Consider the following 72,089-nt stretch of genomic DNA (forward strand, 5'->3'; position numbering starts at 1 on the left):
AAACTTTGCAAAGGAAACTGCAGGCACTAGCCAGTTTTTAAAAAAATGACTTGAACGTGTACAATTTCACACACAAAAATCCATGGGTAGTTTGGTCTCCATTGTTATTAAGCCTCTGCTCTCTTTTGCCAGAAATTGGTAAATTTAGAAGCCATAGAATTAAGAAAAAGAGACGCTAGAATAATTATTAGAGATTGTTTTTTTAAAATCTCGATTCCCTTTTTTTTACTCCCAAACCCAAATCCAAATTGTCTCTCCTTTATCTCATATATCGTTTCTTCCTTTCATATGTCTTCCCCCCTATTTTTATATCTTTTCTTCTATCCTTTTCTTTATATATTTTACTACTTGTCTATTCTTTTCAATGTGTATTGTGTATTGGACAAAATAAATAAATAAAAATAAATCAGTGAGTAGAGCCGCTTCTCAGGCCCTCGGCTGAAATATATGACTCTCCTTCAATTCTTTCCGCCAAAATTTCAATGGGTTGTTGTTGTTTTTTTGCACTGCAGATGTGACATCGATTGCAAGCGTTGGTTAAGCAAACTTTGTGTGCATGTGTGTAACGATGCAAAGGAGCGGGTTCGGCTTCCAGCGGCGGTTTGTCTTTTTCTTTTTTTTTCCTTTTTACCGCCGAGCGCTATTAATCGGGCTGTGTCGACAAGGAAGAGGCAAAGAACAAAAAACAAGACGCTGGCCCTTTAAATTTCTGAGGGGAGGGCCCAAAGGCTCTGTAGGATGACATCAGTGGGTTTGGCCGTGAGATTCAATGGAAACTCAATGAGCGAGCGCTCCGGCTGTACACTGGGCGCGAGAGAGAGAGAGAGAGAGGAGAGAGAGAGAGAGAGGCCGAAGGGGAAGGAAGGAGGGAGGCGGTTGAGCAGGCAGAGCACGGAGAAAGAGGAAGCGGCGGGAGCAGCAGCGGCAGCGGCGGCGGCGGCGCAGCGCTGGCTACGGCGACCAGCCTCCCTTCCCAATCCTCCGTCATCCTCCCTCCCCGGCTTTCCCTCTCCCCTGACAGCCCCGGGAGCAGCAGCGGCAGGGAGGCTCCTTCAAGGCGGGGTAAGTATTGGGGGGCTCCGGGCGAGTTTCGGGGTGCAAATCCGAGGGGAAAGGCGGCCCCCACCTCTTCTTTGTGTTTTTTTTTTTAAAGAGAGGAGGAGGGATTAGGCGGGGGAGGGGAACGACGCTTAACAGCGGTGCTGCCGTCGGGAGGTGAGTCTGGGCGACTTTAATGCGGGGAGTGGGGGGGGGGAGAGATGTTTGTTTTGTTTTCGGGTTTTGGGGATGGAGACAAAGGATCGTAGGCAAACAACCCCCCCTCCCGCGCCTGAATTTTCAGGATGGGTTCTCCCTTCTCTTTCTCTCTCGCCTGCCCCTTCCCATAGATTAGAAAGAGACCCAAGCCTTTTTTACCCCTTCTCAGTTGATTGGAGTGGGGAGGGGGGGGGACTTGATTTCGCCATCGTGATCCAGGGGGGGGAGGAAAAGGGAGGGGGGAACTATTGTTTTTCTTCCATTCTGCTGGTGATTTCCAAATAGACAGCGCTGAGAACGGAGTGTCTTCTCCCCCCCCCACTTTGCCAAACACCCCCCCCCCGTCTGTGCTTTGGATTAAAGGGGGGGAGAGAACCAGTGAGTTGGTGTTCCTAAAAGTGTTGCATTTGGCAAATAGGGTGTGTGTGTGTGCGTGCGGTGTGAGGGGAGATGTTATTGTAAATAGCCCTTTCCTTTTGTGCACAGACACAAGGCTGGGCATTGGGGAGGGGGAGATAGCAAAGGGAGCTTCCCTTTCTTTCTTTCTCTCTCTCTCTCTTCCCCCCCTCTCTATTTCCTTCTCTGTCTCTCTCTCTCTCTATTCCCCCCTCTCTCTATTTCCCTCTATCTCTTTCTCTCTCTGTCAGAGGTCTCTCTCTCTCTCTCTCTCTATTCCCCCCTCTATTTCCCTCTATCTCTTTCTCTCTCTGTCAGAGGTCTCTCTCTTTCTCTCTCTCTATTTCCTTCTCTGTCTCTCTCTCTCTCTCTATTCCCCCCTCTCTCTATTTCCCTCTATCTCTTTCTCTGTCAGAGGTCTCTCTCTTTCTCTCTCTCTATTTCCTTCTCTGTCTCTCTATTTCCTTTTCTCTGTCTCTCTCTTTCTCTCTATTTCCTTCTCTGTCTCTCTCTATTTCCCTCTATCTTCTTCTCTCTGTCTCTCTATTTCTCTCTCTTTCTCTCTCTCTTTCCTTCTCTGTCTCTCTCTCTCCATTTTCCTCCCTATCTCTGTCTCTCTCTCTATTTCCTCTCTATCTCTTTCTCTCTCTCTCCTCTCCAGCATTTCTTCTAAATTAATGTTGCTGCTTAGTAGGGGCTCCAGAGCCTTGTGATAGGATTATACAGTCCAGCTAGCAAATGTAAGTTTGGGGTTATTTCTCATGGACTGCTGTCCTTCCCTCACCCCCTTTCAATTATTTTGGCCCTAATAGCTCAATATAATCTCAATATAATATGAACAATGATTTAATTCCAAGCCTATAAGCCGAGTTGAGGTGGTCTTATCAATTTTTAAACTCCTCCTTTTGATGCTGGGATTTGTTGTGTAGGTTGATTTGTTGCCTTTAGCTCCTTCCTTTTTTTTATCATGGGAGGGGGGGGGGAAGAGGAGCGAGGATCTTTGTTCTGGCCAATTAAGATTTTTTTTTTTTTAAAAGATGGCATCGTATTTATCATTTCTCCTCCATTTATATTTAAAGCTATAGAAGAAACTGCCTCCCATACTCCTGTCTTTCTAACTTAGTAGCATGATTTATACATTAACTTAGTTCTCACCCAATTTTGGGGCTGTAGTACTCTTATTTGTATGTTTTTTTTACTCCCAGCAAATCAAGCAAGGCTAATATGGAGGTACTTTAATTTTACAATCAGTGTTTGAAAGTGTGGGTAGATTGCTTACCTGTGGATTCAGCACTAGAGTGAGATGTGTGGGGCCTATGTGTATATGGGAAAGTAGAATAATTGTTTATGTAATATGATTTATATTTATATAATTCATGAGTTTGTGGGTGCTGGAGGTAGTTTTCAGAGCAACAGGAAAAAGGAGATACAGTACAGTAATTGTATTTTATAAGCATCTATTCATGCAGGGTATGTGCTTTGTTAAGCTGATGGGTGGAGAGAGATAAACCCAGAAAAGATTGAATTCATCAGATTGGCTGGTTCATTTTGGAAAAAGCAGACAGAACTTCCTTTTTGTTATATATGCGTAACATGTTTTAGCTGAATTTGAAAATTAAGGGAGACTGGGATAGATCTATTTCAGCCTTGAAAAAAACATATAGATATATACATATATGTATGTATGTACAGTATTACATGTATATGTATCACATCTGACAGAAAATATATGTATATGTGTGTGTGTGTGTGTGTATATACATACATATATAATATATATCTCCTAATATATTATATATATACATATATATCAGCTATCCATACCCTTATACACACACACACACACTTTATTTATATATATATATATATATATATATATATATATATATATATATATGTGTGTGTGTGTGTGTGTGTGTGTGTGTGTGTGTGTGTGTGTTTTTATGTCGGATCACCCTGGTATATCTGATGAGGCCAGAACAAGGCCGAAATGGGACCATCCTAGTCTCCCTTAATTTTAAAATTCCAGCTAAAAAAACATTTGACATATATATATATATATATATATATATATATATATATATATATATATATATATATATAATATATAATATATAATGTGTGTGTGTGTATAAGGGTATGGATAGCTGATATATATGTATATAAGGGTATGACTAGCTGATGAGGCCAGAACAAGGCCGAAACAGCGCTATCCTAGTCTCCCTTAATTTTTAAAAATCAGCAAAAACATGTGATATATATATTTATCTCCTTCTAATAGTAGCAAAAATCTCAGACTGGAAGCAATCTATTAATGAATGGAGTTGGAGCAATTTTTTCTAGTTTTTACTGGGCCTTAGACTTGCCCATGAACTGTGCTTGCTGCCTTCAGAAACTCTTTTCCTAATATTTTATTAATATTACAATCCAAAGCACCCTTACTAGAAATAAGTCTACTATATATGGGGAGGTACTTGGGATTCTTTGTGACTCATGGTAAGAAATGCTTGTGAACTCTTAGCTCCTTCCTAATTCATTGGCGGTTTTCTTAACATATAATACTGTTTTTCAAAAGCAAATAATTGTTCTATATTGTTATTGCCTTTCCAAAAAAAATGCATGGTCATTCTAGCTGAAAAAAATGTGGTGGCCAGTTGGGCCTCTGGTGACTTGAACCATGATTTTCCGTATGTTATGGGTTGCAGTATGATTAGTGCTGGACTCCTTTTTATCATGCTTTCAGAAATAATGATAGGGAAATCTTGAAAACTCTTCGTCTTTGGAGATCACACATTGCCAAAGTAACTTGTGTTAGGTATTGGTCTTTCCAGTTTTTGTGTTAATTGTATTATAGTTTTAGGAATATAACTTGGATGAGTCAAAAATTGACCAATCTGTATGGGGAGGAAGAGAAAATGCTTTTTGATGTTTAGGTTTGTCAAGCAAAACCACCTCCTTGTCTTAACATTTGCCCCTTCCAAGCAGCTTACTCCACCAGAGCAAAGAATGCATTGATCAACATGTGTTGCGTAAATTAATTGTATGGCATCATCCTCTAAAAGGAGCCATGGTCTCTCCTTCCCTCCTTCAGACAGATCCATGTTACTTGAACAGGGAGAATGCACAAGATGGTGGCCAACAGGGAATATTGCTGGGGAGCCTCCAGAACTCCATTTGGTACAGGCCTATGCAAAGGGATTGCTCCTGCCATATGCACCAGAGGTGGTAAGGCTCAGATTTGGCTAGATCTCATGTTAATGAGTATGCTTGGGGGGGGAAAAATCAGCAATGGGCCTATTGTCAAATTATAGAAGCATATGGATTTATGACCCAAACTAAGTTGTAAATAACGATTGCAAAATGTGGTGAAGTAATTTGACTTCTTTATGGGCAAGCATGGAAGGAATAATTGTAGAGTAGAAGATGTGCATATTTTGGGGAACCAATACCTATATTTCCCATCCCTTCTTGGTCTCATCCAATGGTTGGGAATAACTCTGGAGGACTCGTCACTGTTGCAATAGAAGTATTATACTAGAATGGTTTTCCTGAAATGGGATAGCCTCCTTAATCATTACGTTCTCTTTTATTTGAAATTTATGCCAGAAAATATCATGATGATCGTCAATACAATAAATCTGTTTCATGAATTTCTGTAAGTTTGCTGCAATAAAAAAATAATGTGGCTGACCATGGCTCTGGATTTAAGCTTACTTTGGGGACTGGGTTGTACTCTTATTCCTATTTTTTATCCACAAGTTGTTGATTGGGTGTTGACTGCTGAACTAAAATGTGAGTCTACATATCTTATATCAAAAAGTTTCCTAGTGTAAGGCACTTTATCCAAGGATTGAAATATTTTTATAGAGGACGTCTTAAGAATGAACTTGGATATTTTTGGTATATACTCCTCTAACTTTACCCTGCTTGTCTTTTGTTTTATTTCCAGCACATCTGAATCATGGAGCTTCGAGTGGGAAACAAATATCGGTTGGGACGAAAAATTGGTAGTGGATCCTTTGGAGATATTTATTTGGGTGAGTTTCTCGTTACTGTAGACTTGTTATCTCAGACTAAGGAACTCTGGCATCCTGGAGAATGGAATGTACACTGCTGCTCTTTAAAAGTTATTTTATGTTAACATAACATAAATAAGAGCATAGCAGACCAAAACCCTTGTTCTTGCTGGTGTCCAGTTGCCAGCTGAGGATATCAGCAGTTACAGTACACATGCATTAAAATTGTAAAATCATTTTGATTTGTTGTAATAACTTGGTATGAATACTCCCCTTTATTAATAATAAACATATAATATTTTTTCTGGATAGCTAATATTGATTGCTTCTTATAAAATGTATTATTAATAGTGTTAGGGCTTATAGTAAGGGTTTTAAAAGGGGGATGAGATACAAAAATGGGAAATTTGGCCTCACCGTAGGAGCTGTAGATTATGCCATCTAGCATACAGTGTTCCCTCGCTTTTCACGGGGGATGCGTTCCGAGACCGCCTGCAAAAGTCAAATTTCCGTGAAGTAGAGATGCACAATATTTGTGCACTATATTTGGCTATGAATAGTATCACAAGTACACTATATTTGGCTATGAATAGTATCACAAGCCTTCCCTTAACACTTTAAACCTCTAAATTGCAATTTTCCATTCCCTTAGCAACCATTCAGATTATTACTCACCATGTTTATTTATTAAAGTTTATTAAAAAAAATATTTATTAAAGGCAGACAAAAGTTTGGCGATGACATATGACATCATCGGGTGGGAAAAACCGTGGTATAGGGAAAAAACCCGAGAAGTATTTTTTAATTAATATTTTTGAAAAACCGTGGTATAGACTTTTCACGAAGTTCGAACCCGCGAAAATCGAGGGAACACTGTATAGCCAACAAAGTATAGTAAACTTGGGAATTGATGGTTGCTACCCCGATAGCCATTTGCAGGCTGATATAAAAAATTATTTGTCTTATGTAGTTTAGACTGCTTGCTCAGCATGTTACAGAACCAGAGGAAGGAAGTTGGATATTTAGGGTATGCTTACTTCCTACACTGTGTTGTCTGAAAAGGAAATGAAAAAAATGGACTTTTGTACTATTATGGATTTACCTTAAATAACTTATATGAGAATCTTGGTCATCCATTTTAAAAAACACGTGAATCTTTCATTGAAGTGTGAGTAATCTTTACTCTTTATGCTGCTGAGATTAATAAGGTTTTTTAAGTACGGTTCTCTCTACTTGTGTTAGACTATATTTTTTATTAGCATGGTGGTTGACGCTTTTCAGAGATTAAGTGAGTTATAATTCAAAATATCTGGAGAGTACCAGGTTAAAGGAAGCTGCAGTCTTAGGGGTGTAGGGGTGCTACCTATGGAGTGTTCAGTAACATGATGCCTCTACAATAAACTCCTTTGCACGCAGCTTTCCCAGCCTCCAGGCACACTGTATATCATGTTGCAATGCTTCCTGGCATTGTTACAAGATTCTTCACCTTTACTGTTTTTTGAAGTTCTTCAGTATGGCAACTTGTGGTTATTTCCTTCTCCACTGAGATTTCCCTTTTTATTGATATGTAATTCCTGTTATATTTTGTAACATTTGTAGTTTGTATGTAATTCCTGTTTAGGTTTCTCAGAGCTTTTAAAAAGCTGTTGCACAAAATTTTAGAAAACAAGATAAACAGTAAAAACAGGCTTTGTTAAGTATGTTTCCTTTTGTCTGCACATTAACCTATCTCTTAGACATACTTTGATTCTGAAAATGCATACTTCTCTATTAATTTTAATGGAAATCAAAACATCTGACCCAGTAAACAATATATAACATACTGAGATATTTTGTCTATGTTGGGTGTAGCTTTATGTGTGAAGAGCCTGTTACAAACATATGCCTCTGCTGAACTTTCTTCCCATTTCTTCATTACTTTGTCTTTTTATTTTAGAAAACTAACTTCCATTTGTCTAAAAATCTGTGACCAGGTAGGTTATCTTCTGTCTCAAAGGCCCAGTTTATTTCTTCTGCCCCTGGCCAGGCTATGGTACAGTAGTGAGCCATTAAATATGTGTCCTTCCTTCTTTGCAAGTTTAGTTTTTGCTAATCTGTTCTTATTTTTGATTGAAGCCTATTGCTGTGGAAATTATGGATGAGGATTAGAACTTTCTTTGGGTTTGTCCCATCACTACGGATTCTGCAGCACTGGCCTACTGTAAAAACTGATTCTAAAGTGGCCTTTATAGCAAACTTTTACAAGTTTAAAAAACTTTAAAATATTACTAATTGGATTACGAATTGTGTCTTTTGTAACCTCCTCTAGTTACTGTGAGAATACAGTAAAACCTTATTCAGCATTTTAGCATATTTTAGTTCAAACTCTTTCCTCACACTGAAACAATCCAGGTAATTAATGTTTAAGTTATTCGTATCAATTCACATCCTTTGCATAATTAATACAAATATATAATCACAGAGATGATATAAACTGGCACAAATTATGTAAATTTCTTCAATGAAATACATTTGAATTTGCTGGGTACTTTTTCCCTCCAATTAGCCTGTTAATTTGCTAAATCAAATAAGCAGTAAGTACAGGCTTTGGTCTGTGGCTACTTGGCCGAATACTATTGATATTAGCAAAGGTTTTGTTTGTTTTTATTACCAGGAGGAAATTTCTATGTTTGTCAGGCTGCTTGTATACTTGTACACTTCTGATTCCAGTTCATTTCTTCCGAGACACCATGGTTTTCTGCTCATAGTTCCACGGTTTTCTTTCCAAAGTTCTTGGGGTGGTGGTAGTAGTAACGTCATTTAAGACAGCGGTTCCCAACCTTTCCACCTTGGGGACCTGGTGCAGGGGGGAGATATAAGTGGCAGGTGCAGGTGTGCCCACAGTTCCAATGGAGTTTCATTCATAAGTGGAAGGTGTTTGCACTGGCACGCAAAATTATACTTGCGTGAGTAGAGGGCGCATGAGTAGAGGATGATTGTGTTTCTTTGATTATGCGTACACATTCTTGTTCATTGCTCATATGGCCCAGTTTCAAACAGGCTGTGGCCCAGACCTGGGGCTTCAGGATTAAATTAAATGACTTGCAGGCCTTTTTTTGGCATTGGACCAGAATATCTCCGGGACCGCCTTCTGCTGCACGAATCCCAGCGACCGGTTAGGTCCCACAGAGTTGGCCTTCTCCGGGTCCCGTCGACTAAACAATGTCATTTGGCGGGACCCAGAAGAAGAGCCTTCCCTGTGGCGGCACCGATCCTCTGGAACCAGCTCCCCCCAGATATCAGAGTTGCCCCCACCCTCCTTGCCTTTCGCAAGCTCCTTAAAACCCACCTCTGTCATCAGGCATGGGGGAATTGAATTTTTTCCCTTCCCCCTAGGCTTATAGAATTTATACATGGTATGCTTGTTTGTATGATTGGGGGTTTTTTAGATTATTTTTTAATATTACATTTGTTACATTGTTTACTTTGTTGTTGTTAGCCACCCCGAGTCTTCGGAGAGGGGCGGCATACAAATCTAATAAATAAATAAATAAAAACTCAGCTTCATCATATATGTTAATTAATACATGTTATTGTTGTAGGGTTTATATCATACAGAATATAAACCTGGATGTTGGCCATTGGGACAATAAATGCAATGGTTATGTTTATTGTTTCCACTGTAGTTGTGTCAGGTATCCTATGGAAGCTGCTTTATTGAATTTTTACTAAAGGGTATACTAGACTGTGCAGGAATCAAGAGTAGTGGTACATATCTCATTTCAGGGTAAGAAGCTGAATTTAGACAAAGATTGAAGAGCTGTTGCTAATAGTTTTCAATTAGTTTGTTTACTGTAGTTTTGTATTTCAGTAACTAAAGTGCTCTGGCCAATTCAAAATAAAACTTGTAGAGCTGCTTACTTATGTGTGATGAAGTGGACTTCAGCTCCCATAATTCTCAAGTGTGAACTTTTTGGATGTGCAGTTGTGTGAGCTGGGGTTTGGTCAAAACTGGGAAATTATTTTATGTCCCCACCCATGTTATAAAATGAAAAATATGTAAATATATTAAAGGGTTAAATAAGGTCCAGGAGGGAAGTGTTTTTAATAGGAAAGTGAACACAAGAACAAGGGGACACAATCTGAAGTTAGTTGGGGGAAAGATCAAAAGCAACATGAGAAAATATTATTTTACTGAAAGAGTAGTAGATCCTTGGAACAAACTTCCAGCAGATGTGGTAGATAAATCCACAGTAACTGAATTTAAACATGCCTGGGATAAACATATATCCATCCTAAGATAAAATACAGAAAATAGTATAAGGGCAGACTAGATGGACCATGAGGTCTTTTTCTGCCGTCAGACTTCTATGTTTCTATGTTTCTTTGATAGGTAATTATACATTCCTATTTAAACATCTGAAATTTCTTATTAATATTGAATGAGAAAAATTTACATGGAAATCTAGGTGCTGGCTAGTTTGAATTCAAAAGAGCATCTCAGAATAAATCGGTGGCAAACAATTTCCATATCATGCGAAGAAAACTGCAGGAATGTCTCCATATAAGTTAGCAGAGGTGGAGACAAATCTGCTTTATTTAGGTCTTTGGTTTGATTTATTTCAGAATCACATTCAGTTATCCTATTGTAGGTTTGAAGGATGTAAAGGCTACTGGTTTCCCGAGGAACAGTGAGTTCTGGAAAGCTTCAGACATCAATGTTTGAGTAGACAAGTTTTAATTTTCCCAAGATCCAGACTCATCCAGATTCACCCAGTAATTGCTTCATCCTGATCTGATTATGAGATAATTGAACAACATGTTTTCTGCTCTTCTAATTTCGCGTTTCTTTGTACGGCAATGTGACCTCTCAAATATATTTCCTGAAATAAATGCTTAGATGTACCATAACGTAAATGTACCACTGCAACTTTTTTTGAAAGGTGGGAAAGAGTCAGATATTTTGCTGATTAGCATCTGTACAATCTGGATAATTGTATTGTTTAGCTCGTGTTCTCGGTATTCCAATCTGGATCTCTGATTCTGATTCATGTGAGTCAATCTGGGTCATATCTCTTGCTGGGGAAGAGTGCCAGTGGAAACATCCTGGACAAGTGGATTGATGAGAGCGGCCTCCATTGGACTGGACATCTCCTAAGTCTCCCTTGAATTCTGTGATTCCATTGTTGAATGGCTTTTGTAAACAAATGTCTGGAATGTGGATCCTTTGCTTTCAGCAGCGAAGTCTGTTTGGTTTTAGGCTCATCTGAGCAGTACTGGTGGACTAATACGGCTGAGGAGGTGGTGTTGGGGATATAGTTCTCACAACAGAATCCGAGGCAGCATGGAAAAAAGCAGTGCTGGATCAAAGGAAGAATTTAATAGGAGTTGGTTTAATTCTGTACCTCTACCTAAGAACGCCTCTACTTACGAACTTTTCTAAATAACAACCAGGTGTTCAAGATTTTTTTGCCTCTTCTCAAGAATCATTCACCCGAGCCTCCGAAACTGTAACCGTAAAAGGCAGGGAGAAGCCTCCATGGGGCCTCTAGGAATCTCCTGGGAGGAAACAGGGCCGGAAAAGGCAGGGAGAAGCCTCTGTGAGGCCTCTAGGAATCTCCTGGGAGGAAACAGGGCTTCCGCATTCCCTGTGATTTCCCCAATCGCATGCATTATTTGCTTTTACATTGATTCCTATGGGAAAAATTGCTTCTTCTTACAAACTTTTCTACTTAAGAACCTGGTCACGGAACGAATTAAGTTCGTACGTAGAGGTACTGCTGTACTATCTCCATCATGGAGGCTTAGGTTGCTCCTCTACTAAGCTGTAGTTCTTTTTTTAAAAAAAAACAGACAGTGAGTCAAAGTCAGCTTAGCAAGGCCTGCAGGTGATATTTGCTTGGAAAGTTCCTGGTTGCTTGTACCTTCTTCAAGCCCAGGATCCATCCCCTTTGTTTCTTGGCCTGTTAATTCTGCCCCCATGACTGACTTCACCCATCTGTTCTAGCCCTCCCTTCCATTCGCCCTTCAGTAACAAAGAATGACAGTGGGGGAAGGGATGGAGAAGGAGAAATGTCAGGGCTCTGTTGTGGAACACTAGTAAATGTTCGTGTGTCTGCTAACTTGCCTGGGCATCCTCATTTCTGCAGGGGTGAATCAGGCCATTTTTACTTACACTGGTGACATGATCTTTTCTATAACATTGCCAAACCTCAACATTTACAAGGACCGGTCGGCTACGCATATATTTGAAACAAACGGGTTCTGGAGCAAGCGGCCGACACACACTAGAATGAGATGGGATAAATGATAGCTGACCAAGGAGAGATTCAACCTAGAAATAAGGAAGAACTTCCTGACGGTCAGAGCTATCAACCACTGGAACAGCCTGCCTGCGGAGGTTGTGAATTCTCCAACTTTGGACATTTTCAAGAGGAGATTGGACTGTCATTTGGCTGGGGTGCTGTAGGATTTCCTGCTTAAGCAGGGGGTTGGACTTGATGACCTGCAAAGTTCTGGAGACCTCACCTACAAAAAGATATTGACAAAATTGAACAGGCCCAAAGACGGGCTACAAGAATGGTGGAAGGTCTTAAGCATAAAACGTATCAGGAAAGACTTAATGAACTCAATCTGTATAGTCTGGAGGACAGAAGGAAAAGGGGGGACATGACTGAAACATTTAAATATGTTAAAGGGTTAAATAAGGTTCAGGAGGGAAGTGTTTTTAATAGGAAAGTGAACACAAGAACAAGGGGACACAATCAGAAGTTAGTTGGGGGAAAGATCAAAAGCAACATGAGAAAATATTATTTTACTGAAAGAGTAGTAGATCCTTGGAACAAACTTCCAGCAGACGTGGTTGGTAAATCCACAGTAACTGAATTTAAACATGCCTGGGATAAACATATATCCATTGTAAGATAAAATACAGGAAATAGTAAAAGGGCAGACTAGATGGACCATGAGGTTTTTTTTCTGCCGTCACTCTTCTATGTTTCTATGTCTCTTTCAACTCAAATAAATAAATAAAGAAGAAAGAGAAAGAAAGAAAGAAAGGATAGGACTTTTTTTTTTTAAATCAGATCTCAGATCACTAACCAAAAACTCAGTAACATTTGCATCTTTTAAACAGGACCGGTTTCTAATGTATCTCAAGCTACTGCATGGTGGTGGTACATGTCATGCTGAAAGCCCCTTACCTGCCTTATATAAGACAGTATATATTCTGAAACATTTACCTGCCTTAAATGGCACAATGCAGATTTTGGTTGAGAAAGCAGATTGAGGTCTGTGAATACTGTGCACCAAAGATGCTGCTTTGCATGTCTGAATGAAGAACCACAGGTCTGGGATAGAACAGGAGGGATGAAGCTTGGGGTGAGGCAATGCAAGCTAATAGAAAGATGAAAAGGATACTTGAATGGACTTGTTCAAGTACGTTGAGTTCTGCATAGCTTTCGGACTTAACGCCTTAGGGATTTTATTAGTGCACTTGGTAGAGATTTTGTAACGGGCCAGAAAAGTTTATGGGTTGGCTGTTGAAAAATAATAATAATCATGTCTATCCTGCATTTGATACTTTTGTCAGAAATAAAATGACCATATATTATTGTGCTAAAGTTGTACTATTTTAAATAGAGAATACACTTGAGCTCAACATCTAGTAACTGTATTATGAACATGGCTGATTTCAAAAAGTGAAGCATGGTTGGACTTAGTTTGCATTTGAATTGGAGACTATTCACTAGACTAGATTGAGAAGGTCTAAAAGCATTATAGAAGAAGGGAGGGGCAACCCATTTCCAAACTCTGGAATATGGAATGCCTCCCTAAGTTGCCAGAAGTAAGGGGGAAAGATTTTATTTGTAACTGCAATGCATTTAATTTATAGTACAGACTGAAAAAGTTGCTCCTGATGTCTCACTAATACAAACTGCAAATATTTACTATTATTTGCTTAACCATGGCCCAGATATTTTCCAAAATCCACATGTAATCAGCAGTAGTGTTTGAAAAACATCTAAGTTAAATAGCAATTGTCCAATTTGTCTTATAATCAGTTCTGTATTTGTATATTAATAATTTGTATGCAAAAAGTCATGGTTTTAACAATTTAATGCCTGTAAAGGTTAATATTTGATTTAAACTATTTTTTTAAAGTTTTGACTTAAATTGGAATATATTTAATTTCATTGAAATTACAACTAAATACCATGAATGGGTTAAATCATGAAAAAAATATGAGAGCATCCAATTTTTGTTTTAAGTACTTTTGTAACCAGTGTGGGCATGGATTTTATATTTTATTGTCATGTAAATGGATCATCCGACTTCCAGAATCAATCCAGCCTAACCAGCTAATCTGGGATGCTGGTTCATACTTCTTGAATTAAAGTGATACATGCAGGAGCATTACATTTTTTGATGGTGAAGAAAGAAGTTAAGACATGCCCAATATAGAAAAGGGCTGAGGCAAGTAGAAGACAATGGGAACGTGAGCATACTTAGGCATCACTTCTAAATTTGCAAGGTGATGGATGAGTTGTATGTACAAATTTTTACAGGAATGGCTTACTCAAAAACTATAGGGTGAATAATCTTGTTGTAAAAGCAGTACAGTACTGAGTTATAAAGTACAGTGTTCCCTCGATTTCCACGGGGGATGCGTTCCGAGGCCGCCCGCGAAAGTTGAATTTCCGCGAAGTAGAGATGTGGAAGTAAATACCATATTAGTTTCTGCATTTTTACTTTACAATTACATTAAAAACTACTGAAGGCAGTGTCTAAAATTTAAAATAATTTTTTTATGCTTTGTTTGATAGCTTAAATGCCTATCCTTTAAACCGCTTTACCTGGGAAAATTCATAACAAATGATGGGAAGGGCATTAGTAAGAACAGCGGATAATCCGAGGTTAGAAACCCCATCTTCGGTCCTCGCTGCTACTGCGCTGCCGAGCAGATCAGCTGGTGGGCGGCCGAAGGAACCTTCCCTGGGTCTTCAACTCCCAGAGCGGCGGACAAGCGGCGGCCGGACAAGTGGTGGACAAGCGGCTGGCGGACAAGAAAAGCGGCGGCCGGACAAGCGGTGGCCAGAAAAGCGGCGGCCGGACAAGCGGAAAAGCGGCAAGCGGACAAGCGGCGGACAAGCTGAAAAGCGGCGGACAAGCGGGCAGGCAGGCGGCTCCTCAGCTGCTGGGTCTTCCCAGGTGCGGAAGTAAAAACACCATCTGCGCATGCGCGGCCATGGAAAAAGGGGCGCGCATGCGCAGATGGTGTTTTTACTTCCACACCACTACATCCCGAAAAATCGATTATCGCGAGGGGTCTTGGAACGGAACCCTCGCGATAATCGGGGGATCACTGTGCTTGTATGACTTGTGGGATTCCCAAGACCATTCACAAAAATAACCATTGCTGCTCTAAACGAGTGCCATTTTTCCCTGAGCCTGCAGATAGTGGGGTTGAAACAGTGAGTCAGATACCATTTGTGGTGTATTTGCAGCTTCCCTCCCTCTGGCCAATCTCACTGGGGCTGTAGCTCTAAAGCTGAGTGACACCATGACTTAAATGTCAGTACTAACTTTGGTTTGCTGATGATTTGAGCAGATGCAGTCAGAGCCTAGCTGATGGGAATAAGACCGCGGAGCAAAGCTGAAGCTCCCAAAGGAAAGGAGTAGACATAGAGAGAAATAGCCGGCAGTATAACACCTATCTTTCACACAAGTCATGTTGAGCCTGGCAGATAATGACTGACTCTAGAAACGGAAATAAAAGTTGTGTAAGTGCATGTTCTGTCATTAAAAAAGGGGGATTAAGATATAAAATCATGATAATTAATATACACCTAGCCTTCAGGGCAGTGATTAAAATGGAATATCATGGCATCCCAGAACAAAAGTTCAGTCTTGGGTCAGTGATATGTTGTTTCATATGTGAGTCCTCCCCTCCCCTTTTTCTCTCTGACTGCATCAGTACATTTGTTCAGAGATTTGTCTTTTCATTTCTTTTAAATAATGTCACAGCTGAAGTTGTGATATTTTTTATCTTCATTCCATAGGAATGAACAGTTGCAAAAGGCACTTTTTCATTATTGTTGTTGTTGCTTATCTTTTTATAATTTTGTAATAACAAGGTAAAGGTGAAATCATAGGTACATTGTTATTAGAAAGGCTTTCTTTGTCATAGAAGTTAATTTATTTTGCACCCTTACAGGTGGGTTTTTTTGTTCATTGTATACGTTTTATTCCAGTCTCTTTCTGTCTGTTCCCTACTTAGCTCTTCTACAACACTAAGGGTGGGGATTTGGAATACCTGATAATGTAGTAGAATTTCTAGAAGTGCCACTTGTTGTATTAATTACAATAATTAAGGAAATAAAAAAGGTGCACAGAAAATATTAAAAACAAGCTTTTCAAAACAGTAATTTTCAGACAACACGGAAGACTTATCATTGGGGTAACGCACATCTTGAACTAAAAAAAAAAGCATGAACCCGAAAACCCAGATTAATTCAACCAATTGAATGAAAAGGAGCTGTGTTTTTTGCTGACCTTGGGAAATAGGCTATATTTGGAAATCTTTTGGTGGTGCTTCCCACTCCCTTGTAAACGGAGCGTACTATGGATATGTCAAACTGGTGCAGCATTATGGAGCAGGACAAGAACAGTCTGTATTGTCAGTGCTACAAGGCCCGATGATCATATGGCCTGGTTGCTGTGCAACAGATATGCTACCCCTTGACCAGTTTAGACAGGGGGCAAAGGACCGGCTCTGTTTGCCTTAGAGATGTCACCCAGCAAAGACTTGGGACTATGAGGTTGTGTTATCTTCATATTCTCTAGTGCAGTGTTTCCCCAGCCACCATTTGCTGGCTGGGGAATTCTGGGAGTTGAAGTCCAAATATCTTCAAGTTGCCAAGGTTGAGAAACACTGCTCTAGTGAGTTATTTGGTTTGATGCTGGGGGTTTGCAGGGGTTCGGGAGAACCTCTAGTAAGATTCTGTGCTGTTTGGAGAACCCCTGAATCCCACTCCTGGCTGGCCACGCCCACCACTCCCTCCTAGGAGTCCCCACGTGGCCCATTTTGGATGCAGGTCAGTGCAAGGCACACATGGAGACTCGGGGAGGGTGAAAAATGGGCCTATTGGAAGTTCAAGAAGGCCAGAAATGGCCTGTTTCCAGCCTCCAGAAGCCCTCCGGAACCTGGGGAGGGCATTTTCCCACAGAGTTGGCCTTCTCGGGGTCCCATCGACTAAACAATGTCACCTGGCAGGCCCCAGGGGAAGAGCCTTCTTTCTGGCGGCCCCGGCCCTATGGAATCAACTCCCCCCAGAGATTAGAACTGCTCCCACCCTCCTAGTCTTCCGTAAACTACTCAAGGCCCACCTATACCGCCAGGCATGGGGGATTTGAGACATCTTTCCCCCAGGCTTCTTATAATTTATATTTGGTATGTATGTATTGTCTGATTTTGATATGACAGGGTTTTAGTTATTTCTTTTAATATTAGATTTGTGCCACTATAATATTGTTTTTATCATTGTTGCGAGCCGCCCCGAGTCTTCGGAGAGGGGCGGTATACAAATCTAATAAATTGAATTGAATTGAATTTTCACCCTACCGGAGCCTTGAAGGAAGCCTCTGGAGTCCGGGGAGGACAAAAAAAATCTCCCCCTGCTATGGTGCAAGAGGCAGACTAGGCCACGCCCACCATGGCCACGCCCACCCAGCAACCGGACAGAGAACCCCTTGCTAAATTTTTGAAGCCCACCCCTGGGCTGAAAACTATAGCACCGCAATAAAGAAATAGTGAACAATTAATGAAAAGTTCACTGAGGTTTCCTCTGCTTGTTCAGCATGGGGATAACATTCTGCGTGTTCATGTCGTATTATTGTCATATTGAAAGTGGCACTGGGAAAATAAATTCCACAGTTCTCACAGATTGTTCAGTCTGCTGACTGGGAGAAAAAGGATGCCTTCAATGTAGAATATTGAAAGGGTAACTTTGCTGGTTGCTAGAAATACCACAGAGGAAGGGCTGTGTTTTGATAGCTCAGTGGGCACCGTCTGCATTCTTTGATGCCTTTCTTATGCAAGTTTCTAATTTTTGTGTGGCTGTGGCATTTTAAAGATTTGTGAGCTGCTGTGCGTGCTGTTCTACTAAACTGAGAATGGTTTTGGGTGGTTTTTTGGCTGCACCAAAAATCATTTACTGTATTTGTGCCTGTGCAGGACTAAGGAAGTAAAGTTCAAAAGTGTATTTATTTAAGGAGTTGGTGATGCTGTGGAAGTCTTAGACTGGTCTTTGAACGCTGTGAGAATCTGGATCAGGCAAAAGCAGGCTCAGATTAAATCCTGTGAAGACAGAATTGCTAGAGGTCAGGTGACATCTGTGCACGCTGATAACACTGGCCCAGCAGTTATACTGAATGTATAACTGGGCTCCTCTTGCAGGAGGAGGCATTTTGTGACTTACCCGTAAGTCGGGGGTGTCCAGCAGCGTTCCCTGTAGGCTGCGCATGCCTGCGCCAGTGCACCCCAAAATGTCCCCCGTGCACCCTTTTCCAAGGGTGCGCACGGAGCCACGGCCGCCCCCCCCCCCGCGCCTCTAGCCCCCTCGCGACCCTGGCTACTCGCCGCTGCCCCCCGCCCGCCCGATCCACCTCTCTCATCCGCTTCCCGCCTTGGGGCGCGGCTCCTCCCGCAGCGGGAACGCCCGCCCCGCCGCTCTCACAGTCCCTTCACCGAGAGTGCTTTTGTCCTGGGCTCTCAGCGAGGGGGCTGCCGGAGAGGGGGGGCAGGCGTTCTCACAGCGGGCTGGCACGCACTCTCCCCATCCCCCTGCCAGCCCGCCCGGAACATTCAAAGTAAGAAAAACCTTCGCTGGCCCGTGCACCCGTCATTGAAAATCACCTTCGCTGGCCTCTGGAGAATGAGAGAGAGTGAAAGCGACAGAGCAAGATAGAGAGAAAGTGAGAAAGAAAGAGGGGGGAGAGAAAGAGATAGCAAAAGAGAATGATAGAGAGAAAGAGTGAGAGAAAGAAAGCAAAAGAGAAAGAGTAAGAAAGAGAGAAAGCAAGAGAGAGAGAAAGTGAGAAAAAGAGAGAGAGCAAGAGGGGGAGATAGAGAGAGAGAGAGAAAGAGAGATGAGAGGAAGGAAGAGAGAGAGAGGAAGAAAGCAAGAGAGAGAGGAGAGCGGAAGGAAGAGAGAGAGAAATGATAAAAAAGGGGAGAAAAAAAGAATGAGAAAATGATTGAGGCAGAGAATAACAGGAAAGAGAGAGAAACAGAGAGAGAAGTGACTCTTGATTTAAAGTATATGGTAAAAGCACTTAAATAATAACAGAGAAAAAAACCCAGTAGTAAGAATGATTGATGGTTGTATGCTTGCTTTATATTGGGTTTTAAATTTTGTATTCGTTTTTATTGTATGTACTTTGGGGTATTTAAAAAAATTATTCATTTTATTGTTATACACCGCCCTGAGTCCGTCTTATAAATTTGCGGCTTATAAAATTTGAAAATAGATTAAAAAATAAATAAAATTAAGATTTTGTGTGTTGTTTAGGTTTCTGGAAATTGATGTATATCATAAGTGCTTATAAATATGTACCCAGACTATCATTAAGTGTTGTGCCTTATGATTCTTGACAAACGTTTCGTTTATGTACACTGGGAGCATGTTCTGTTCTATTCTGTTCTATTCTATTCGAAATAAATAAATATCTTGCTATCCAGATGGGGAAAACATGAATACAGTGGTACCTCTACTTATGAACTTAGTTCGTTCAATGACCAGGTTCTTAAGTAGAAAAGTTTGTAAGAAGAAGCAATTTTTCCCATAGGAATCAATGTAAAAGCAAATAATGTGTGCGATTGGGGAAACCACAGGGAGGGTGGACGCCCTGTTTCCTCCCAGGAGATTCCTAGAGAGGCCCCACAGAGGCTTCTCCCCGCCTTTTCCGGCCCTGTTTCCTCCCAGGAGATTCCTAGAGAGGCTCCATGGAGGCTTCTTCCTGCCTTTTCCAATTACAGTTTTGGACGCTCGGGTTTGTAAGTGGAAAATGGTTCTTGAGAAGGGGGAAAAAAATCTTGAACACCCGGTTCTTATCTAGAAAAGTTCGTAAGTCGAGGCGCTTGTAGGTAGAGGTACTACTGTACTCAGATACTAGGATCAGTTGTGTTGTTGGGATTCTTGCCTGGATTAAGGATAGAACAGAAATAATTCAAAAGAGCATCAGCCTAAAATTATGATTTTGCGATTGAGCCCATGGAATAGCCAACTTCTTATTTTCTCTCCTTCCTAGCTTGATCATAAAATCATTTTAAAAAATTACTCGTCATATTGTACTATATTTGATAACATTTTCCAAAGAACCATCAGTTGAAGCATAGAAGTAAGTTTTAACGGCTACTATATGAAAAAATATGTAAGATCTTGCTTAAGGTGAGAAAAAAAATGTTGCTCATTTTGGTTTTGAGACTGTATGCAGAGTACGTTCCCTTCCTACAGCCTTTTTGTTCTGCATTTCCATGCTGAAGAAGCTGCTTGGATAGGGTTAAGATGGAGCTACTCTTAACAAGCAAACTAAACTCAAAAAATATACAATAGAGGAGTGGGAAAAACAAGGAGAATGCGGTCTCATGTTTTAGCACACAGTGTGAAAAATCTTTGGAAAGCTGGAGAAAAATACAAATGTTTTTGATAACTGCTGCTTAGTTTACTCCTGTTTCTGCTTTATGAGGATAGATCTTAAATCATGCTAAAATTACAGTAAATATGCATATTTTAACCTGGACTAGATAGGCATAATTATGCTTCAGCTTGGAGTGTCATGTCGGAATTCCAGCATTTCAAAGAATATGAAAGTTTATAACCCTTCCTCTTCGTTGCCATTTGTGCAGCTTTTTGTGTTGCATTTATTCTACAAGTGGAAATCTTTCTTTGGGCTATAACTATCTCTAGTCTGGGGGGGAAAAAAGGTTGCCGCTGAGACACATTGCACAATGCTGACATTATGAAAGAGATTGTGGTGTAATTGCTTGCAGCTTATGTGTCCTGCTTCCTGTTTTCATTTTTTATATACACATACGCATACATATAAGCTCCATCGCTTACACAAGGAAAAAGAGGTCACATTCACAAACACAACGCCCACTCCCCCACTTTTTTGGGGGGAAAAACAATTTTATTTATAAAAATAGGGCTCATACTACATTAAAACGGTGTCTGGATTTGGTCGCAGCTAAATTTGGCTCCCTGTCAACCCTTCATTAAAACAGAAATATAATAGCAGCTTTTGTGTAGTAATCTCTCTGTGGTTTAATTTTTTCCCCAGTGTTTATTTCTGAAAGGATTGAACTGTAAAGGTTTTTATACTGTCAAATGTAATTACCTAAAGCTGGAGACCGTGATACCCAAAAGGGGCAGGTGAGGTAGCTCACATGGGATTGTGTGGTTTTCGGAAATAAAAGCTAGCAGGTTGTTGTCTTGTTCAATGCATGTACTATGTTCTGCGGAAAGTAGAATTAGCAGTGGTCTTGAGTATGTGAAGTGAACCAAATGAAAGTGACACTCCACCACCACCTGCTTCTTACAACACTCTGATTTAGAACTTTTGCAAAGTTAACCTGTTTTTGCTGTGGCAACATGTACTTGAGTTGAAAAAAATAGTGCCATTTCTTAAAAACATGCTTACAGATTTATCTGTAACATTACAGGACTATGTACAGTGGTACCTCTACCTACGAACGCCTCTACTGACAAACTTTTCTAGCTAAGAACCGGGTGTTCAAGATTTTTTTGCCTCTTCTCAAGAACCATTTTTCATTTACAAACCCGAGCCTCAAAAACTGTAACCGGAAAAGGCAGAGGGAAGCCTCGGTGGAGCCTCTCTAGGGATCTCCTGGGAGGAAACAGGGCCAGAAAAGGCAGGAAAAAACCTCTGTGGGGTCTCTCTAGGGATCTCCTGGGAGGAAACAGGGTCAGAAAAGACGGGGAGAAGCCTCTGTGGGGCCTCTCTAGGAATCTCCTGGGAGGAACAGGCCGGAAAAGGTGGGGAGAAGCCTCCATGGGGCCTCTCTAGGAATCTCCTGGGAGGAAACAGGGCCTCCGCCCTCCCTGTGTTTTGCCCAGTCGCACACATTATTTACTTTTACATTGATTCCTATGGGAAAAATGGCTTCTTCTTACAAACCTTTCTACTTAAGAACCTGGTCACAGAACAAATTAAGTTCGTAAGTAGAGGTACCACTGTATTCACCTCAGGAGACAGATACTGATACTGATTTTAAAAAACTCACTATGCTGGAATAGTACAATTGGTTTTTATTTTGATACATTCCATTCTAAACTCTCTTAGTATTGAGAACTGTTGGTGTAGAGCTAATACATCTTAAGATCAAATCCCTGATCATGAATATGGGTTATATTTACTCATGAGCCTCATTATGCCCCATCTACTCAATCTATTTTACAGAGCTTGGTAGAATGGTAAAACAGGAAAGATTATTCACCCAAAGCTCCTTGAAGGAAAAATAAAATGGAAAAATATACCAATGGTTTGAAGTTTTTCCCCCTGTTGCTTCCTATGCAGGTGCCAATATTGCCACAGGAGAAGAAGTAGCCATTAAATTGGAATGTGTGAAAACCAAGCACCCACAGCTCCACATTGAAAGCAAATTTTACAAGATGATGCAAGGTGGAGGTAAGTTCGTAGGCTTCAGAGCCTGATGCTTACGTTTAAATATTTCATAAAGGCTTTGGAAAGGCCTAAAGATATTTGCGAATGAATGAATGAATGAATGAATTTATTTATTTATTTATTTATTTATTTATTAAATTTGTATGCCGCCCTTCTCCGCAGACTCGGGGCGGCTCACAACAGCAACAGAAAACAATATATAATACAAATTCAATAATTAGAAAGCTAAAAACCCATAATTTAAAAAAAAACATGCACACAACATACCACAGTATAGGCCTGGGGAAGATATTTCAGTCCCCCATGCCTGACAGCAGAGGTGGGTTTTAAGGAGCTTGCGAAAGGCAAGGAGGGTGGGAGAAATTCTAATCTCAGGGGGGAGCTGGTTCCAGAGGATCGGGGCCGCCACAGAGAAGGCTCTTCCCCTGGGACCCGCCAAACGACATTGTTTAGTCGACGGGACCCGGAGAAGGCCAACTCTGTGGGACTTAATTGGTCGCTGGGATTCGTGCAGCAGAAGGCGGTCCTGGAGATATTCTGGTCCGATGCCATGAAGGGCTTTATAGGTCAAGACCAACACTTTGAATTGTGACTGTAAATTGATCGGCAACCAATGCAGACTGCAGAGTGTTGCTGTAACATGGGCATACCTTGGGAATGAATGAATGAATGAATGAATGAATGAATGGTGTATGTGTGTATGCACATGTATCTCCCCCTTACCAACGTCCTTTTCTCATCTCTCTTTAGTGGGCATTCCTTCCATTAAGTGGTGTGGGGCAGAGGGTGACTATAATGTGATGGTGATGGAACTTCTGGGGCCCAGCCTAGAAGACCTTTTTAACTTCTGCTCCCGCAAGTTCAGTCTCAAGACTGTCCTGCTTCTGGCAGATCAGATGGTAAGTTCTTATTTGATTGTCTGTTCCTTGTGTTCTTCCTGATTCCCATTCACAGCAGTTGCTTGTCCTCCAATAGCTAAACCTGGGGCACTCAGATAAAGCTGGAGAACATTGACAAGTCCTTATTATCTCTCTAGCTGTTCTAGAAGGAGCCGTGCTGTGCTGTACACTTGCAACTGGGACATCTTGCCAAAGTTGAAAAAGTGTGTTAACTTTAAAGAATTCTCCGTGTTCCTTTCCCTGTTCCTTTGAGAATTTCTTGTCTTTTGGCTCCGGGTTTAGGACTAAATGAATTGACATGCAATAGTGTGTAATAGTGTGTGCAATAGGGTTGATATTCCTGGAGGGGTCTGTAATATGGTAAATGATTTAGCTTTACTAGATAAATGGTCAAAGCAATGGAAACTGCAGTTTAATGTTTCCAAATGTAAAATAATGCATTTGGGGAAAAGGAATCCTCAATCTGAGTATTGCATTGGCAGTTCTGTGTTAGCAAAAACATCAGAAGAGAAGGATTTAGGGGTAGTGATTTCTGACAGTCAAAATGGGTGAGCAGTGCGGTCGGGCGGTAGGAAAAGCAAGTAGGATGCTTGGCTGCATAGCTAGAGGTATAACAAGCAGGAAGAGGGAGATTGTGATCCCCTTATATAGAGCGCTGGTGAGACCACATTTGGAGTACTGTGTTCAGTTCTGGAGACCTCACCTACAAAAAGATATTGACAAAATTGAACGGGTCCAAAGACGGGCTACAAGAATGGTGGAAGGTCTTAAGCATAAAACGTATCAGGAAAGACTTAATGAACTCAATCTGTATAGTCTGGAGGACAGAAGGGAAAGGGGGGACATGATCGAAACATTTAAATATGTTAAAGGGTTAAATAAGGTTCAGGAGAGAAGTGTTTTTAATAGGAAAGTGAACACAAGAACAAGAGGACACAATCTGAAGTTAGTTGGGGGAAAGATCAAAGGCAACATGAGAAAATATTATTTTACTGAAAGAGTAGTAGATCCTTGGAACAAACTTCCAGCAGACGTGGTTGGTAAATCCACAGTAACTGAATTTAAACATGCCTGGGATAAACATATATCCACTGTAAGATAAAATACAGGAAATAGTATAAGGGCAGACTAGATGGACCATGAGGTCTTTTTCTGCCGTCAGTCTTCTATGTTTCTATGTTTCCACTTTCACCCTCTATTGGTAGGTAGGGCTTTTACTTTTGAACTGTGAGAACTATTGAGATCCCCCATATTTCTTGTCTGAGGTTACAGTGGGTCTTCCAGTTAAGGGGATTACAGTGTATACCTTGCTATAAAATTATGGGCGCTCTCTTCCTCTCCTTACTCTCAGCTTTCCTCCATTCTTTCCAATCTATTTCCAGATCAGCCGTATTGAGTACATTCATTCCAAGAATTTTATCCACCGAGATGTGAAACCGGACAATTTCCTTATGGGACTTGGCAAAAAAGGCAACCTAGTGTACATCATTGATTTTGGTCTGGCCAAGAAGTACCGAGACGCCCGTACCCACCAGCACATTCCCTACCGGGAAAACAAAAACCTAACTGGCACAGCTCGTTATGCCTCTATCAACACTCACCTTGGGATTGGTAAGTATTTTATGTTCCCACATTGTTGAAAATCCGATTACGGTGGTGGGGGAGATCAATTAAATCAAAATCTGTATCATTATATTGGTTATAATTTTGGTGGAGTGGGATAGACTAATTTAATGGAACGTTCCTTTAATTACAGTATTTTGTTCTTACTGCATGTTATTTTTCCCTATGACAATGCAGAATGATTGCATTCTCTTTCAGACTAGGTGTGCATGTAGAAATTGATTAAACATTCTGTAGGAATTGCAAAGAAGAGTCAAATTGAGAAACTTAAGTCTTCAGTTTTGTTGGTATGTCTCGGTGCAGCTAGGCTATGAGACCTTCGACATACGCTGAGCAGAGATTAAGGAAGAGTGTGGATGTGTGATACAGCCAATAATGACACAGACTTAGTATGCTGAATAAGTATTATTTACATATATACATAAATAATCAACAAACCGCACATAGCAAGCAGGAAGCAAAATACACTCCCCCCTCAAAGTGAAGGCAAAGGGTGAATGAGCAATCCAGCATCATCGACAGGAGAGATTACTGGCGCCCTCTTATGGCTAGTCAGCCAAAGTCCTTAAAGTGATATTACAACTGTAAATGTACAAACTACAATAGGCAGTTTAACATACATGGCAATCCCAAATAACAGTATGTACCATGTACTAACAAATTTCCTTCAGGGTATATTTTTGAGACAGAATTTATATAGCTAGTTAAGCCAAAGTACATCTTTCTAGTTTGTAATGTGTTGCAGATAGTCCTAAACCTATGACCACAATTGAGCCCAAAATTTCTGTTGCTGAGCAAGGTAGTTATTAAGTAAATTTTGCCCCATTTTATAACCTTTCCTGTTGCAGTTATTAAGTGAAATCACTGCAAACACAATTATTAAGTGAATCTGGCTTCCCCATTGAATGTATTGTTAATTTGTTTATATCCTACATTTATTTATTCATTCATTCATTCATTCATTCATTCATTCATTCATTCATTCATTCATTTATTCATTTATTTATTTATTTATTTATTTATTTGCAAATGAGGTAGCTAATTTATCCAACACATCTTCTTCCTCTCCACCCCACTCCCACACACCCACCTCACAACATCCCTGTGCGGTGGGTTGGGCTGAGAGAGTATGACTGGCCCAAAATCATCCAGATGGATTCCATGACTAATGCAAGACTTGAACTCACAGTCTGTGGCAGTCACTTTTTAAAATGGTTGTAAGTTGAGGACTACATGTATATGAACCCAGCCACCATATGTAAAGCTATACAAATACAAATTTACTATTCAAAGCATTTCAGAAGTACTCTTTTAATGCATTTTAAAGAAGGCAACAGTTTATTTAGTCATAACTATTGAATTGGCTGCTAATTGGGAATATACCCCTTGAATTAAATTTGATTGCGGCAAGTTGTTCTTTGGCTTGTCATTTGTCTCAAAGGCCTTATCACCAGTTATTCAGCAACGCATTACAATTTCTGGTTAAAATTTTAATTGAACATGCCAGCAAATCAAAGGGATTTTTGCATCCCCATCCTACCAGTGTAGCCTTAATGTTAAAAAATCAGCTAGCAGAGTCTATAGTTTTATGAAGGTTAAAAAGCTAAAAAAATGTAGAGTAGAGGATAAAGTGCAACGATGCCTATACAAGGAAAAAATTGGGTATTGGGACTCTTTAATTTTAGCAGGAAAGAGAGACTTATAGAATAATTAATTATTTAGGTTATTTTAGTCTCTTGCAGAGTTCTGAAATTCAGGTCCCTTTGTGATCTGGTTTGTAAAAAGGGACCTGAACAGTGAACCCAACACCAATACTCATATATTATTCAAACACCTGAATGTGTACTTAGATATTTTAGGTTTATTGGTTGAATGGATATTTTTTTAAAGCATTGGACAAATTTATAGATGTTTCAATGGGAACTGAAAACCTCTAGGTTAAGTGTTCTGCCGGGCTCTATGGTATGAGTCTCCCAAAAATTCAAGGGTACAAATTTCAGACACACACACACACTTGAAAGTTCAAAAACAATGTTCTTTATCACAAAAATTCAAAAGAAACAAAGCACCCTTTTTGTATTGCAAAGAGCACTCGTCCCAAAACAACCTGGTAGTCTGTACAATCCCCTTAATCAGTCCTTAAGTACTTAGCTAGCAGCTGTGAAGAAACATCATAGCCCTCTTCTTCCACCAAGTGAAACACACACACTTTGCTCTGCTTTGGTTTCAAAGTCGTGAAAAATCAACAAAGTCCGGAAATAGCAAGGCACAGTCCTGAAGAACAACAATCAGATAATCTTCCACAACGGCCCGAGCCAGCACGCTGCTGTTTATATCAGCAGCTCCACCCAAACACAGGTGGCCTCTCTTATCTCCTGTAATATTTCCTCAATTGGTCTCTTCTATGCATAAGTCTACGCCTGCGTGGGTGTAACACTTCCTCATCCGAATTGACCGAAAATAATGGAGATTGGCTTCCTGGGCTGTGTGCCAAGCCCCCCTCTTCCAAGTCACCCCAATCTTCTTCTTCGTCCGAGGAAACTGCACTACCTGACTCTGTCGGCAATAAAACAGGCCTATGACATGTTGATGTTTCCCCTGCATCCACCTCCACATTCCTTGGGGCAGGAGCTGGGCCAGAGCCAACCACAACAGTTTAAGATACTATATGCCTTCAACAACTAAATATATAGTCTTTGCTTGCTAGTTTACCATGAAACTTGGCTCTACACTAGGAGATGAAGGGAACTGAATTGATTTATGTACGATGCAGCAAGACCGTCAGTTTCTGGGTCTAGTGAAAATCGTAGACAAAGTTCTTGTCCTGACTGGTGGATGATTAGACATCAAATTTTAATCAACCTTGTGCGCTGTGTAATACTGGACTGTAGATTGCGAGTCTGCTGGGTCTAGTGCAGCGGCAGCTAAACTTTTTACATCATTGCATGCCAACCTACATGCCAGAAATGGCATGCAAAAACATCCTGTCTGGACTGCACAGCCTCGCTGGCCTTTGTTCGCAGGGGAGTACCCAAACCTGAAAGAGCAGTGTTCTGGCACGCATGTATATGCTGGCACCCGAACTTCCAGTTTTTGGTGCAAATGCATCCCCTGTGAGCATGCATCTAATGGAAATCTGAAAGTTCGGGTGCCGGCAGGTGCATGCACGCCATAATGCTGCTCTTCTGGGTTTCAGTGCTCCTGTGTGCATAGGAACGCAGAAGAGGAACCAGCAAGGTTGTGCATCGCACATGGGATGGCTCTGTGTGCCAGTTCTGGCATGCGTTCCATAGGTTTACTACCACAGGTTTAGTGGTTAAGGCAGTGTTTCCCAACCTTGGCAACTTGAAGATATTTGGACTTCAACTCCCAGAATTCCCCAGCCAGCAAATGCTGGCTGGGGAATTCTGGGAGTTGAAGTCCAAATTTCTTCAAATTGCCAAGGTTGGGAAACGCTGGGTTAAGGCACCAAGCTGGAATAATAATTATGATAATAATAATTTATTAGATTTGTATGCCGTCCCTCTCCAAGGACTCGGGGCGGCTCACAACAATAATAAAATACAATAAACAGTGGTACAAATCTAATATTAGTAAAAGCTAGAATTAAAACCCCTTAATATTAGAAAACAATCAATACTACACAATCATACCATTCTCAAGTGCTATAGTCAGCAGAGGGGAGGGGAATCAGTCCCCCCCATACCTGGCGACATAAGTGAGTCTTTAACATCTTGCAGAAGACGGGGAGGGTGGGGGCAATTCCAATCTCCAGGGGAGCTGATTCCAGAGGGCTGGGGCCGCCACAGAGAAGGCTCTTCCCCTGCGTCCCACCAGACAACATTGTTTAGTCAATGGGACACGGAGAAGGCCAACTCTGTGGGACCTAATCGGCCACTGGGACTTGTGGGGCAGAAGGCGGTCCCATAGGTATTCTGGTCCGATGCCATGTAGAGCTTTATAGGTCATGAGCAACACTTTGAATTGTGACCGGAAACTGATCGGCAGCCAGTGCAAGCCAGTGGAAACTGGGAGACTGTGACTTCTAGCCCCGCCTGAGGCATGAAAGCCAATTGGATGACTTCGGACCAGTCACACACTCTCAGCTCAACATGCCTTACAGGTTTTTTGTTGTGGGGAATGGGCATTTCAGAAATATGAAAAAAAGCAAATAATAACTATATAACTAAAAATATGTGGGGAAAGGAGCATTAGGTATGTTTACAGCTTTAAATTATTTCTAAAAATAATAAACCTGGGATAAAAATAAATAAAATTGTTGGTTGCATTGGCCACTGGTGCATGATCAAAGAAAGAACCTTTATGGCTTTAAGAGCATGCAAAACTGATCCCACATTCCACAAACAGACATGATGTGTTGCTTTTGGGGAGTTTGGATCCGGAAATAGTTTTTGCAGCTGCATAAAAACCGTATAGTTCATAGAACGTTTCCACTTGACTGTGTTGAAACTGATTAAAGAAATGTTGCTACTTGGAGAATTGGGAGGTTGGGGTGTTGTAAACATTATCCACGTCACACATAGATGAGGGGGCGGAGTGAGTGTTCCACATACTCTGCATTTTGAACATTGCCCAGAAAGACTGGATTGCACTTCTCTGACAAGTTTCTGTTTTTAGCTGACTTGAAGTGTGAGAGATGGGTTTCATTCTTTCTCTATCTCAAATAATTATATTTTTAATAATTGAGTGAATCCAGGATACACTTTCATTTGCCTGGAAAGGTCTGAGCAGCAGGAGTGATTAGATGCTAGATTTTTTTCTCTGCATTTATAATTATCTAAGTGGGTTGAATGAAATATTCGTCTCACTCCAACATTTTTGATAACATTGTCTGATTTCACAAATAAAAGCCAGTTTGGTCTAGTTGTTTGGTCTAGGCACAAGTCATCTTCTTCTATGACTTTTGGACTTCAACTCCCAGAATTCCTGAGCCAATCATGCTAGCCAAAGAATTCTGGGACTTGAAGTCCACATGTCATAAGAGCCAACTTTGCCTACTCCTGGTCTAGGCTAAAAAAAGGAGACTGTGACTTCTAGTGACCTCTTAGCATGAAAGCCCGCTTGGTGGCTTTGGACAAGTCAGTCTTAGACCAATTCACAGAGTGATTGTTGTGGGGAAAATAAGAAGAGGAAGCATGGGGTATGTACACTACTCTGAGTTATTTATAAAACTAGTAAAGATGGGATATACAGTGATCCCTCGATTAGCACGGTCTCGATTAGCGCAAAACGCTGCAACGCGGTTTTTCAAAAAATATTAATTAAAAAATAAGTCCGCGCTAGTTCTCTCTCTCTTTCTCTCCCTGTTGCCGGCGTGGTATATGAGAGAGAAAGAGAGAGGCAGAGGTCGGGCGCATTACCGGGAGGTGGAGGCGGCGTGGGGACGCTGGGTGCCGGGGACACCGAGGAGGGGGGGGACGTGGCCTCTCAGCTGCAGAGCCGAACAAGGGCGGAGGCAACGGCGGAGTCCGGCGCTGGGGCCATGCGGGGCCACTCATCCAGGGGGGCGTGGACTGGCAAGTCGCCCTCCTTTCTCTTTCTTTCTCTCTCTTATACCACACCGGTAACAGGGAGAGAAAGAGAGAGAGCGGAGGGCACCTTGTCGGTCCACGCCCCCCTAGATGAGCGGCTCCGCATGGCCCCAGCGCCGCCCAGGCAAAGGGGAAACCCCAAGATCGCTTGCCGCTTGCCGTATTGCAGCGAAGGAGGCGAAGCAAGGCTCCAAGCTGCAATACGGCAAGCGGCAAGCGGCAAGCGATCTTGGGGTTTCCCCTTTGCCTGGGCGGCGGGAAGACCAAGGGAAGGTTCCTTCAGCCACCCAACACCTGATCCGCTCCGCAGCGCGGCAGCAGCGAGGAGCCGAAGATGGGGTTTCCCCTTTGCCTTTACCCCATCTTCGGCTCCTCGCTGCTTCCGCGCTGCGGAGCAGATCAGCTGTTGGGCGGCTGAAGGAACCTTCCCTTGGTCTTCCCCGCCGCCCACACGCAAACTCCACCATCTGCGCATGTGCGGCCATGAAAAAAATGGCGCGCATGCGTAGATGGTGTTTTTTACTTCCGCACCACTATAACGCGGAAATCGATTAGCGCGGGAGGTCTTGGAACGTAACCCCCGCGCTAATCGAGAGATCACTGTAAATAAATAAATATGAGAGCATAATATAGGGAGAGGGAGGGATAGATGTTAGAATTGGGGTGGGTGGGTTGATTGAGCTTTGCAGTCCCAACTTCGAAAGAATCCCAAGGATCTGCTTCCCCCCAAAATTACAGTGGTACCTCATGATACGAACTTAATTGGTTCCAGGAGGTGAAAAGTTCGTAAGATGAAACAATGTTTCCCATAGGAATCAATGTAAAAGCAAATAATGCCTGCAAATCCTTCAGGAAAATCCCAAACTTTAGAAGGGAGGTGAACAGAGGGCAGGGAGGAGCAGGTAAAGGGGGCGGGTGGAAGAAGCAAGGCTAGGCTAAAGGGTGAGTGGGAAGGAAGAAAGGCAAGGGGAGCGTCCCTCCCTTTTCTTTCTTCAAAAGACACCCTTTCAGTGCCTCTGCAAACACGCTGTTCTCCTAGTTATTTAAATGCAGTCTTTTCCCCCTCCAACTGGCCCCTCCCTTTTCTTTCTTGAAAAGACACCCTTTCAGTGCTTCTGCAAACACGCTGTTCTCATAGTTATTTAAATGCAGTCTTTTCCCCCTCCAAGCGGCCCCTCCCTTTTCTTTCTTCAAAAGACACCCTTTCAGTGCCTCTGCAAACACGCTGTTCTCCTAGTTATTTAAATGCAGTCTTTTCCCCCTCCAAGCCGCCCCTCCCTTTTCTTTCTTCAAAAAAGGGGGGAGAAAAAAAACCCTTCATCCCAGCAGCAGCGGCTTGGGTTCGTAAGTTGAAAATAGTTCGGAAGAAGAGGCAAAAAAATCTTAAACACCGGGTTCGTATCTTGAAAAGTTCGTTAGAAGAGGCGTTCGTAAGATGAGGTACCACTGTATTAGGGAAAAAAAGTATGTGTTACTTGAATGCAAATGATTTGCTCAGAATTTCAACTTGCCTCCTCGGTTTAGCTGTTCTCCATGCAACCTGAGCTAAATAATCTTCAAATGTGTTCACCGTTTTCCCTTAGGCAGCATGCCGTGGGAGGATGATTAGTAAAAGGGGCAATCCACCCTTTGCTACAAGGAACTTCTGGCTTGGTTCCCAGTGCTACACCATAATGTTGGGTGTCTATTATGGGGATGACATAAATCCATCCCCCCAAAATAAAATGTGCTTGACTAAACATAATGAATGGATTCCCATGTTATATTAAACCCAAATTAAAGTACATTTTAATTTGGTTGTCATAAGTATTTTCCAGGGAGCCTTTGGTTCCTAGGAATGTAGTCAGACTGACAGATTTAAACATCTTTCTTATGCGCTGTTTCCCTAGCTTGGTTTGGGATGATGTTCTTAAGTTCAGCAATGCTGGCTAGATCATTCCAGAGAAGAATTATATTAAATTCACTTATAATCTATGGCAGTGTTTCCCAAACTTGGTGACTTGAAGATATCTGGACTTCAACTCCCAGAATTCCCCAGCCAGCATTCGCTGGCTGGGGAATTCTGGGAGATAAAGTCCAAATATCTTCAAGTCGCCAAGGTTGGGAAACACTGATCTATGGTGTAGGACCTCAATATCTATTAGACAGCCTTTCCCAGTAATTTCTGACTACACAACTGAAACAACTGGAAACATCTGCGAAGGGTACCTATTCTTCTGACCTTCCAGAAACTGATGAAAATGTATCTCTTCCAGGGGGATTTTTAGAGATCAGTTGCAACCAATGGCCCATATATAATGTCAAATTTTAGTTAATATTCTCAGTATTAGAACTGTAAATTAGGTAATTGGTTTTATCAATTCATGTTGATACTGATTTTGTATTTTAATTTGTAAATTGTAAGCCATTTAGAATTGTGCAGGTTTCAAGTGATAAATATAGCACATTAATAAATTTATAATGTCAACTTTTACAGCTGTTTACTTATCCACAACTCAGAGTGGTTTTTAAAAGTATAACACGTAAAACTGATTTCAACCACCATACTTGGCAGAAACATATACCGGTATTTGCATTTAAAGAGCCCCAGGTTAGGAACATCTAGGCCTAGGAAAGATGAAAATTGCTTTTGACACACATTGGGAGTTTCAGTTGTAAAAGTTGAAGTTAAAGCTTTGTGGACCCTTAAGTGAACACCAGCCTTGGGTCTTGATGGAAAATTCTAGCCCAGAAAGATGAATATGAGAAATATCATAATTAAGCTTTGGTTCTTTTCTCTGTGATTAAGGTGACATTGTGTGCTAAGTTATATTTGGTTTATTTGGTTTTGGATTAGCATGTTTATAAACCTAGTCACTTAGCTTGTTCATACCATAGTTAAAACAAACTGTGACTCGGTAAGACTTGTCAGGCTGCTCCTAATTTTTGGCAAAGGTAGCATGATTGGCTAACCGCCCTAGACCTCAAGGAAGCCTACCTCCATGTGCCAGTACATCCGTCTGAGGTTCTGTTTCTCAGGAACTCGCTATCAGAACCGCGCCCTACCATCCAGGTGTGCATCCACGAACCACATTCACAACGCATCCTGGACGGCCTATTGCAAATTTTGTTCAAAATTTCAGATCCTGGAATTCTTGAAGGAGGAGTCTGAATTGGCAGATTTATACCTTTCCCACCCTAACAAGATAGTCCTTCACCTGATTCCCTCGTTCTTTTCAAAAGTTAACTCCTGGTTCTATTGGACCTAGGAGGTTATTTTACAAGACTTTTGTCCTAAACCTAAACATCCTTTAGAACATAAGTGGCACAAATTAGATGTCAGGAGAGCTTTCTGAATATATATCAAAAGGAATGTCATTTAGAAAAACTGAGGCGTTATTTGTCTCATTTCAACCGGCCTTTATGGGTCAAAAAATTCCCCCCTTGACAATAGGCCTTGGCTTAAGGTACAGTATGTATCACCAAAGCTTTTGACTGTCAGGACAGACTATTGCCTGGATGCATAACGGTGCACTCCATCAGAAGCACAGCCATATCTGCAACTTGGACCATGCAAGTGTCGATTGAAGAGTTTTGCAGGGTGGCAACCTGATCCTTGCCATCACCATTTGTTAAGCACTACAAACTGGATGTGTTTGTCTCTGCAGAAGCCTCCTCTGGCAGACAGGTGCTACAAAGGGTCTGTTCCATTTCAGCTACCATGGAGCAGCCTGTGCCTGCCCCTGTGACTTAGGCTTGGGTATATCCCATGCTTGGACTCTCCAAGCAGCGTACAGGAGAAGGGACATAGGATTACCTGAACATTCTTCTATGTGCACTGCGGGAGAGTCCAAACCCACCCTGGCTATCATCTGGTCCGGGGTCGAGCTTCTGACTGGACTCACCATCATCCTGGAGATGTCTTGGAGGTTTTTGCCTTCATTAAAGAACTGAACCAGAGGAGCAAAGAGGATGTGACCACATCTTCTCTTAATTCAGTCACTTGGCAGAAGTTAATCCCATGCTTGGACTCTCCTGCAGCGCACAGAGAGGTAAGCCAACGTTCTTTTTAAGAGTGAAATTCTAGACTTCTAAAATGCCACATTCTGCTCTTCTTAAATGTAGGATAAACCTGTGCTTGGTTTTTCGCTCCTTTTGGATTTCCTTTTGCTTTTATTCTGTTGTTTTAAAATAAGAATTAGGGAGAGGAGAAGGATGGACTGCAATTTAATGTATTTGTCTCTGCTCTGCTGTGATAAAAAAAAATTAGAGCACAAAGTTGAGGGGGGAATTTCAGCTGGAGACTTTGGAATTGGGAGGAGCAACGTGAAAAGGCATCTCTTGAATCATACATTCCAGTCAATTTTCACATGCTCAGAAGATGACTTCCTGCATATCCTGTCCCTTTCAGAGCTCAAGATAGCTGATATGCACACTCCAAGGTGGCCAGAAGAATGGCCTATATAACAGGCCATATCTAAATAGCTGGAAGGGGATACAAATGCACTAGTGATTTCTCCTTTCTTGCTTTTCAGTATGTTTGTCCACTTCCCCCAATGTTGAATTGTACAGTAAAGGGTTAGATCTTTCTAATTCAGCTGATCATTTTTTCCCCAGGACCCATAAGGGACTCCATGCTAAAATAAATCAGTATCCATGTGAAATTTTCATGCAGATTTCATAAAAGGAATTGAATGTCGGCCTTCTCCAGGTCCCGTCAAATAGACAATGTCGTTTGGTGGGACCTAGGGGAAGAGCCTTCTCTGTAGGTGCCCCGGCCCTCTGGAACCAACTCCCCCCAGAGATTGGCACTGCCCCCACCCTCCTCACCTTCCGTAAAAGTTTAAAGACCTATCTCTGCCGCCAGGCTTGGGGCCATTAGACCCTAGCCCCCTTGCCGACGAGTATAGTATGTCTTGCTTGCTGTGTGAATGGGAATGATTTTAAAAATTATTAGAGTTTTTTAGCGATATTAATTGGATTTTTTAGATATGTACATTATATATTGTTTGATATGTTGTGAGCCGCCCCAAGTCCTCAGAGAGGGGCGGCATACAAATAATAATAATAATAATAATAATAATAATAATAATAATAATAATAATAATAATAATAGTTGTGGTTAGCTCTGGCCCAGCTCCTGCCCCAAGGAATGTGCAGGTGGATGTGAGGGAAACATCCACATGCCGCAGGCCTGTTTTGCTCCCGATGGAATCTGCCGACGAAGCCGCCTCTGACCAAGGTAGCGTGAGTGACAGGGAAGAGGGGAGTTTGGCAGACAGCCCAGGAGGAGATCAATCATCTGTATCATCCTTGGATTCTAAACAAGAATGACACATCCACGCATGCGTACAGGAGATAACAACTGAAGGATTATTACAAGAGAAAATGAGGCCACCTGTGGTTGGGTGGGGCTGCGGTAATTAGTGCTACAGATAAAAACGCAACCTGGTGTTTTAGCCTCATGGCAGTTTATCTGATTCATTGTTTCGTCAAGATGGTGGTTTTTGTGCTTTTCAAGATTGTGTGTGGACTCTCTGTACTTTAGAATTGGACTCAAGTTCCCAGTTATTGGGTGAGCAATTGGATGGCATTTAACCTGTGCCTAGTGTGTACCAGAAAATCCCTTTGACATTTAAAAAGGGAGCTGTTTCTGTTTTTCTGTTTATAAAAAGTTTTGGGTTTTCCTTTTATCGTGTGGTGTGTGTCTTCCTGGACTAATTACCCTGTAATTACGGGCGGTTGAAACACGCCCGGCTAATAATAATAATAATAATAATAATAATAATAATAATAATAATAATAATAATATAACAACAACAAAATAAACAACAACTAGAGAGAAACGTAAAATGCAGTAAGGGGTCAATACACAGATGTCCAGGGGCACAGTCAGAACAACAGACGAGGATCAGAATCCATTTGATGGCAGGAAAATCTTGAGCTTGTAGGAAGCTCAATATGTGGTTTATTTCCCTGAATTAGTAAAAAGTGGGCACCATAGCCAGGGAATTAAAAACTAAAGTGTCACAGCAGATTCTTATCTTCAAATGCAAATCACCTTGTTAGTAGCCTGATTTAAGCTAGGGAAAACAGAGGCAAAAGATGGGCCTTAAAAGCTGTGGGTAAGAGACTTTGCTCACTGCTGTTTCTTGGCAATAAATCATCCTCCAACCTTTTGGTGGCAACGTACGTTGGGAGACAGCTATCTGCTTGTGTCAGATTTCATTGTCTCATTCATCCAGGCGAAGGCAAGAAAAAAAAGATATCAAAGAGCTGGGTGCCTTCACAGCATAAGAAAATGGCAGGTATGAAGGAGAACGCTGAAGGGATGTGGATGGCGGCCCTGTGTTTTGTTCCTATTAATGATGCAAAATGGCTTCCAGCGTTGAGGGAAGCAGTGAAAAAAGGATTCTTGGTTGGCTTTGTAGCCGCTTCGTTATGAAGCTGTGACAAAGTCCGTGACAGAAGCTGTGCGAATGCTCATAAATCTTTCAGGGAATCTAGCGAGTTTTTTTATTTTTTTGTCTTTTGCTTTTTAAACAAGGAGCCTGCAATTTTGCTCTGTGCTCTTATGAAATTGTTTCCACAGAGCAGAATCAACAGATTGTTAAACACATTGATTAAAGTGAAATAACCTTGTGCTGCAATTAATGCATTAGTTTCTTTTAATGTACCACAGGGACTTTGCTATTTGTAACAGCCCAGTGCCAAATAGATTATAGCAGAGAATTTAAAATGGAGATCTGCCTGAGGTCTTGTGTTAGAGGTTGGGGAAAGACTTTAGAAGTCCAAAGCAAGTGGAAAAAAAGATTAATCTTTTGCCCCACTAGCTAATTTGAATTTTTCATATGGATGTGAAAACTGTGATGCGTCAACCCTTTGTATTACCTGAATTTTGGTCAGTACAAAGATGTTTACAGTAAAACAAAGTGTACATCAAGATGCCTATACATGGAACATTTTAAACTAATCTACTTTATCTTTGGGGCGAGGAAAATAATTTAATAATAATAATTTATTATATTTGTATGCCGCCCCTCTCCCAAGACTCGGGGCGGAAAAGCAAGCTTTTTCTGTAGTGGTCTCATCTCTGTGGAACAGAGTATTGTATTGGCAGTTCTGTGTTAGCAAAAACTTCAGAAGAGAAGGATTTAAGAGTAGTGATTTCCAACTGTCTCTTCGGAGAGGGGCGGCATACAAATCTAAGTAATAAATAAATAAATAAATAAATAAAATGGGTGAACAGTGCAGTCAGGCGGTAGGGAAAGCAAGTAGAATGCTTGGCTGCATAGCTAGAGGTATAACAAGCAGGAAGAGCGCCGGTGAGACCACATTTGAAATACTGTGTTCCGTTCTGGGGGCTTCACCTACAAAAAGATATTGATAAAATTGAACGGGTCCAAAGACGGGCTACAAAAATAGCAGAAGGTCTTAAGCATAAAACTTATCAGGAAAGACTTAATGAACTCAATCTGTATAGTCTGGAGGACAGAAGGGAAAGGAGGGACATGATCGAAACATTTAAATATGTCAAAAATAAGGTCCAGGAGGGAAGTGTTTTTAATAGGAAAGTGAACACAAGAACAAGGAGGCACAATCTAAGATTAGTTGGGGGAAAGATCAGAAGCAAGGTGAGAAAATATTTTACTGAAAGAGTCGTAGATGCTTGGAACAAACTTCCAGCAGACGTGGTTGGTAAATCCACAGTAACTGAATTTAAACATGCCTGGGATAAACATATATCCGTCCTAAGATAAAATACAGGAAATAGTATAAGGGCAGACTAGATGGACCATGAGGTCTTTTTCTGCCGTCAGTCTTCTATGTTTCTTTGAACATCCTCCCTTTAGAGATCCGAATGGCTGCAACTCTGTTACCTCTTGTAAGGCCCTAAAAATCTGACTTGAGTTTCTGAGCCTGAGGCATTGAATGTGCCAATAACCCCATTTCCTGGCTTTATTGCATCTGTATTTCCTGACGCAATATCCTGCTCTTGTATGTGTTGAATGGAGGGTTTTTAATGTTACTTACTAGTTTTGCAGTTTTTATTGTTTTAAAATGTTTTTAGAAGTTTAAATGTAATATATTTTCTGAATTGTAAGCCGCCCAGAGTCATTTTTAATAAAAGTTTTATTTTTTTCTCCCTAACAAAAAACATACTAACATTACATATACTGTACCTTCAGTATAAATCAGTATGCATATATTATCGCTTAAAAACAATCGTACAATAACCTAGTTTACATTCCAATTTTAATTTCTCAATCGTCCCTCTCTCCATTTCTCTCTTTCTATCTCAGGTGGCAATTCCACCTCTAATACATACTCCTCCTCCTTCTCTACCTCCCTTTCTATTCTTTCTCCTTTCTCCTTACCTTCTCTCCCTTTTCCAACTATCATCTCCTTCTTCCCATTGTATCTCCCCTTCTACTCTCTTTCTCTCATTCTTTCCTATTTCCTATTGCATCCTATAAATCAGGGGTCCCCAAACTAGGCAACTTTAAGACTTGTGGACTTCAACTCCCAGAATTCTCCAGCCAGCTATGCTGGCTGGAGAATTCTGGGAGTTGAAGTCCACAAGTCTTAAAGTTGTCAAGTTTGGAGACATCTGCTCTAAATCCTTCCCTGAGTGGATCATTCTAATTACAATTTTTATTATTATTTTTCTTCCCATACATAGACTATCACATACTTCAATACAACTTAATAAACATGTATCATCCACTAAATATAATCATTAATACTTCTTAATTTCATATCCATAACTAAGTATATAGAATAGAATAGAATTAATTATTGGCCAAGTGTGATTAGACACACAAGGAATTTGTCTTTGGTGCATATACTCTCAGTGTAATCTCAGTATAAACTTTATCTAGTTTCGCTGCCCGGATAAATCAGATTATTTCATTTTCCAATTAAATTTTGACGTTATTGCTTACTTCCTCTGCTGGTTATTTTCTCTTGCTTAATAAATCTAAGCCATTGTGCTTCCTTCATTTCCTTACTCATCATTTCATTTTGTTAACCCCTATTTTCTCGTAACTAAATGCCCCTAAAACAATTCTACATTTACTTATTTTCAAAAAATGAAATATCTGCCTTGCAGCATTCCCAGAGTCATGTGATCAGAATTTGGGCACAAGGCAGCTGGCATGTATTTATGACAGTAGCACTGTCCTGAGGTCATGTGACCACCATTTGTAATCTTTCCAGCCGCTTTCCGACAAGCAAAGTCAATTGGGAAAGCTGGATTCACTTAATGACTTGCCAAAAAGGTTGTGAAATGGGACAAAAGTCACTTAACAACTGCTTAGCAGTGGAAATTTTGGACTTAATTGTGGTTGTAAGTCGAGGACTAACATTTAATAATAATAATAATAATTTATTAGATTTGTATGCCGCCCCTCTCCAAAGACTCGGGGCGGCTCACAACAATAATAAAAACAATATAACAGTGAAACAAATCTAATATTAAAAGAAAAAGATATATAAAAACCCCAGCAATTAAAACCATACAACACATACATACCAAACATAAAATATAAAATATGGGGAACTTCTTCTGGGGACCTTAGAATGATGTGCTGGTTCTTCCTATTTGTTCTCGCAGCAACTTTTAAAAGGCAAGCCAGCCTGAGAACGACTGACCCAACATTACCCAGAGGGTATACCCTGAACTAGAATATCCTAGTACCTCATTCAGCACTGATGCAAAGATACTATTACAGTATCCTCGACTGGCTAATTTAAAAAACTTACTTGGGTTATGGACTTTCAAACATACGATAGGAATAAAACTGGATAAAATATATCCAGTTATAAAATATATTGAAGTCTCATTAAGTAGATATTTTTTAAGTAGACAGAGTGGTTTAAAAAAACCATTTGTACAAATATCCCTTTTTTCGAATTGTAAGGAATACGATAAGTAATGAAATAATCTCATATATTTAAAGAATATTTCTTCCATTATTCTAGATGTAATCCCAATAAGAAAATGGCATAATATATAGGGAAACCAAAAATTCAGAATTATAAAATAAGATTTTTTTTGATAAAATAGACTTGTTTTGCCCATGGGGCGAAAGTTTAGTCAAAATCCACCGTAGCTGACTGTTTATTGAATTGGAGTACTTAATTATATACTACCATATACTCCTCTTATGGATTTCTGGCATGCATGCACCCACAATGATCAGCTGGCCTTTGTGCATGGGGCTGTGCCAGTAACCGGAAGAATGTATGCGCTGGTCAGCTGATCTGTGCCTGCACGGCAGAAAATGGAAGTTTTGCCGGCCAGCGCACAATACAAGTGCCAGAAAATGGAAGTAGATTTTCTGGTGCATGCATGCCCCCTAGGCAACTCCTCTTCCTCGTCGCGGGCTAGATGAGCATGTGCTTCAAGCGCTTTGCGTGAGAAGTGCTCCCTTTTCAGCACTCGGTGCCAAAAAGATTCCCCATCACCGTGGTACAGCTTCAGAGCCTTCCCTATAATTTCCTGCATAGTTTTTCAGGACTTCATAAGAAGCAGCAAAACACTTAATGCGCATTTAAAATGCAAGCATAAATAAACGCCTAAATTCCTGGCAGGTTCAACCAAATACCAGATTATTTAGCTTTCAGCTTGTCTTTTTCTCTTCCCCTAGTGTTGTTTTGTGCTGTTGCAAGACGACCGTAATTTTCCTTTGTTTTTGAATTGTTGCTGGAACATCTCTAGCTGTGCCTGCATTTGCATCTGTCTTTTTCCAGAACAAAGTCGCCGTGATGATTTGGAGAGCTTGGGCTACGTACTGATGTACTTCAATCTTGGCTCGTTGCCTTGGCAAGGCCTAAAAGCTGCCACAAAGCGACAGAAATACGAGCGCATCAGTGAAAAGAAGATGTCGACACCCATCGAAGTGCTGTGCAAAGGCTATCCTTGTAAGATTTCCCTGTACTTATTTTCAAGTTCTAGATTCTTTTTATTTAGTGGTGTGGACATAAGCATGCCTAATTTAACACTCATAGTCTAGTTTTTTGTAGCTTATCTTACCAATTTAGGTGGAAGTTCTTTATTCTGTTTGCAAAATACTGGAGAGCACTACAAGTTTTCTTGTGAATCCTATCTTTATTAGCCATTTAATAGCAACTGTAATTCAGAAGTGGCTATGGAGGTGCCTTTGAACCAAAGAGAGATTGCACCGAGTCTCATATTTTTGGAGTACTGTATAATATTTAGAGAGTATAATAGCTGTTTAAAAAGGTATGCAGATTTTATGTAGCTTGTATGAATTTGGAAGGAAAAGTTACATGTTTAGATAGCTCCATAAGTGGATTGGAGGAAAAAGAGGACCAAGATTTTGTATGAATAAATAATATGTTTACTTGAGTGGGGTGGGGTGGGTGTGCAGAATTAGATTCAATTTTGGAAAAGATCCAGAGAGCCGTGGCCAAAATAATTAGATCCTCTTTTAGTGACAAGGAGCCAAAGGGGAACTCCAGGGAGGATTTTAATAGCTGGAATAAATTAATCTTGTCTCCAATATATCCAGCTTAATTTTAATTTTAAAAGAATTAAAAGACAGGGTGAATTTTCATCTTTGGGGCCTTTAGTGTGGTAATCTGCATACCTCAATTATTATTATTATTTATTAGATTTGTATGCCGCCCCTCTCCGCAGACTCGGGGCGGCTAACAACAATGATAAAAAACAACATGTAACAATCAAATTTAATAAAACAACTAAAAACCCTTATTATAAAAACCAAACATACACACAAACATGCCATACATAACTTGTAATGGCCTAGGGGAAGGAATATCCTAACTCCCCCATGCCTGGCGACAAAGGTGGGTCTTGAGTAATTTGCGAAAGACAAGGAGGGTGGGGGCCGTTCTAATCTCTGGGGAGAGTTGATTCCAGAGGGCCGGGGCCGCCACAGAGAAGGCTCTTCCCCTGGGGGGCCCCAAACGACATTGTTTGGTCGATGAGACCCGGAGAAGGCCAACTCTGTGGGACCTTATCGACCGCTGGGATTCGTGCGGTAGAAGGCAGTTCCGGATGTATTCTGGCCCAATGCCATGTAGGGCTTTAAATGTCATTACCAACACTTGTGGCATTGGGTAGCTGTCTTAATGTTTGCCTGACTTTTTTTTTTCTATTTTCATAACTAAAAAAAAAAATTTAAATGGGAAGATATCGTGCTACAAAGCTTAACACAATTGAGAACTGCAAATATTTCCAAGAATGTTTCGGTAGTCTGTGTATATGCCAGGGGGTTTTCTAAAAAAAAACAACCTGGTATATACAAACTGACAAATACCAGAACGGAAAAAACAGGGGGGGAAATTGTAGGGCTGTAGCTCAGTTTGCGGATCCAACTATTTAAGAAAAAGGCAAGCGATTTGGAGATGATTAGAGAGGACAATTGAGAGCAGGTCTCCCCAGTTTGTCTTTTAATATGAGCCGTGCTGTGTGCAGCGAATGCAGTGTTGTAGACTAATTGCCAACTGCCAGCAGTTTGGCAGTTTGATTCTCACCGGCTGAAAGTTGACTCAGCCTTCCATCCTTCCGAGGTGGCTAAAATGAGGACCCAGATTGTTGGGGGCCATATGCTGACTCTGTAAACCGCTTAGAGAAGCCTGTAAAGCACTATGAATTGATATATAAGACTAAGTATTATTGCTAAGTGCTATTAAAAAATAAGTGCTTTGTGACTGACCACATCCATCATGGCGGTCATTTTGAGGAGTGTCCCTATTGGGCTTTCAGAATTCCACATTTTTCCTCTTGTCTCCAAATGTTTGAAGAATCCTGTTTTATCTAGACCAGTGATTCTCAACCTTCCTAGTCCCATGACCCTTTAATACAGTTCCTCACATTGTGGTGACACCCGCCATAAAATGATAAAATTATTAGGAAACCCAGAGATGGTTCTAACTTACCTCGCTACCAATTCACTTCCTCCTGCGTTGCATGGCTACACCTCTCGAATGCATGTGTGATTTACGTGCGCACACATGCGCAGTGCCGAACCTTTTTTTAAAAATTGCCAAAGAAGTGCCAAAAACACGATCGTGACGCATGCGCAGTGCTGGAAATTTGCCTTCTGCACACGCTCAGAAATATATATATATATACAGTGATACCCCGTCTTATAAACCCCTCGTCATACAAACTTTTCGAGATACAAACCCGGGGTTTAAGATTTTTTTGCCTCTTCTTCCAAACTATTTTCACCTTACAAACCCACCGCTGCCACTGGGATGCCCCGCCTCCGGAATTCTGTTGCTAGCGAAGCGCCCGTTTTTGTGCTGCTGGGATTCCCCTGAGGCTGCCCTCCATGGGAAACACCACCTCCAGACTTCCGTGTTTTTGCGATGCTGCAGGGGAATCCCAGCAGCACAAAAACGGGCGCTTCGCTGGCAATGGAAGTCCGGAGGTGGGGTTTCCCAGCGAGGGGAGCCTCAGCGAAATCACAGAATCACAAAAACACGGAAGTCCACAGGTGGGGTTTCGAGGACTTCCATGTTGAGAACCGTTGATCTAGATGATTAGGATGGCCCCCTTCAATTCTCTAGATTAATGTGTGCATTGCAGACAAAAGGCCCTCTGAGCTGGACTACAGCTGTTGGGATCTATAGCATGAAATTATACTGCCCAAAAAAATAAAGGGAACACTCAAATAACACATCCTATGTCTGAATGGATGAAATATTCTCATTGAATACTTTGTTCTGTACAAAGCTGAATGTGCTGACAACATGTGAAATTGATTGTCAATCAGCGTTGCTTCCTAAGTGGACAGTTTGATTTCACAGAAGTTTGATTTACTTGGCGTTATATTGTGTTGTTTAAGTGTTGCCTTTATTTTTTTTGAGCAGTGTATATATATAGCAGGGTGGGGTAGAATAACAGTGCCCAGAGAGAGGAATAAAATTGTTCTTGCTAATAATTCCTTGTTGCTGTCTCTCATTTCTGCCCCAGCTGAGTTCTCTACATACCTCAACTTCTGCCGTTCACTGCGGTTTGATGACAAACCAGATTACTCTTATCTGAGGCAGCTGTTCCGCAATCTCTTCCACCGTCAGGGTTTCTCCTATGACTATGTATTTGACTGGAATATGCTCAAATTTGTGAGTAACCCTATTTTTTTTTATAAAGGGTGGTGATCGTATAGTAGAATTATTTGCATATGGGGGAGCTGCAGATAGATGGGGAGCGTCTGAAGGATGCCAGATTATGCTGGATTATGTTTTGGGGGCCAGTATTTGCAACGTGGTCTCCTCCAATCTGTTCAGCTGTGGTTCCTGTAATAGCCAACTAGTAGGACGTGGGTGGAATGGGATGAAATCCTGTATTGTATTTATGGGGTTCAAAATTGAGAAGATTTCCTTGTGGAATAAGCTTTTCAATGTGCTTATTGTAATGGCTTTTATAGTACAGTGTTCCCTCGATTTTCGCGGGTTCGAACTTCGCGAATAGCCTGTACCACGTTTTTTCAAAAAAATATTAATTAAAAAATACTTTGCGGGTTTTTTTCTATACCTCGGTTTTTCCCACCCGATGACGTCATATGTCATCGCCAAACTAATAAATTTTGCAAATAAATAACAAAAAAAATAATTATTGTTAATAATAATTATGTTTGTAAATATCAGGATCACTAAGTGTCTTATTCAATGCTGAGTACCAGTAATAATGGTGAGTAAATGGTTGTTAAGCGAATGGGAAATGGTAATTTAGGGGTTTAAAGTGTTAAGGGATGGCTTGTGATACTGTCCATAGCCAAAAATTGTGTATTTACTTCCGCATCTCTACTTCGCGGAAATTTGACTTTTGCGGGCGGTCTCGGAACACATCCCCTGCGAAAATCGAGGGAACACTGTACTTGCCTTAAAAGTAGCATCAAGACCTAAGAGCATCAGAACTCCAAAGAGCACCCAATATAGGTCCAGCTCCTGTATATTTTCTCATTCTCATTTCCTCTGGCAAGACTGAAAAGTGGGAAGTACCCACATTTCACTTCTTTCTAAGTAGCTTCTGCAGCTACTACAGTAAAATCAGTTTAATTTTCTATTTTTTAAGATGCTAAGGTGCTTCCAAGTGCTTTTATGTTTTACAACTACAATAATGGAGTCTGTTATTTTACTGAATCTTCAGTCGGAATATTGCGTGGCTAGATTTCTTTTCCCTTAGGAAAGCAGAACCGAAAGGATAAATACTGATGTAGAGTGAAAGCTGAATGTGTAAGCAAAGAGCTTGATGCCTCCAGGCTTACACACACACACATACTTCTTGCCCCACTCATAAGCGGAGGAACCTGGGAAAGCTCTGCAAAATAGACTCTGACTCAGTAGGCAGAAATCGGGGAGTTTGGTTCCTGAGCCTTCTCTCGGCTGCTGTTGCAGTTGTTGACGCATGTGCCTAAGGTGATTGGTACCTCTCGGTGGTTATTAAAGCATTGTGGGCCGTTAAATATTTCAGGGAGCAGCCCGGAATCCTGAGGATATGGACCGGGAGAGGCGAGAGCATGAACGAGAGGAAAGGATGGGGCAGCTCCGGGGTTCTGCTACGCGGGCACTGCCTCCTGGCCCTCCTGCTGGGGCCACTGCTAACCGCCTCCGCAATGTCGCTGAACCCATGGCCTCCACACCCACTTCCCGCATCCAGCAGTCTGGTGAGTGGACAGAAAATGGCATGCTAGCCTTTAGTGTTAGTTAGTTAGTTAGTTAGTTAGTTAGTTAGTTAGTTAGTTAGTTAGTTAGTTAGTTAGTTATTTGATTGATTGATTGATTGATTGATTTGATTTGTACACCGCCCTTCTCCAAGGACTCGGGGCAGCTAACAGCATATTTATTTATTTATTATTTATTTATTGGATTTGTACGCCGCCCCTCTCCGTAGACTCGGGGCGGCTAAGAACAGTAATAAAAACAGCATGTAACAATCCAATACTAAAACAACTAAAAAACCCTTATTATAAAACCAAACATACATACAAACATACCATGCATAAAATTGTAAAGGCCTAGGGGGGAAATAATATCTCAGTTCCCCCATGCCTGGCGGCAGAGGTGGGTTTTAAGAAGCTTACGAAAGGCAAGGAGGGTGGGGGCAATTCTAATCTCTGGGGGGAGTTGGTTGCAGAGGGACAGGGCCGCCACAGAGAAGGTTCTTCCCCTGGGTCCCGCCAAACGACATTGTTTAGTTGACAGGACCCGGAGAAGGCCCACTCTGTTTGACCTAACTGGTCGCTGCGATGGCGAACCTTTTTTCCCTCGGGTGCCGAAAGAGCGTGGGCACGCACTATCGTGCATGTACAAGTGCCCACACCCATAATTCAATGCCTGTGGAGGGCGAAAAGGGCTTCCCCTACGCCCCGAAGGCCCTCCAGAGGCCAGAAACGGCCTGTTTCCCAACTTCTGGTGGGCCCAGTAGGCTTGTGTTTCATCCTCTCCAGGCTCCAAAGGCTTCCCTGAAGCCAGGAGAGGGGGAAAACGCCCTCCCCCATTCCCCTGGAGGCTCTTTGGAAGACAAAACTTTTGCCTCTGTGCGAGCCAAAAATGAGCTGGCCGGCAAACACATGCATGTTGGAGCTGAATTAGGGTAACAGCTTGCTTGCCAAAAGACATGGCTCTGCGTGCCATCTGTGGCACCCGTGCCATAGGTTCGCCATCACTGGCATATAATATAACAATACAGTACAACAGCAAATCTAATTAAATTTAAAATTACAATCTAAAAATCCAATATTTAAAAACAATCATGCCAGTTCAATCATACAACATATACCTCATTTAGTTGGCCAGGGGGCTGAGACCTAATTGCCCTAAGCCTGGCGACATAGATGAGTCTTAAGATCCTTACGGGAGGCAAGGAGGCTGGGGGCAGTGCGGATCTCCAGGGGGAGCTGATTCCAGAGGGCCGGGGCCCCCACAGAGAAGGCTCTTCCCCTTGTCCTCGCCAAGCGACATTGTCTGGCTGACGGGACCTGGAGAAGGCCAACTCTGTGGGACCTAATCGGTGGCTGGGACTCATACATAGAGCAGAACTATGGCCAGTCATGCTGATCTCTTGCGCACTTCAGTACTTTCTTTTCATCCCAAATCCTGACTGGTCGACCATATCTTCTGCTTTGAAAAATTTATCCATCTGAAAATAAGATTAATTTTTTTTTAAAGGAATCTCTTATTAAAGCCAATAAAGAGTAAACCTATTTCCATTTCAAAAATGGAATAGATTAATCACAATTATGGAAGCTGTTGAGGAGCAAGTCCATCTCCTTTTCCCTTATTAGAAGCAGGAGCTCTCCTCCTTTTCAGAGTACAAATCCAACAAACCCACCATCCCGGGGCCCATAGAACGTAGCCTTAATATGCCATGGACACTTCCCTGTTCCCACCCTATAATTTTTCCTTTCTTTTTCTTTTCTTCCTTTCTTCTTTCTTCTCCCGTCTTCATCTTCTTTACACAACTGCAAAATATCAGTGTTATAAATAATTACTCCCTTCTTGCCAGGAAACACATCACCCAGGGCAATTTCACGGGTAGACAGGGAACGCAAGGTCAGCATGAGGTTACACCGAGGAGCCCCCGCCAACATCTCCTCGTCTGACCTCACAGGACGGCAAGAAGTGTCACGGATTTCAGCATCACAGGTGAGTTTCTTTTGATGATCCTATTTCACCGGGGGGGGGGGGGGGGAGGAAATATTGCCGAACTCTCTTTTCTGGTGAAAACGATCAGAGCAAGTCACCATTAAGACCAGCAATAAAAACCTAAGTACATCTCACCCTAGTCCACTGAACTATCCATCTAATCAGACAAAGAAAGGAGAAATATTATTGGTATGTGATACCTCGACTTCCTTGGATTCTGAGAGGTATCTACAAGTAGTCCTTGGTTTACAGTGACTTGTTCAGTGACCACTTGAATTTACAATGTAGTTGCGGTGCCTCCTTCAAGTTCTGGACATCACAGAAGACCTGCTACACTCACACTGTGCCTCCCCTTTCACTCACATACTGGCAGCAGTCATTTACCTACGTACCTACCTGGCTTACAAGTCACCTGGGACTTGCAGCTTCCCTGCTGACTTTGATACTTGGAAAGTTGGCAGGAATTTGCAAGGAGGTGCTTGCTTAATAGGAACTGCAGAGATTTCTGTCACTAAGCAATGCAGAGATATCAAGATCCAGGAAGTACAGGCTTTCACAGACCATACAAAAACACTGTGGATTCAAACATCAAGTGACACCAACACGATAGGACACCATGGACAACAGCCTGGCATTCCGAGACCGAGATTCTAGAAATAAAGATTCTCCATCTTTGGGCGGAGACAGCATTCACAGGGGTAGTCCTTGTCCAATCAGAATGAAGGACTGACTCAGTCTTTTTTTCCATATGGCCGGATCCGCCTTGCCCCACCCAGATTTAACTCAGTCCTTCAACTGGAAGCACATTTTGGCAACGGCTCCCACAGAAGGCCAGCAAATCTATTTCTTTCCAAAATGACCTCTTCCTTGCTTCTCTGTTTTAATTGGCTTACCTCCAAAATTCCTAAATTCTTACCAGGTGGCTCTGCTTCTCCTCGATTGCTGCTTCCAAGCACCGATTTGGCTTCGCAGATTCCTGCAAACAAAAACGGCAAGAGAAATTTATTCACTTTAATAAGTCTGATATTCTCCCCCCCCCCCCTTCCTCCCATGTCGGAAGGCTATTTCTAAAGGAGAACAGTTTGGGGAGGGAGAAAGTTTTAAAACGCGGCAGCCCTAATTGCGATCTCAGCAACCTGTGTGTTTGCCACGAGTTCCATTTTTTGATGCCAAAGTCTCCGTCCAATTTTATCAGTCCTAAGACAGTAAAAATGTCCTTCTATTCCAGCAACGCCATCCAGTCAGCAGCACAGCTCTCAGGGCTTCATAGCTTCTTAAAAGCCTGGTCCTACTACAGTAAACTTTACGCAGCTCATGGGGGCTGTTTCTCCCCCCCCCCAGCCTGCGCCAGCCCTGCAAGCCCCTTAGCATCACCGCAGAAGATCTTGGTGCACTGCAATGGAATTCTGGGCTGTTTGCAACGCGCTAGAAGCTTGCTCGGGTGGGCCCAGACCATCCTTCACCTCCCCTGCTTGTAATTAATCCCTCGCTTGCTTGAGAGAGGGTGGCTTGCAGAGGCCTCCAGGACCACAAGGCTGGGGTTGCCATCTTGTTTGGCCATTATGGGGATCGCCATTCTAGGGTTAGGATTAGGCAATTCCAGGGACAACCCAGAGGTGGTGCCGCTTCTAGTTTAGGCACACAAGATGGTGAGGTCCCTGAAATCCCTGTATCCAGGACTCCTGGGTTTTCTTCACAATTCAGCCTTTCCCTTAAGTTCATCTCCATTCCCCCAAGGACATTTATTTATTTATTTATTTATTTATTTATTTATTTATTTATTTATTTCAATTTTTATGCCGCCCTTCTCCTTAGACTCAGGGTGGCTTACAACATGTTAGCAATAGCACTTTTAAACAGAGCCAGCATATTGCCCCCACAATCCGGATCCTTATTTTACCCACCTCGGAAGGATGGAAGGCTGAGTCAACCTTGAGCCGGTGATGAGATTTGAACCGCTGACCTTCAGATCTACATTCAGCTTCAGTGGCCTGCAGTACAGCACTCTACCTGCTGCGCCACCCCGGCTCTTATTTGTCAGCTGTTCCCTGCCTAGAATTTCCTCCAAATGCCATCTCTTGGACGAGGCGGTTCAGCACCTCCTATCTATCAGGGCTACACAGAAGATTCCCAAGGAGAGCCCAGATTGGGTTTCTATTCAGTTTTATTTGTGGTGCCCAAATCCTCAGGGGGATAGAGAGTGATCTTAGACCTAAAACGCCTCAATTTTTTCTTTAAATACAGTCATTTTAAAATGCACTCACTAGCGTCTCTTATAGCATCCCTCCACGGAGGCCATTAAATGGCCTCTCTGGATCTTACGGAGGTGTACCTCCACATACCTATCCTCAAACAGCATAGGCAATTAGGTTCCACTACAACAGAGAATACTTCCAATATTGTGCCATGCCCTATGGGCTCTCCTCTCCCCCTAGGGCGTTTACCAATATATTGGCAACCCTTGCGGTCCACATTAGAGCCATCCCAATCCATATCCAATATTACTTAGATGACATCCTGGTTCACGCCTCCTCGCAGGGGCAGGCCCTGGATCACCTCCAAATTACCATGGCTATCCTTCAGCAGCTTTTTATTCCTATCAATCTAGCCAAAAGTCACCTGTCATCCTCCACTTCCATTCTCCATTTGGGTGCTCAAATTGACTCCATCCAATGCAGAGTCTTCCTCCTGGGAAAGACAAGACTACATCCGAGATCTGGCATGCCAGATCCAAAGACAGCGTAGGGTTCCCATCTTTCATTTGGCATCTCTATTGGGGAAAATGATTTCTTGTATAGCCATCACCCCTTGGGCTCACCTCCACTCACAAGACCGTCAGTGGTTCCTCTTACCTCTACAGAAACCAGGACAAGACACATCACTCTGCAGGATCTCAGTTCCAGCCCATGTTCTTCACTCTCTATCTTGGTGGCATTCCTCGGCCATCTCCAGGGGCTCCCTCTTCAAGGTCACAAAACAGCTGACAGTGACAACAGATGCCAGTTTATCAGGATAGGGAGCCTATGGCCTCGGCATGATGGCTCAGGGCACCTGGATGCCGGCAGAGGCATCAATTGGTTGGAACTATGAACAGTACTTGGCGGTCCGACAGTTCCTTCCCCAAGTCTCAGGAAAACACATCCTCATTCTGACAGGCAGGATTTCAGAATTGTCGGCTCTTTCAATGAGAGAGGATCTCTGTATTTTCCACACATAAGGTGGTTTTGCGTTTAGACCCCACCTTCTTAACAAAGGTAAACTCTGTCTACCATCAAGCACAGGAATTGGTCCTGCCATCATTTTGCAGTCATCCAACGCATCGCCTGGACCGCAGTTGATACATCTTGGATGTCAAAAGGGTGCTCCGAATTTACGTTGACCGAACTCTTCCGTTCTGGAAGACCGAAGGGCTCTTCATATCTTTCCACCCTCGTTCCTTGGGAACCAAGGTCTTAGCCTCGACTATTGGCCGCTGGATCAGAAGCTCCATCGCTAAGGCATACAAACTTGCAACGATTCCCAAACCATTAGGCATTACAGCCCACTCTATTCGCAGTCCTGCTACTTCGGCAGCATGGGCCACTCAGGCTTCCCTTGATGAAGTATATTGAGCAGCCACCTGGTCTTCTCCCAATTCCTTTATCAGGCATTACAAAATTGACACGTGTCAGCTGGTGCAGCATTTTGGCAGATATGTTCTCCAACAGGTGGTGGAGTGCAGTAGGCGTTGGAACCTACCTGATATGCCTCTTCTCATCCAGGCAGAGACAGCATTCACTTCCCTCCCTTTTGTCTTCCTTTCCTTTCCTTTTTTTGTTTCTTTGCTGGTTGGGAGTAATGTAGGAATTTTTCAATTCATTTTTTGTTGCCATTATGAGGCTAGTCTCCGGATTCGTTAAATCTGGGTAGGGCAAGGTGGACCTGGCCATGTGGAAAAAAAGACTGACTCGGTCCTTCACCTGATTGGACGAGGACTACCCGTGTGAATGCTCTCCGCCCGGATGAGAAGAGACGTATCAGGTAGGTTCCAATACCCATTCAAAGGAAATCCATACACAGAGACTAATACCTACTGTTTGACTCCCACCATCCATTTCAACACAAACTAGGAATCATCAGGTCACTACATCACAGGGTGGGAAACATCATCACAACCAGGGATGTCTGCAAGAAGAAAAACAGGCACCTGGCAATTAAAGCCAATCCAAACTGGGCTTTTATTAAATCAGCATCAGGATCCAACGGAAGAATTGCAGACAAATCTGAGACTCGAAGTCAACAGAAGAACCAGGTCATTACTTACACCGCTGTTTTATTGGAGAAGCTAAAGCGGATATTTGGAAAATGCCACATACACGAGTTCTTCAAACCCACCAACACACCGGGAGGCTTGTCCACCCTAAAGAACGGACGCCAAAAGATAAGAGTAATGTTGCGTATGCAGTGAGGCACAGTATGGGGAGTTCAGAGCTCTACAATGGAGGAAACCAAGCAGCTTTTAAACAAGAGTATGGCCCAGCACAGGGAAAGCAACACCAGAGGACCAGAATTGCCAGTGCAACTTCATTCAGAAGAAAAAAAGATGCTCTTGCAGGGTGTCCAACAAACCTAGAAAACAGAGAAATCAGGGAATTATCAGGGAAATCGGCGGTTCGAGAAATATCAGGGAATTAGTGAAAAAAACCCAGAATAAATCGGGTGGGGGAAAACAAACTGTCTTAAAATGTTTAAAAGTCAGGGAAAAACCATTTTAAAAAAAGGATCACGCTGCCTGGCAGAGTGAAGCAAAAATGAGCATAACTGTGGCAACAACTTGCTTCTTCAACTACCGATATTTCTCCATGGCTTAGCCATTTGGTATGATGTCATCTACGACCGCGCCTTAACTTGATTGCAAGTTACAGAAAAATGTCAGGGAAATATCAGGGAATTTCAAAATGCTTTCCCCTTGGACACCCTGTCTTGAGAACAATAATGTTCACATTTTCGACAGGGAAAAACAGGGATGAAATGCTCCTGGTTCACTTGTGCCTGTCAGTCATCGGAAAGCCAGTCGCGAAGGGAGCGCGAGGCTCCACCCAGACGCCGCCATTTGGGTTCTTTTACCCTAAGTGCATGCACAGAATGCTTTATTTATTTATTTATTTGATTTTTATGCCGCCCTTCTCCTTAGACTCAGGGCAGCTTACAACATGTTAGCAATAGCACTTTTAAACAGAGCCAGCATATTGCCCCCACAATCCGGGTCCTCATTTTACCCACCTCGGAAGGATGGAAGGCTGAGTCAACCTTGAGCCGGTGATGAGATTTGAACCGCTGACCTACAGATCTACACTCAGCTTTAGTGGCCTGCAGTACAGCACTCTATCTGCTGCGCCACCCCGGCTCCTTTGCACATGCACAGAGAGTAAAAGAACCCAAATGGCAGCGTCCGGGCAAGTGGGCGGAGCCTCGCACTCCCTTCACAGCCAACTCTCCGATGACTGACAGGCACGAGCGAACCAGGAGCATTTGACCCCTGGGGATGATGAATGGTTTGAGAGAGAAGTGAAGGGGCTCATTTATGCCAGAGTGGAAAATCCTTCCCTCATGATGGAGGTCTCATGCACAATCTTTCCTCCTATTGTTGTTTTCTATGCTGCTCTTTCATCATTGCCCAGGAAGACTGAGACCACTTCACAGGTTCACCAGGGAGACCACTCTTAATGACCCAGCTAGGGCAGAGGATTTAGCATGGGATATTTCAATTTCAATAACTCTCTGCCTACTAACCTAACAAGCCTATGCAGATTCGATAGATGAGAAATGAAACCTCTCTAGAGGACATACATACAATCCTTCTAACCAACTTATTTGGGCTGAAGAAGCTATTTGGATAAGCAGTGAAATGTTTTGAGCCAACAAGCAAAGAAATCAAGTTGCCATGACTCAACTTCCAAACAAATCTTCCTGAGTGACTGGAATTCTTCATTGACATAAAATCAATCCCATGATGTTGCCCTGTATGACTGTATTGCTTAGCGGCAGAAATTATGGTTCTAAATTGCCTTTGTAACTCGAGGAGTATCTGAATTGGCATCATAATTTACTTGTGTGGGTTTGTTTTTATGATACTTGTCACTTAGGTATGAAAATTCAAGAATTATCAAAGTCATTTTGGGAATAACGTTTTAAAAATAAAACATGCATTCACCCAAAGTCAGGGGTCTCCAAACTTGGCAACTTTAAGACTTGTGGACTTGAATTCTGGGAATTGACGTCCACAAGTCTTAAAGTTGCTAAGTTTGAAGACCTCTGCCCTATGTTCTCCACTTAATACATTAATGAAAATCTGTGTGAGGACAGAGGGATACATTTCAGAAGAGAGAATGTGATGGGATCACCTCTTTGGAAAGGAGAGAGAGAAACTAGGGCAGTTCTTCTAGTACCTTTCCTATTGTCCTCTTCTGCCACCTATTCAGTTCTTTGTTTATTTTCAGACCAGTGTGCCATTTGATCACCTGGGGAAATGAAGAGTGGATTCCACCAGACCAGTGTTTGCTTAGGTGAGTGTCTGCCTTGGCAGCCTGTTCTGTAATGAAAGCATTATAGCAATAGCGCTTAGAACAGAGGTCTTCAAACTGGGCAACTTTAAGCCTAATGGACTTCAATTCCCAGAATTCTCCAGCAAGCTAAGCTGGCTGGAGAATTCTGGGAATTGAAGTCCACTAGGCTTAAAGTTGCCCAGTTTGGGGATCGCTGGCTTAGAATAACATACTGCTTCACAGTCCTTTTACAGCCCTGTCTAAGTGGTTTACAAAGTCAGCATATTGCCCCCAACAATCTGGGTCATAATGTTACCCACCTCGGACGGATGGGAGGCTGAGTCAACCTTGAGCCTGGTGAGATTCGAACAGCCAAATTGCAGGCAGCCGGCAGGCAGCAAAAGTAGCCTGCAGTACTGCACTCTAACCACTGCGCCACCACGGCTCATATTATGTGATCAAGCGAATGGTGACTTGTGCAAAGTCCATATATTTTCTTCTTAAATCTCAGTGTAATGGAAATGGGACAGTCAGGGTGTTTAAAATGACCTCACCCCATCACAAGAAAACAGGATTGGGGTTTTTTCTGTCCTTGCAATAAGGGACATAATGTTCTACACCTACCTAATAATAATACAGCCAGTTCTTTCAATTAGTGTGCATTAGATGGTGTGACATGGTAATTTATAACCGTGGAATTGTGCAAATGTAATCACACAAGATTTCACAGAAGTATTGATCTCCACTGGCAGAGTGAGTGCTAGGAGCAACAAGTTTCAGTCCTGAATAGCCAGGTATTGGCATTGTTTCATCAGAGACATCCTTAAAAGCCTGAATCTAAAAAATTATGATATAATATTTCTTGAAGAGATGTACTGTAGTGTTCCTGATGTTGGACTAGGGATAGGATTATTAGTTTCACATCCCCATTTGATTATGGCTAAACTATAATACTAGGTGTGTCATGGGCCGGGGAGGGGGTTGCATTTGCTTCTAGTTTCTGAAAGAAAATCAGGTATAGATTTAATAGAATAAAATATTTCTTCTGTTTGTAAGGATTTATAGCCTAGTGAATATTTGTCATGGGGCCAGGGGGAGAGCATAGGTCAGTTTTTCTTAACTTCAGCATCTTTCAATTCCCAGAATTCCCCAGCTAGCCTGCTAAGAGAAGTCCATGCATCTTAAACTTGCTGAGGTTGAGGTAGAGGTATCACAAGCAGGAAGAGGGAGATTATGATCCCGCTATATAGAGTGCTGGTGAGACCAAATTTGGAATACTGTGTTCAGTTCTGGAGACCTCACCTACAAAAAGACAAAATTGACAAAATTGAACGGGTCCAAAGACGGGCTACAAGAATGGTGGAAGGTCTTAAGCATAAAACGTATCAGGAAAGACTTAATCAACTCAATCTGTATAATCTGGAGGACAGAAGGAAAAGGGGGGACATGATCGAAACATTTAAATATGTTAAAGGGTTAAATAAGGTCCAGGAGGGAAGTGTTTTTAATAGGAAAGTGAGCACAAGAACAAGGGGACACAATCTGAAGTTAGTTGGGGGAAAGATCAAAAGCAACATGAGAAAATATTATTTTACTGAAAGAGTAGTAGATCCTTGGAACAAACTTCCAGCAGATGTGGTGGATAAATCCACAGTAACTGAATTTAAACATGCCTGGGATAAACATAGATCCATCCTAAGATAGAATACAGAAAATAGTATAAGGGCAGACTAGATGGACCATGAGGTCTTTTTCTGCTGTCAGACTTCTATGTTTCTATGTTGAGAAAAAAAAACACCATAGCACGGAGGAGAATGGCCATTATTTAATTTTACTACCAATTCATTACAATTAGATGTTCTTTTCTTTAAAAAGCAGCTCTAGATCTATGCATCGGTGGGTTTCACATCATGGGAGCAGGAAACACAGTATACATAAAGTAAATACAGCACTTTAGACAATTTTGTGTTTCTCTTTTGTCCCCGTGGTTTCATTTTGGTTCTTTAAAATATTCATTGTGAATTGGTAGAAAATTTCTTAAAAGCAAAGCAATCAAACAAGAAAATACCTTGAAGCTCCAGAGATAACTTTGCACTCCTTGCAAATATGACAGCATTGCATAAATTCTGATAGATGGATAGCTTTAAAAACATAAGTGCAGATATTGAGATTATTTTTCTTCTTTCAATGCCATTTCTAGCCCTTAATGTTCCAAAGATTGATGGGCATGGGGATTCCTTATAAGCGGTACCTTATTTAGGGTTAAAATAAGTTTGTCGGGAGACAAATCCAGTGTTTGAATTTCAGAGGAAAAAAACCCACTTTATAATGCTGTCTTTTTTTCCCCCCTTTTTCTTTTCTAGTGTCTTCACTGTATTTTTTCTTTTAAAAAACAAAACAACAAAAACAAATTAAAAGGAAAAAACAAACAAAAAAAGCCAACCTTTTTTTCCCCCCGCCAGCAACAAGGAGAGGATCTGCCCTGTGCTGGCATTCTTGTCTTTCCTGAGAATCATCGGCTGTGTTCCCGAACCAAATTGCCTTTGACGAGTCACTCATACAGGAGCCTTGCAGGAACACCTTTGCTGCTGTTGTGCAGCTTCCTCTCCATAGGCCTTGCCCTTCTCATGCCAGCAGGCCACAGCCACCACCCAGATCTTTCTGTTCCCCTTTCCGATCTCTGTGTATCGTTCACAACAGCAACAACAAAAGAGAAGCCTTATTCGATATTGTTTTGAAAGTCCAGTTAGTTAAGAAAAGAAGGTTTCCAACACAATTTTAATCACATCTTTTGTTTTGTGGTTCTTGGGTGGGGAGGAGGATGTTTACAGGAGACTTTAAAGATTCCAGCTCCAAGGAGCTTCGGGAGGTGGTTGAACATCCATTTTCAAATTTGGCTACAGTGGTAAGCTGGCACTGCCTCCGGGGAGATTGAGTGGACGTAGGCTGCTATTTGTATTCAGGCATTCTTTCTTTTGGGGACACCACTGCCCCTGTGTGTGCATTCGCGGGGGATGCTATAGGCATACCAATAAGGTGAACAGGACTGACACAGCAGCAGTTGTGTGTTAAGGGTGTGGATGTGGGTAGCGATATCTGCTGTGCAAGGCAGCAACAAATGTGAAGGGTGTAGAAATGTACCCTGCTTCTAGTGCAAGAAATGGCAGTCTTTCTCTCTCTCTCTCTCCCCCTCTCTCAAGCAACCAGTTTGGATGTGTTTAGCTTTATTATTTTTATTTTGTTCTTTTTAATTTCCTGCAGGAGTAGGGATGGAGCTGAGGAAGAGGGGTATGTGAATGATGGGGGCGGGAGTAGAAGCCACGTGATTGCAGAGGTTACTCCTTGTAGCATCAATTTTAGAAAGACAAACACCTCTTCTCAGCAAGATTTCTTCTATCTTTTTGCCCCGTTCTGGTTTTTAAATTTTTAGGTTTTGTTCAAGAAAACAATGTCTGTAGTTCTACAACCCAACCATCATCGATTGTCCTCCAGCCCTAAGCTTGGATTTTTTAAAAAAACGTTGGGCAGTCTGGAATGTTTGGAAGTGGATCGGCCTTGGCGTTTTTGGGTTTTTCTTTTTTTAATTCTATTTAACACAGGTTTGTTTTTGTTGTTTTCCCCTAATTTATTTACCCTGCTTACTGTGTCTCTCTCCTTTTTTTTAATTAAGTAAAAAGAAACCTTTTTATTACTTTGTAATTTTAAAACAAAAACAAAAAAACAAAAAATTGAACTTTGGGGTGGGTGGGAATTTTGTACTTTTTTCCTGTGTAAATATTGGACTTTTTTGAGCTTTATTGTGGTTGTTAATTTGAAGTAATAAAGTAGAAAATGATAAAGTGATAGCGGTTTCTGCCTTTTTCTTCTCTCTTCTCTGCAGTCAACCTTGTGATGTAGGCAAGAAGTATCATTTTACATGCAACCTCATCGTTGCTCTGTTTCCAAGTTCCAGGAAAAAGATAGACTTAAGCAGAGTATGTACATTATTTGCTCACCTAAAAATAAAGCAGATATAGCTTTCAGTTTCTTAATACAGTGGTACCTCTGCTTACGAACTTAATTTGTTCCGTGACCAGGTTCTTAAGTAGAAAAGTTTGTAAGTAGAAGCAATTTTTCCCATAGGAATTAATGTAAAAGCAAATAATGTGTGCAAACCCATTAGGAAAGAAATAAAAGCTCGGAATTTGGGGGGGAGGAGGAGGAGGACAGTCGCTGCCGAAGGAAGAAAGTGATGTTAGGGGAATCAAAAAAATCCAAAACTTTAAGGCTTAAAAAAAACAAAGAGGGACTCTGAGGCGGCAAGGAGGAGCACACGCCTCCCATACAACGGGCAGGAAGCTTCCTCCCATACACTGCAGCCAAGAGAGAAACCCAGGTGGGCGAGAGGGGGGAACCTCTCGCTACTTTGACTGAAAGGCGGCTGCTGCTGCTACCTGCTTCCTCTTCCTTCCCATGCTGAAGGGCTCCCCTCTCTTGCTCACTTGCTTTGTAGCCGGTGCCTTTCCTTCACTATGGTGACTCCTCCGTTTGGCTGAAGCCAAGTTAATCCAACCGGAGCGAAGCGCCCTCTCTTGCCTTTCCGCACCCAGACGCTCCAGGAGGCAACCTCGCGCCAGGTGTATGGGAGGCAGCGCAAGGGAGTCAACACAGCGAAGTGGTTTATTCCCTCCCCAAGCACCCAGAGAAAAGAAAACACTCCATTTACTCTGGACTGCCAAAACCTCCTTAAGCACCACCAAAAGGCTCCTCTGGTAGCCCAGAAAAGCCCGAGATGTTTGGGATTAAAGGGGGAATGGCAGGAAACTGACCGGGCCTTCGTGCTGCTCTCAAATTTCCTGGGAAATTTTTCCAGGCTTGCGTTCTTAAGTAGAAAATGGTTCTTAAGAAGAGGCAAAAAAATCTTGAACACCTGGTTCTTAAGTAGAAAAGTTCTTAAGTAGAGGTGTTCTTAGGTAGAGGTACCACTGTACTGGTATACTAGCAGAAAAGCAAATTGTACATGCTTCAAACTCTGCAATCTTTGTTTTGGACTCAAACAATACAGGTTCTTGAAATTGAAATTTCTTTTCAGATTAAAGCCAATCCAAATAACTCAAAAATCAATATTTCCAAAAACGCATTAGCTAAGGATCCCTTTAGAATTTAAATAATAAAAAATAAAAATACTTCTTGGAATTTCATTCAGCAGTAGAGGATGTATCGTTTTTTAACCAGCAGGATTCCATTGTATGTAATTAAGGAATTCTGCACTAATTGCTCCCTGTCCTTTGTATAAGAAAAATCATCTCTAACCTCTAATATACTTGCCCAAAATTCATAGGGAGACAAGCATACATTATTTTAAATAGCCCCAATATTGCAGGCTGGAATATATTTGTATGATGATTTGGCTCTTGTATTTTTTTTCTTTTGGTTAGCCTTTAGGGTAGTCAAGGTCAAAACTCAGAAGCAGGAAAAATTCCAAGAATTTCTTCTTATTGTTATAGAATGGGATGAAAACATCTTGATAGCTTGTCAAGAGTTTGTCTCTGCCCCGTTTTATATCATACAAAACCAAGGCGGGATTGATGGCTCAATCACATAAAGTGGGATTGATTTGAAAGTAAGCATTGCACTACAAAGCAAAGTTTTCACCTAAGGTACTTCTGAGCAGTGAAACCAGATGGCATTTCTGCTAGACAAGAGTTACGGCTGGTCAGTGGGGGCCTGTTTTGGTGGGTGTCAAATGTTTTGAGTCTTTGAATCTGTCTGAACTTCTTAACCATTTTTTAACTTGCTGCTGTTTATTGGTTGGAGGGCCATGTATACCTTTCGGAAGCAGATTCAGTCAACCAACCAATGGCTTCCCTTCAGAAGTTGTGGGTGCTCCATCACTGGAGATTTTCAGGAAGAGACTGAAAACCTATTTGTCCGGAATTATATAGTGCCTACTGCTTGAGCAGTGTGTTGGACTAGATGACCTCCAAGGTCCTTTCCAACTCTTATCTATATTCTGAATTCCTTTCACACACTTTCTATTTTCTCGTCTCCATTAATGTTTCGATGTTCTCTTCTTCGTTCCCAAGGTGAAATCTACATTCTTTCACATTACTTCACTTTTAACCTTACATTAGCTATCCAGAATCACCATTTGGATGATCTCATTTGGAAGTGAAAATTAACCAAAAATAAACAATGTAGCCGAGAACAAAAGCAATGTTCCTGAGAACAAAAGCAGTTTTTATTTATTTATTTATTAGATTTGTATGCCGCCTCTCTCCGTAGACTCGGGGCGGCTAACAACAGTAATAAACAGCATGTAACAAATCTAATGTTTAAAATAATTAAAAAACCCTTATTAAAACCAGATATACGCACAAAGTTCTATCTATATTGTGCATGGCAAATTTTCATATAAAGAATCCCAACATACCAAGTATATATTCCAGTGATCAAAGGGCTGCCTTGTGTCTGAAAAAGATGCTGTAGCATCCAGCACAAACTTGTACAGTGGTACCTCTACCAGGTGTGTGGGAGGCAGCACGAGGGAGTCACCACAGCAAACTGGTTTATTCCCTCTCCAAGCGCCCAGAGAAAGGAAAATGCTTTGTTTGCTCTGGACTGACAAAGTCTCCTTAAACGCCACCAAAAGGCTCCTCTGGCAGCCCAGAAAAGTCCAAGATGGTCAGGATTAAAGGGAATGGCAGGAAACCAGCAGGGCCTTCGTGTCACTCTCAAATTTCCTGGGAAATTTTTCTGGGCTTGAGTTCTTAAGTAGAAAATGGTTCTTAAGAAGAGGCAAAAAAATCTTGAACACCCAGTTCTTATCTAGAAAAGTTTTTAAGTAGAGGCATTCTTAGGTAGAGGTACCACTGTATAGACAAATAACAGCCATAGCAATTAGATCTGGTTAATAGTAATGACCTTTTTGCCATTCTTGCTCAATAGCCCCAAACTGCTATCAGAAAGGTGCCCTATCTAGATCAGAGGTCTCCAACCTTGGCAACTCTACGCCTTGCGGACTACAATTCCCAGAATTCCTCAGCCACACAAGTCGTAAAGTTGTCAAGGTTGGAGACTCCTGATCTAGCCCATGTTCCCTCCACTGAATTAAACAATAGACGGAGGTGGTTGTGTCCTGTCTGCTTCATATCAGATGTTAAATGCAGCTTTGTCTTTCACCCTGACTGCCTAATATACGGAAGTCATTGCAGATATACTACGGTATAGTAAATGACTATACAGTACTGTATATATAGCTTGTTTTCCACTGCCTATTGTTCGCACATAATGGTATTGGCAACTCTTTTATGTCGCTGCACTCTGCCTGCAATCCCCATGTCTTCCACAGAAGCCTATCTATGTTGAGAGAAGGAGGAGGGGTAAAGGAGGTTTCTTCATGCCCTGTTGGGCTAATGCTCCCCTAGGCTATCTCTATTCTCTGCTTCTGCCTGGATAAGTTGCTCCTACACTTGAGGAAGCTGTACCAGATTTCTTCACCCTGTTCAGTTGTTCCCTGCAGGAATCTAGTAGAGATCTGCTGTTTTAGTTCGATTCCTTAGTGGAGTCATTGCTGTTTAACAATAGTAGAATCTTGCTTAAAAAAAACCCTCCAACCCTCCCATCAGTCTTTCCCGCCAGAGAACTGTTGCTATGAATTTAATGCTACTGATCTCTACAAAGGGCCTTGCTTGAAAAGGGAGGCTGGCTTCCAATAGTGAATATTCTAAACTACAAAGAAGCTGCTGCAGCTGATTCTGCCAATGATAACTGGACTATCTATCTATCTATCTATCTATCTATCTATCTATCTATCTATCTATCTATCTATCTATCTATCTATCTACCGGTATCTATCTATCTATCTATCTATCTATCTATCTATCTATCTATCTATCTATCTATCTATCTATTTATTAGATTTGTATGCTGCCCCTCTCCAAAGACTCAGGGCAGCTAACAACAATAAAAAGACAATGTAAACAAATCTAATATTAAAAATAATCTAAAAACCCCCAATTTAAGGAACCACTCATACATACAAGCATGCCATGTATAAATTCTATAAGCCTAGGGGGAAGTGAAATTTCAATTCCCCCATGCCTGACGACAGAGGTTGGTTTTAAGGAGCTTGCGAAAGGCAAGGAGGGTGGGGGCAACTCTGATATCTGGGGGGAGCTGGTTCCAGAGGGTCGGGGCCGCCACAGAGAAGGCTCTTCTCCTGGGTCCCGCCAAACGACATTGCTTACTCGATGGGACCCGGAGAAGGCCAACTCTGTGACGGTTGGATCACATGTACCACCAGAAAAGTGCTGTTCCAGTGGGCCCAATGTGCTATAACCAATTTGTGCTACCGGGTTACAGAAATCACTAATATCCTTATATGTACATCAAGATGCATATAAGAATTTCACCCAAACGGAGACACGTCGCTACATGAATTCGAAAGCACAATGTAATATTGGCACAGGAGTGAAATAGAAAAAGTTGAACTTGATTCAAAATAAAAGGACCTTAAAAATCTGGAACAGGGATTGGATTATATAAATAATTAGGAGAGATTAAAGACACAAGCCACTGAATTTTTCAAATATTCTTGCTCAGCTGAGCTGGAACAGAGCAAAGCATTCATCTGGCTTCGTGCACCCACATTAAAGTCCAGTCTACTTTATTATTTGTATTAATTATTAATTATGATATGAATAAACTATGATTTGAATAAATCTCCATTAATTAGGACTGCCCCCACACTCCTTGCCTTTTGAAAGCTCCTGAAAACCCACTTATGTCGCCAGGCATGGGGAAACTGATATGCCCCTTAGCTATTGTGGTTTTTTATGTTTGGTTGTGTGTTTGTTTTTTATAATAAGGGTTTTAAATTGTTCTTTTAACATTAGATTTGTACATTGTGTATTGTTGTCGTGAGCCGCTCCGAGTCCTCGGAGAGGGGCGGCATACAAAGCTAATAAAGATTAGATTAGATTTATTGAATTTATATGCCGCCCCTCTCCGTAGACTCGGGGCAGCTCACAACAATGGTAAACAATACATAGTAACAAATCTAATATTTAGCAATCTAAATTAAAGTTTTAAGTTAAAAAATCCAAAAGAAACCCCAATATATAAAAAGCAAGCACACAGTCGAATCATACACAGAAACTACATGGGCAAGGGGGAGATGTTTCAATTCCCCCATGCCTGACGGCAGAGGTGGGTTTTAAGGAGGTTACGAAAGGCAAGGAGGGTGGGGGCAATCCTAATCTCTGGGGGGAGCTGCTTCCAGAGGGTCGGAGCCACCACAGAGAAGGCTCCTCCCCTGGGTCCCGCCAGATGACATTGTTTAGTCAACAGGACCCAGAGAAGGCCCACTCTGTGGGACGTAACCGGTCGCTGGGATTTGTGCGGCAGAAGGCGGTCCCAGAGATATTCTGGTCCGATGCCATGTACGGCTTTATAGGTCATAACCAACACTTTGAATTGTGACCGGAAACTGATCGGCAACCAATAATAATAAATTATTGTTGTTGTAATAATAATAATAATAATAATTATTATTATTATTATTATTATTATTTTACTCCATGCTGAACCATGAACAGTAGTTTATCATCCACAATTGGTCCACACAATGCAAAACAATCCCGCCGGTTTCAGGTATAAAAACAATTCACTATTACTTGAAAGAGAAAACAGAAAACCTTGTTATAGGTGCAGAGTTCATTGTTGCCAATCCATAGCAGGAAAAGCAATTATTTTATTGGCACAGAAGCCAACCTGAATCTGTTGCTCTTAGTCAGATGGAGCCTCTGCAGAGAAAGGTCGGAACTGGTTGTACTTAAGTGACACAGTCAATGCCCTCCTTTTGTAGACTCCCCACTGCCGTCATCAAATCAGCTGGTGGAGGCAAGAACTATGGCATGAGGAACAGCAGTGCCTTTATTGCTAGCTCATCTCCTCTAAATTGGGACTTGGAATATGAATGTGTAGGAGGGGAGTGAGTTTCCTGGAGCTGGAATTGCTTTTCAAGATGCAATCTCAATAGCTTTAACAGGAAGGATGAAAAGGCCAGGAAGAATCTTATTTCCTATACACCACATTTGTAAGAAAAGCTGTAGTCCTTTTATCTCCTTTTATTCAAAAGTACTGCATGTGTACATGCACACTGTTTCACTTATTTACCCATAATAAAGAGTGGTTTGTTCCAGTAATTTACTTTTAATACTGAGAATAGAAATATAGATAAAACTTTTTTGGGGGGGTGGGGGGGTTTCTAACCCTATTTGAGGATGATCTTAAATTTAAAGTGAGTACAGTGTTCCCTCGATTTTCGCGGGTTCGAACTTCGCGAATAGCCTATACCACAGTTTTTCAAAAAATATTAATAAAAAAATACTTCACGGGTTTTTTTTTCTATACCATGGTTTTTCCTGCACGGTGACGTCATACGTCATCACCAAACTAATAATCTTTGCAAATAAATAACAAAAAAATAATTATTATTGTTAATAAATAATTATGTTTATAAATATCAGGATCACTAAGTGTCTTATTCAATGGTGAGTACCAGTAATAATGGTGAGTAAATGGTTGTTAAGGGAATGGGAAATGGTAATTTAGGGGTTTAAAGTGTTAAGGGAAGGCTTGTGATACTGTCCATAGCCAAAAATGGTGTATTTACTTCCGCATCTCTACTTCGCGGAAATTCGACTTTCGCGGGCAGTCTCGAAACGCATCCCCCGCGAAAATCGAGGGAACACTGTACATGTGAATAATATTCTAAAAATGTAATTTTGCCTGCTCTTTTTGTGGTTTATATTGTGAAATATCAATCAATCTTTATTTGGTCGTAAATGGCGTATATTTTGATGTAGTAAAGATTTGAAATGGAATTCCCTTTGAATTACTATCTAGCGTAGCTTTAGGCATGCAAGATGTACACATAGATATTCGTTTCTTCCCTTTCTATTACTAGTGTGCTATAAACTGGGACAGCTGGATCACAAATTGTTTATCTCATTCGTTCATTCATTCAATTCTCGGTGTCACTATTCTGGGCAACTCACAAAATCATAATAAAACCAACAGTCAAAAACCAAATACTGGCATCCTAAAACAATAACTGAACTCTAGCCTCACTTCATCACACTGGTTTTGGGAAGAACCAGCTTTTTCAGACCTTTCAGAGAGTTAGAAGAGTAGGAGCCTACCAGATTCTAGGGGAATAGTATTTCATAGGATAGACTCTTACCTGTGCCTGGTCACCTTCTCAGGAAATCTCTGGCCAAACGGGTTTTATCTGTCCATGGAACTGATCTTAATATTCTGCAATCCCAGATCACCATGCCGCTGCCTTAAAACAAATTTAAAAAGGTAATGTATTATCTTTTATAGGTATAAACCATATAAACTGTAAAAACAGTGGTAGACTTTAGGAGAAACCCTCCCATCCTACCACTTCTCACAATACTGGACAACACAGTATCAACAGTAGAGACCTTCAAATTTCTAGGTTCTATCATATCTCAAGACCTAAAATGGTCACCATCAAAACATCATAAAAAAAAAAGAATGTCCTTTCTGCGCCAACCCAGGAAGCTCAAACTGCTCAAGGAGCTGCTGATACAGTTCTACAGAGGAATCATTGAGTCTGTCATTTGCACCTCTATAACTGTCTAGTTTGGTGCTGCAACCCAACAAGACCCACACAGACTTCAGAGGATAATTAGAACTGCAAAAAAAAATAATTGCTGCCAACCTGCCTTCCATTGAGGACCTGTATACTGCACAAGTCAAAAAGAGGGCTGTGAAAATATTTACTGACTCCTCACATCCTGGACATAAAATGTTTCAACTCCTACCCTCAAAATGTCACTACAGAACACTGCAAACCAAAACAAACTAGACACAAGAACAGTTTTTCCCCGAACACCATCACTCTGCTAAACAAATAATTCCCTCAACACTGTCAAACTATTTACCAAGTCTGCACTACTATTACTTTTAGTTTTCTCTCATCATTCCTATCACCTATTTCCTCCCACTTATGACTGTAACTTGTTGCTTGTATCCTTAAGATTTTTATTAATATTGATTGCTTCTTCATTGCTTATTTGACCCCTATGACAATCATTACATGTTGTACCTCATAATTCTTGACAAATGGATCTTTTTCTTTTATGTACACTGAGAGCATATGCACCAAAGACAAATTCCTTGTGTGTCCAATCACACTTGGCCAATAAAGAATTCTATTTTGTTCTGTTCTGTTCTATTATGTTATATTATATTCATGTGTGACTGGCTCTAAATAAATTGAACCTACTCATGGTAGCCATAAGGAGCACCTCAAATTCTAGGCCCAAAGAAGGCAGTTGAAGTCTCCCAAGATCACAAGCGTGTCAAACTCCACAGCCAAGCTGATCATAAGTCAATAAACATGGGAAGACACTGCTACACTGCAGGGAGAAAGTTAAGCCAGCAGGTGATCCAACAGTCTTGCAGCCAAACCTCATGAAGAGAGTATCACATTGCACATATCTGGGGTAGAGCCCAGAAAGGCCCACAGGAATTCTTAAATGACAATGGCCATTCTGTCACTGGGTATTAATACTATTGTAATAGCAAGAGACTGCCATAAAGCAGACAATTTTCAAGCCTACTTACAATTCCAGATTTCATAATTTTATTACATTTTATTGTATCTTTTCATCTGTGCTCAAGGAGGCATTGCTCCTGTGAGAGAAAAATGTAAAGTGTCTGTTTTCTTTCCCTCCCCAACACTATAGTTTGATTGCCCTGTGAAAGATACATAAAAATCAGAATTAAATGGAATGAAAATTACCCACCTCTGTAGTCAGGCATGGGGGAACTGAACTACCCTTTTCCCCCTAGGCCTATACAATTTATGCATGGTATGTTTGTGTGTATGTTTGGTTTTAATAAGGGTTTTTTAATTATTTTAAACATTAGATTTGTTACATGCTGTTTATTACTGTTGTTAGCCGCCCCGAGTCTACAGAGAGGGGCGGCATACAAATCAAATCAAATCAAATCATAGATAGATAGATAGATAGATAGATAGATAGATAGATAGATAGATAGATAGATAGATAGATAGATAGATGACAGATAGATAGATAGATAGATAGATAGATGACAGATAGATAGATAGATAGATAGATAGATAGATAGATAGATAGATAGATAGATAGATAGATAGATAGATAGATACTAGGGTCGCTCAGAAAGTAATGCACCACATTTTTTATTCTCAGCCTACAGTAATGGTGCGAATGCAAAACTTTAGATATACATTATTTCAATTGTCAGGAGTGTGTGTGTAAATTTTGCATTTCTTCAAACAGATAGTGTAGCTGCAGCAGTGTTTCAAAATGGCGTCTGCAAGTGATGTACGTTACAAGCAGGGTATCGTCATTGAATTTCTCACTACAGAGAAAGAAACTGTTGGGAACATTCACAGACGTTTGTTCCCTCAGACTTCCACTTATTTGGGACATTAAAGGATGCCATTTGCGAAAGACATTTTGAGGATGATGAAGAGGTGATTCACACAGTGCTGAAATGGCTTCGTGACCAGAACAAGGAGTGGTACCGACAGGGCAAAAATGCCCTTGTGTCTCGCTGGAGGAAGGCCATAGAACGGGACAGAGATTACGTGGAAAAATAGGGAGCGTAGAAGAAACATCATTCTTTCTTGTGTGTAAGTTTCATTGTGTTCAATAAATAATTGTTGAAGAAAAAAAATGTGATGCATTATCTTCTGGGCCACCCTCGTACGTTATGATAGACACAATGCAAGCAAACTGCAGCCTTTTGTATTTTCATTGTAACTTTACACACAATGTTGGTATATGTGTTAATTTTTGAAGCAAATTAATTCTAGTCGAAGTTCCAACTCAATATCTAGAGTAGAAGTGTTATGTAGAGTAGAAGAAAACTCAATATCTAGAGTAGAAGAAAACCTATCGCTCAATTTACATATCACATTAAACCATAAGCTGTTTTATACAAAGATTTACTGAAGAAACTACTGTTGGTTGTGTTGATAGTTTACATTAATCATATTACCGTGATTATAATCATAATGACTTCATATCCACAACACAGGAAGATAAAATCAAAGCTATTACATTATGGCTTGTTATGAACTCTGAGGCAGAATAATTTAAAAATTAGGCCACTCTAACAAAAGATAATTATAGTTGGTTGCCACATGTTAGAGGCAGATACTGACCCTACCAACACCCACTAGTTCACCCCCTTCGCAAAGCTGGCTGGGGAATTCTGGGAGTTGAAATCCACCAAGGTTTAATGTTGCCATGGTTGGAGATGGTGAGTTCTGGTTTTCTTCATTGCTGGTTCACTCAATGATACCGGTCAATGATGACTTCAACTTCAACCGCAACAAAACAAGAGCACGCAACAGATTCAAACTTAATATTAACCGCTCCAAACTTGACTGTAAAAAATATGACTAACAATCGAGTTGTCGAAGGGTGGAACTCATTACCGGACTCAATAGTGTCAACCCCTAACCCCCAACATTTCTCCCTTAGACTATCCATGATTGACCTCTCCAGGTTTCTAAGAGGTCAGTAAGGGGCATACATAAGTGCACTAGTGTGCCTTTTGTCTCCTGTCCAATTGTCTTTCCTTTATCTCATATATCATATATATTTTCTTCCTTTCATATATCTTCTCTATTTTTACATATTATCTTTATATATATTATTTCATGTCTATTCTCTTCCATATGTATTGTGTATTGGACAAATGAATAAATAAATAAATACGCTGCACGAAGATGGCACAAGATGGCATCACCTGTGATGCCAGCGAAAAAAATGGTTCAGGGGCATGGCAGGCCTGGGTCACTGCTGGTTCTAGCGACCCAAACTGCCAGGTTACTACTGATTCTATAGAACCGTTTCAAACCGGGAGAAACCCACCCTGCTCTACAGGTGAAATTCAAAAAATTAGAATATCGTGCAAACGATCATTTATTTCAGTAATGAAACTTGAGTGATGAGAGATATTCATAACATGCAAGGCAAGATAGTTCAATCCATGATTTGTCATAATTGTGATGATTATGGGGTACCCCTCATGAAAACTCCAAGTCCACCATCTCAGAAAATTAGAATATTGCATGCAATCAATTAAAAAAAAGGATTGTACATGGAACAATATCGTACTTCTGAAGAAAAGTATAAGCATGCATATGTACTCAGTACTTGGTCTGGGCCCCTTTTGCAATGCAGCGTGGCATGGATGCCATCAGCCTGTGGCACTGCTGGGGTGTTATGGAAGACTAGGATGCTTCAATAGCAGACTTCAGGTCTTCTGCATTGCTCCGTGACATGTCTCTCATCTTTCTCTTGGCAAGGCCCCATAGGTTCTCTATGGGGTTCAGGTCAGGCACGTTTGCTGGCCAATCAAGGACAGTAAACTCACAATCATTGAAGCAGGTTTTGGTGCTTTGGGCAGTGTGGGCAGGCAAGTCTTGCTGGAAAAATTAAATCACCATCCCCATAAAGCTTGTTTGCTAAATCTCCCAGTAGATGACTGCATTGACCCTGGACTTAAATGAAGCACAGTGGATGAATACTAGCAGATGACACGGCTATCTGGACCGGGACTCACAGTCACTCATGCCCTCATCACCTCGAGGTTCGACTACTGTAATGCTCTCTACACGGGGCTACCTTTGAAAAGTGTTCGGAAACTTCAGACCGTGCAGAATGCAGCTGGGAGAGCAATCATGGGCTTCCCAAGGTATGCCCATGTTACACCAACACTCCGCAGTCTGCACTGGTTGCCGATCAATTTCCGGTCACAATTCAAAGTGTTGGTTATGATCTATAAAGCCCTTCATGGCATCGGACCAGAATATCTCCGGGACCGCCTACTGCCGCACGAATCCCAGCAACCGGTTAGGTCCCACAGAGTTGGCCTTCTCCGGGTCCTGTCGACTAAGCAATGTCGTTTGGCAGGACCCAGGAGAAGAGCCTTCTCTGTGGCGGCCCCGACCCTCTGGAACCAGCTCCCCCCAGATACCAGAGTTGCCCCCACCCTCCTTGCCTTTCGCAAGCTCCTTAAAACCCACCTCTGTCGTCAGGCATGGGGGAATTGAAATTTTCCCTTCCCCCTAGGCTTATAGAATTTATACATGGTACACTTGTATGTATGATTGGTTCTTTAAATTGGGGTTTTTTAGATTATTTTTAATATTAGATTTGTTTACATTGTCTTTTTATACTGTTGTTAGCCGCCCCGAGTCTTCGGAGAGGGGCGGCATACAAATGTAATAAATAAATAAATAAATAAATAAATAAATAAATAAATAAATAAATAAATAAATAAATAAATAAATAAATAAATAAATAAATAAATAAATAAATAAATAAATAAATAAATAAATAAATAAATAAATAAATAAATAAATAAATAAATAAATCCCAAAATCAACACAGACTGTGGAAACATTACACTGGACCTCAAGCATCTTGCATTTTTCCTCCATACTCTGGGTCCTTGGTTGCCAAATAATATGCAAATGTTTCCATAGTCTATTAAACCAGTGATTTTCAACCTTTTTTGAGCCACAGCACATTTTTTACATTTACAAAATCATGGGGCACACCACCAAACAAAATGACACTCTAACACAGTACATATTATACATATAGTTAATAATATGATTTCTAAATGTATTTATATTCACTTAGGCGGCCATAAACAATATAGATAACATTGTGATGCATTGTATATCACCCTCTGCGGGGGCCTCTTATAAAAAGAAAAAGGTCAAATATCTATATAGACCATCAGGATAGACATAACCAGCTGAGGCTAAGGCTTCATCTAGTGGTGGCAACATTTACCTCCAGTCCTGACCAGGATTAGAAATCGGGACCATGGGGAGGAGCAGCAGCTTCAACTACTCACCATGGCCACACAATGACAAGTGCACGGCAGCCCGAGCAGGGACCTTTCTGAGTGTGGATGAGAAGCGGCCTGCTATTGGTTCATTGCTAGTGGTCGGGATGAATCCTAGAAGGTGATTGGTCAGTGAGCGTTCCCTGTGCCTCCACTCTTCCTGTCGCTGGTAGCTGGAGGGATTGTGAGGGGAATGTTTATGCTCGGATGGAGGCGGCTGGCGGCGGGCCGGATAATTGGCCTCTGCGGGCCGTATCCGGCACGCGGGCCGTAGTTTGGGGACCCATGTTTAATTTCCCCACGGCACAGCTGACCATGTCTCACAGCACACTGGTTGAAAAACACTGTATTAAACATATTCTTTGACAACCCCCCCCCCCAAAAAAGGCACCAGGTCCATATATGAAGACTCAATTTAATTAGTTTATTACTAAAAGCCTAAGCACAGGAATCTTCTGTGAATGGCAGTCAAAGTGGAGGGTGGACTTAGTAGTTAATTGGTGGCTATGCAGGGATTCTAGGTTGATCCTTCTTTTTACCCCTCCCCTAACTTGCCAGTCCTTCTCCTACATC

The 72,089-nt window shown here is 41.5% G+C and overlaps 1 protein-coding gene across 4 annotated transcripts; it reads left to right on the top strand.

The window, feature by feature from the left end:
- The first annotated feature begins 730 nt into the window (after nt 1-730).
- Nucleotides 731-58,421, top strand: CSNK1E (casein kinase 1 epsilon). Of its 4 annotated transcripts, XM_070756146.1 has the most exons (12): nt 1,174-1,215; nt 4,745-4,878; nt 5,603-5,690; nt 22,248-22,358; nt 23,106-23,254; nt 24,637-24,865; nt 41,164-41,334; nt 44,381-44,529; nt 45,881-46,073; nt 47,915-48,054; nt 54,534-54,599; nt 56,942-58,421. In XM_070756146.1, exons 3-11 carry the CDS (start codon nt 5,615-5,617, stop codon nt 54,564-54,566), a joined length of 1,251 nt encoding a protein of 416 aa, XP_070612247.1. In that variant the 5' UTR covers nt 1,174-1,215; nt 4,745-4,878; nt 5,603-5,614; the 3' UTR covers nt 54,567-54,599; nt 56,942-58,421. The 4 variants fall into 4 exon arrangements, with proteins under 4 accessions (XP_070612245.1, XP_070612246.1, XP_070612247.1 ...); XM_070756144.1 differs by lacking the exons at nt 1,174-1,215; nt 4,745-4,878 and adding an exon at nt 731-1,062; XM_070756145.1 differs by lacking the exon at nt 4,745-4,878 and having other exon boundaries at nt 1,160-1,215.
- Nucleotides 58,422-72,089: the final 13,668 nt, after the last annotated feature.

Source organism: Erythrolamprus reginae, chromosome 6, assembly GCF_031021105.1.
Source record: "Erythrolamprus reginae isolate rEryReg1 chromosome 6, rEryReg1.hap1, whole genome shotgun sequence".
In the NCBI taxonomy this organism is placed as follows: domain Eukaryota; kingdom Metazoa; phylum Chordata; class Lepidosauria; order Squamata; family Dipsadidae; genus Erythrolamprus; species Erythrolamprus reginae.

Coding starts and splice junctions, on each gene's coding strand:
- CSNK1E (XM_070756144.1), top strand. CDS start 5,615: ATGGAGCTTCGAGTGGGAAACAAATATCGGTTGGGACGAAAAATTGGT. Junction 44,530..45,880: donor ACTGGAATATGCTCAAATTT/GTGAGTAACCCT, acceptor TAAATATTTCAG/GGAGCAGCCCGGAATCCTGA. Junction 48,055..54,533: donor CACGGATTTCAGCATCACAG/GTGAGTTTCTTT, acceptor GTTTATTTTCAG/ACCAGTGTGCCATTTGATCA.